This window comes from Manacus vitellinus, unplaced genomic scaffold, assembly GCF_001715985.3.
Source record: "Manacus vitellinus isolate BGI_N305 unplaced genomic scaffold, ASM171598v3 scaffold_16_pilon, whole genome shotgun sequence".
NCBI lineage: Eukaryota > Metazoa > Chordata > Aves > Passeriformes > Pipridae > Manacus > Manacus vitellinus.
In genome coordinates, this window is record NW_021939189.1 from 15,547,868 (window position 1) to 15,617,434 (window position 69,567).

Below are 69,567 nucleotides of genomic sequence, written 5' to 3' on the forward strand. Positions count from 1 at the left end.
TGTGCACTGCTGCATCTCTTGGCAGCACAGCTCCTCTGAAATGATGGTGGTCTTTGGATACACACCCACAGTGCTGGAACAGAGACAAAGAGCCATATTTAGTGGAAAACCGTCTTGGAGTTAAATTCAGATTTGGAATTCACGTGCATGGAAAGCCAGCGGTAGTAGCATTGTTTCATTTGTGACTGTAATTCACTTCACTGTTCAGGGCTGGGAATCCCTCTCTTCTGTCAGCTGTTGGCCAGAGTTTTAAAGGTTCAGATCCCACTGATGAAATCTGCTCTGGATCCAGGGGGTTTGTGGAAAAAAGAGATGGCAAAGCATCATGAGAAAGGCTGATCATGAGGGAGTGCTGTTGGGTTAGCTCGGAGGGGATCAAGAGGTCCTGTATGCAGTACTCGCACACTTTGGGATGCCTGACTGTGAGCTGAGGCTCTTCCATCATGTTTACAGCTGGATTTTGCTTGGATGGGTCAATACCAGAGAAATTCCTAGCTGAAATGTACTTATTTTTGTAACAAAAAGTGTGTTTCTGTAACAGAGCTGGCACAGCTGAATGTGGATGATATGTGAGCCTACAGCTGGGATACTCCAAGGGCCATTGGTCCTGCTTCAGCACAAATGTCTTCTCAGGCCAGCTGACACATCCTGACAGAACTTCCCCAAGGGGATGGGGTCTCACATGCCCCCTGCCAGCTTCCCACAGATGGGAGATACTGCTGCTGATGGCAGCGGAGTTTTACCAAGCAGTAGAAATCACAAGGAGCTGAGATTTTGACCTGTGCATGTTCCCAGCTTCTGGGAGCAGCCCAGCTCCAGCTCCCTCCATCTCCTCTCCCTTTGCAGGTCCCTCCTTCCAACGACCCAGTGGTCAATGCAACGTGCAGCGATGATGTTGAGTTTGACTGTGGTTCTGCTGGGGACGTGGACCTTGGGGAGTAAGTGCAGTTTCAGGGAAGGGGACCAAAAGGGAGATCCTGGATAGCTGATGCCCCTCAGGGGAGTTTCATATCAGAGTAACCTGGTCCAGTGGAAGGTGTCCATGTCCATGTCAGGGCAAATGGATCTAGATGATGTTTGTGGTCCCTCCCAACCCAAACCATTCTGGTAATCTGTGTTTTTATGATGCAGTTTGTGAGGAGATAAGAAAAAATGGAGTAAAATGCAGGTTGGGAAACTCCCCTACTGCAGTTTAGATATATAAATAGGAGTGGCACCTCCTTGATAGTACTACAGTAAAAGCAAAAAAAATTAACATAAAAGCTAACTGATCCTGAAACACTAGCATAACTCCATTGTCAAGGTCTTTCCTTGACTCACACAGACATTGTGGGAGTCAGAAATAAGGAGAGACTTCTGATCCACTGAGAGAGGAGGAGAGGACGATCTTTTGGGAGTAGACTTGTGGTGGCCACAAATTGAATTGTGGACATCAGGACCACAAGCATGAATTTCCAATTTTAGATATTATCCCTCAAAAGAAGTGCAAAACTTGTCTAAAAAACTGCTTGTATGGAAAGCCTCAGAAAGAATATGGGAAAATATCATGATACAAATATGATTCTGTAGTGGAGTTGCTCATTTCACACTTCCTTTTTCACTGCTCACCAAGTGTGTCCAATCTCTTCCAGGAGCCCAGGAGAACATCATCTGGGAGGTCCAGCGCTATGATGGCTGGTACAACAACCTTCTGCACCACAGCCGTGGCTCTGTGGGTGAGTGCCAGGCTTGGGGAGGGGACAGTGGGACGGGGTGAGGGGAGCTGGCACATTGGCATCTGGGTTGCTTTATGGCTGAGAAAAGAAACCCTTTCTGACTTCAGCCTGAACCAGGCAGGTGAGCAGGCAATGCCACTTCCCATGGCCCTGAGGTCCCTTGATGCACCTGAGAGCCCTGTTAGAGCAGCCTGGAGGGGACAGACAGCACAGTTTGTCTCAAATGTCCTGTCATTGCCACTTTTAGCTGCTGCCCAGGCACCATCTGCAGGTTGGATCAGTCCCAGGGAAAAGCTGTGCCTTTGTGAGGCTGCTCAAAATGTCCAAGGCAGGGAGGATCCAACTCTTCCCAGCAGGTGTTTCAGTGATAGTCAGGGAGCCCAGAGCTGCAGAAAGCCATCTTTAGCCAAAATGGGCATGGAGTTTAAGCAGGATTCAACAGAAGGGTAGAGGCAGAAGAGTTCATGGGCCGGCATCCTGGACCTACTAATTTTCTGCCCTGCACAGGGCAGATACCATCTATTGGTCTGTACTGGGTGAGGCATTAGAGATTTCCCTCTGGCAGTGGTGAACTGCTTCCTCATGCCTACAACCAGCCCAGGGGCTCAACTCTAGGAAATGTCCCTGAGCCAGAGACCAGGGCAGATCAAGCAGGATCTTATCTAAAATATTCAAGATTCTGAATTATCTTTACTGCAGCCCAGATTAGTTACTGATCTGGTGATACGGTAACACAATTGCACAGCTTCCTTTGAGTCCAAATGGCTTTATAACATGACATGTTATAAAACAGTCCTCTGGTTACACCAAAGCCTGACAGAGAAAACCAGCAGGTCCCTGGCAGAGCAGATTTCCCTCTTCCAGAGCAGACAGATCAGACCTTAACTTTTGGAAACCAAACTATGGGAACTAAGCCCCAAACTAAGGCAGGAATTCAGGATTTCCCCAGTTCTGGGGAACTCCAGCAAATGAAACCCACCACACTGGTGAGGAGCCGTTCAAAATTAACTCATTCTTCAGTGAGAAACAACCTCTCGCCTCTGGGCTTTTCAATTTTGGGACTGGCAGTGGGTGCAAAGTTTCTCTCTCAACTTCTCATCTGTCTTGCTGCTTCTCTGGCTGTTCCCTCTCCTATTCCTTATGGTGCCGGCAAACCCCACACTTGTGTAGGGTTGCATAATCAACATGGGGCAGCTCAACGTCACTCCAGTTGCCCACTGGAGCACCACCCCAGACCTCCAGGAGGCAACAGGCATGCACATGGACAAGAGAAGGACAGCCGGAAGAGAGGGAGATGGAGATCTCCCTGGTTTTAAGAGTACTGACCCCAGTGTTGCAAGAAGTTTTGGGTGGGGGCACCAAAGCTTGCATGTTCTTGGCCACTATGAGTATCTGTGCCGACCTCTTCCTCTCTCCTGGGATTCTGGCAGGTGTCCTCTTGCTGTGCCTCCTGTTGGGTACCACCTGGGCCCATTCCATGTTGTTTTGGTGCTGCAGGTGCCCAGCTGCGGCGTCTCCTGCCGGCCAACTTTGCCGACGGCGTGTACCAGGCACTGCAGGAGCCCCGCGTGCCCAACGCTCGCCAGCTCAGCACCGCAGTGGCACAAGGCCCCTCCGGGCTGCCCTCACACAGGAACACCACCGTGCTGGCTGTCTTCTTTGGTAAGACCTGGGGCCTGGCACCGGCTGGAAAAATGCTGGTTTGCGTAGAAAAACGTTGATTTCTCACACACCCAAGGTCACAGCCTGGAGCGCTCCTCACACACCCCTCCATAGCAGGCCTACACCAGGAGCACAAAGCCTTGGGTGCCGCCATCCCAAAGTAGTGTCCAGCCAGGAGACAGTGGCTTTTTGATGGCCTCTGGCAGTTGACCCAAGTACTGATATTCATTGTTTGAGAACTTCCTCTTTTGTTTTAGTGGTGGAGTTACCCCTTTGCAAAATATCTGATGGATGTGATAAGGCTGTGCTGGGAGTGATTGCTGGCCTGAACTGCAAGTCAGAGCAGTGGGGTCTTGGGTCTCCAAGCTCAGGGACGCCTGTCTCTGGAAAATCGCAGCATCCCAGAATGATTTGAGTTGGAAGAGACCTTAAAGGTCATCTTGTTCCACTAAACCAGGTTGCTCCAAGCCCTGTCCAACCTGGCCTTGAACACTCTTGCTGCACGTGGTGGTCCCCTCAGCCCACCTACAGCTCAGCTGCCTACCCTCATGTCCTGCTCCAGCTGCTGGTGGCAGCTGTCCTAGCTGCTGACTGTGCTTGTGTCTCTGTCAGGTTTCCATGTGCTCTTGGACATCCTGGAGACGGAGAAACCCGGCTGCCCTGCTGAGTTTCTCAACATCTACATCCCCCCCGGAGACCCAGTGTTTGACCCTGCTGGCACTGGAGATGTGGTCCTGCCCTTCCAGCGCATCCGCTGGGCTGTGGAGACGGGGCAGAGCCCCAACAGCCCCCGGGAACAGGTAAGTGTGGTTTTCTTTGCCCTTTGCCCAACATCGGGGGCTGCATCAGCCAAGGGAGTTTGCAAAACTCAAATGAGAGCACCACTATTTCCTTAAAAATATACATCTCTCAAGTGTTTGAACCAATGAAATGAACCCAAAGTCACAAAGTCCAAGATTCACACTGAGCGACACCGGTGGTTGCCTGAGGTCAAAGCTTTTCTTGGGAAAGGAAAACATAATTAGGTTGGTTAATCATGCAAGATCGTTTTAAGACACTCTTATCTTTGATAACGTATCACAAAGCTGAGCCGGCACTGTATATAAAGTTGTAAAGCTTCCCTGAATTTCAGTAATTTTGGAAAAAAATCCAGGTTTTCCCCCAATTTCTCTGAATTTTGCTGTGCTGTTTGTGTTCCTAAGATTTCTTTCATGCTGGAAAGCTTCCCAGCCAAAATCACTGGAGCAAAATACCCTCCTGAACCTTTCACGTGACAAACCATGATGAGACCAGTTTAGCAAGTCATGTTTTTAGCAGCATTTAAAACCCTAGAAAAATGAAAACTCCAGCGTATTTTCAGAATAAAACGGATGTTTTTATGCAAACATTTGGCAGAGGAGATACTCAACATGCTGCCAGGACAGCGGGACTCCCTGCTGCGAGGATAGAGGAGACACTTCTTTTGTTCCCAGTTTCCCTAGAGATGGGTTTAGTCCCCTTCCAGCACACATAGGGATTCACAGATGTCTGCTTCTGGTATAGCAAAAATAACTGCAGAAAAACCCCCAAAATGTACTTATGAAAAGCCCAGACGTTCTCTTTTCCGGTACCTTGCACTAATTCCTGAAGTTTGCACAGAGATTGTCGTGTTTGCATCCTGAGAGCTCTTGTTAAAACAGGGGATGGGGCGGCTGCTTTGCAAGAACAAAAGAGCCAGGCTGGGGCTTTTCACACCTCTTTTTTGCACCTTTCTGCCGAAACCCCGGCGCCGGTTAACGCCTGTTCCCTGTGCCTGCCCTAGACCAACGGGGTGACGGGCTGGCTGGACGGCAGCTCCATCTACGGCCCCTCGCATTCCTGGAGCGACGCCCTGAGGAGCTTCTCCGGGGGACAGTTGGCGTCGGGGCCTGTCAGACGCCTCCCGAGGCAGACAGACGGGAGGGTCCCCATGTGGAAGGCGATCGATCCATCCACGGGACAGGGTGGTCTCGAAGGCATCTACGGTAATGGTGGCATTCCCAATGTTTTTTCACCTGCTTTGTCCATTCCTGACTGTGAGCAGGGAGAGCAGGAGGTCCCTGGAGCTGAGCCCGGAGTGAAAGGGCGGGGGGTACAGCAGGGCAGGACATGTGGGTCAGGAGGGCTGTGGGAGAGCAGGCAGCTTGCCAGCCCAAGGGCGAGGAAGGTGTGTGCCCCAGTGAAGACATCCCAGCAAGGACACTCCCTGAACTCCAGATGCCACATGCCCAGGAGGCAACAGGTTCAGAAACCAGCAGGTGCTGGTCACTCTGATCCCAGGAGATCTTATCTGGGGAAAGGGGCTGCCGCTGATACAAACCTGCTCAGCTTGCTTTGAGTTCCTCACCTGCCCAACCTTTGACCCATGCTGAGATGCCAGTCCTGCTCACTCGCTCAGGCTCCTGGTCTCCCTGGGGAGGGAGGAAGGGTGAGGAGATGAGGGGACACTGGGCTGCAGCCACTGAGCTGGGAGTACTTCTTCAGCCATGGGCAAAGCTAGACCCAGTGGTGACATCCCCCATTGAAGGTCCTGGTGGCTCTTGCAGACCTGGGAAGTGCCTGGGGGAATGAGAACCCCTTCCTGCAGGCTGAGAGCATCGCCTGGTTTCGGTACCACAACCATCTGGCCACAGCACTAGCCCAGCAGCACCCCACCTGGTCTGATGAGGATCTCTTCCAGCACACTCGCAAGAGGGTCATTGCTACTTTCCAGGTGAGGGATGGGACCCCACAGCTCTGCTGGGACCCCCAACATCCTCCCTGGTGTTGGCCCTGACCCAGCCCCTCTGTTCCCTAGAGCATCGTTCTGTATGAGTGGCTGCCGACCCTGCTGGGGTCAGACATCCCAGAGTACAAAGGTGAGGGGTACGACAGGCAATAGAGGGAGGGAAGGAGGGGTGGGAGGACCGGGGAGGTGGGGGATGAGGTGGGAGAGGGAGCTTGGCCCCTTTTTCCTCCAGCCTGGCTGCTGCCTCCCAGGTTACCAGCAGCACCTGGACCCCAGCCTCTCGCCAGAGTTCGTGGCAGCTGCAGCACAATTCCTGGCCACCATGGTGCCACCGGGCATTTATAAGAGGTAGGAGCAGCCTGGCAGGGCTGTGGGAATGCAGTGCCCCTGTCAGGGAAGGGGATGCCCAAGCTGGGGTGGTAGCTGGCAATGGTGCCCCTTCCCTGTGTCCTGCTCTTGGCTTGGACAGGCAAGCCCTGTCAGCTCTGGGCAGCTGTGGCTAGGGCTGTAGGTCCAGCCCTTCTCTAATCTTCCAGAGACACCGAGTGCCGGTTCCAGAACGTGTCTGGCCCCAGTGGCTCATTCCCAGCAGTGCGGCTCTGCAACAGCTACTGGAGCAGAGAGGTACAGGGAAGGGAGTGCAGGATTCCTGAGGATGTGGGAGGCTGGCTGGGAAGGGACTCTATTTTATGGAGGATGCCACAAAGGAAATTAGGTGCAGAGCATGACAGTCAGCCCAGGGAGTGAGATCCTCCCCATCCAGCATCCCAGATGCCTCCTTCAGCTGCGTCAGGCTCAGACCTCAAGGTTGAACTGACGTAGAGGAAACGAGCCTGGAAGAAGTCCCTGATCCCCCTACATCCAGGAACTGCACCCCTGTGGGGTGTGTGGGGCTACCTCTCATCCTTGGTCATTTAAGGAATCACCTGCTCTTCCCATCTCCCCTCAGAGGCCAGGGCTGCAGCAGGCAGAGGATGTGGACAACTTCCTGCTGGGGATGAGCTCACAGATTGCAGAGAGGGAGGACAACATTGTCGTGGAAGATCTCCAAGGTCTGTACTGCAGCTGCTCATCAGTGGGGGACCCTCACTCCTGGGGCTGTGCAGGGGGCGAGGTGTGGAGGCAAGTCCCATTGTCACCACTAGCAGCACCCAACCAGTGTTTCAGCTTCAGCCTTGTTAATGGAGGTGCAGAGAAGCTACAGGATGTGTTAAGTGTGTCCATGGGACCATTTCGGCAAGGGCATGGAGATGATATCTGTGTTCAGCACAGCCCAAAGCCAGCACGAGGCCAGCCCAGCAGCTATAGCTCCTCTGGTTCAGCCTTGCCATCACCATGGCTTCAAATCCACACACAGATTACTGGTATGGGCCCCTGAAGTACTCCCGCACTGACTATGTGGCCAGCTGGATCCAGCGAGGGCGAGACCTTGGCCTGCCAACCTATAACCAAGCCCGGGAGCGATTTGGGTTGAAACCTCTCCAGAACTGGTCAAACCTTGCACCACACCTGGAGCCACAGGTAACAGGGAAGTGGCCTGGGCACCGAATGTATGTGTCAGAGAATGTTGGGACATTCCAGGCAGGAACTGAATTCTGCCCTATTTGACTTCCATGCCTGCAGAGTTGTTGCATTGGGATAACTGTGTAATTACATGGCATGAATAAATCATCCTGCCCTGGTGCTAAGCTCCTGTGCCACTGGGCACTATGCTCCTCCCACAGCTGAGATGCCCTGGGAGTGATGTTTAGTTACTCAAGTCCAAGCCGTGAGCTCCAGGCTGTGTGGGGCTCAGCACCTTCCCAGCCCACAGATGTGTGATGCCTGGGAAATGCACATTCCTTGCTTCTCCTGAAGCTTGCCAAGATTTTCTGGTGCCCTGGCAGAATTCCTGGTGCTCACGCTTATGTGGTGGGCGTTTCTCACCAGGTCCTGCAAAAGGTCGCTGCCCTGTATGCCAATGACATGGCTGGGCTGGAGCTGCTCCCTGGAGGCATGTTGGAGGCTGATGGCTCCCTCTTCAGCACCATCATCCTGGAGCAGTTTGTGCGCCTGCGTGACAGCGACAGGTTTTGGTTCGAAAACACCAAGAATGGGTAAAGGCCTCTTCCCTATCTGGCAGCTGCCCACTGCTCTGCAAACCCCAGTAACGCAGGGAAACTAGAGCTGAGGGAAAAAGCATCCTCCAGCTTTCTCAGTTCCCTCCTGTTGCTGGTCAGTAACACCCAGGGCCACTCCTTGTCCCTATGTCCTTTTCCACAGGCTCTTCACAGAGGAGGAAATCAGGGAGATCCGTAACACCAGCTTTCACAACGTCCTGGCTGCCGTCACCTACGCCAACTCCACAGACATCCAGACTCACGTGTTCACCTGGAGAAATGGTGAGTGCAGGAGGGAATGGCTCCAGCAAGGCAGTGAGGGAAGCAGAGCCATCCTGGTGACAGAGCCGGTGACTCAGTGACACCGGGAACACATTGGGGTTGTTGCCTGATGTGATCCTAAGCCCACAAAATGAGTACAAAATGCAAGGGTTGCTTGCGAGCAAGACATTGATGCAGTGATGCAGATATGAAAGAGGACTGAAGTCCAGGCATGACCCCAAGGTGAAAAGGCATAGAATCATAGAATCAAGTGGGTTGGAAAAGACCTCTGAGATCATCAAGTCCAACCCTTGATCCAGCATCACCATGGTTACTAGACCATGGCATGGTACTGTGTTTGGCAATATGCCTTTTCCTCTCGGAATCTTGCCACACCCCTCCCATTTACCATAAGCATTTCATCTGGGTCACGTTCCAGCCCTTGTAAGGTGTTTTTGTTTCCTTGGTATGCACTCTATGTAATTGCACCAGAAGAACTCCCTGGATTTGCAGTGTCTGGATGAGCAGAAGCTCTGAGCCCAAATTTTCCATGGTCCAGGGTGCTTCTTGCTCAGACCATCCCATTGGGGGAGTGATGGTGCTGAGCCCACAGAGCTCTTGAGTCCAGTTCTGCACTCGGTTTGCTGTAGCAGGCAAAGGTTCAACCCCAAACCAAAGGCTCTACCCACTATCTGGAGTTTACTCAAGCATCCCAATTTTGAAGTGCTCCCTGGGTGACTCAGCCATGAACCCCATCCACACTTTAGGGCAAAGGTTCCTGGGGGTGATGGAGGTGAGATGGGTAAAAGGTTGGTGACACTCACAGGCTGTCTACCCCTTGCAGGGGACCCGTGCCCCCAGCCCCAGCAGCTGACAGCTCAACACTTGGCCAACTGCACTCCCATGGTGGTGCTGGACTACTTTGCAGGCAGCGGCGCAGGCTTTGGGATCATCATCGTTGTCCTCTGCTGTCTGCCTTTGGGTTTGTCTCTCCGTTTCCTTATCCTTATTCTCTTCCACCTCTCCACCAGAGAAAGGGGCTGAGTGCCCATGGACCAAGCACCTCCCAGCAGGAGCTGCTGAGTCCTGGTCGCTCCCGAGGTCCTTGAGCTGACAGAGTCCTTGGGCACCAGGAGGGAGCCAAAAGTGGGAAGGAGCTTTGTGATATCTCACACCTCCTTCTCCTGTGTGTCCCCAGTGACTCTCTTTGTTGCCTGGATTGTTGCTGCTTTCCGCAAGAGAGATTTCAAGAAGCTGCAGAAGCAGCAGAGCACCAGGGTGCGCACAAAGGTGACCGGCGAGGCCACACACGGTGAGGTGGCACTGCCAACCCTGTGACAGTGTCTGGTGATGTTGCTGGAGTCAGGGCACACAATGAGGCAGGGCTGGGCCTGGGGCTTATATCCAGATGGGATGTAAGGAGGAACTGTTTCCCTAGGAGCAGGGAGCCCAGAGGGCTTGATAGCCCATCCTATCCAAGACCTGACCAGATAAATCCTTGAGCAGACTGACCTGTGGCTGGTCCTACTTTGGGCAGGAGGTTGGGCAAGGAACCCTTCCAACCCGAGTCCCCTCCAACCTGAGTCATCATATGACCCTCTAGTTCCAACCCTCCCCAGATCACACCTTGCCTGAAGGAAACCCATGTAAAGCAATTGCACCAGTAGCCCCAGGACAGGGACTGTATCTCCTTGCTCTGGGTACTGGAAAAATCCTGCCTCCCTGCTCTGTAGTTTGTACTCCTCCTGTGGCCATGTGCTTGAGCTGTGCAGCTGGGAGATCATCATTATTGCTTTAAGATGTGCCTGGTCGTGAAATCTCTCCCAAACTGCATCTGGGTGAAGGAGGTGCTGGCATGAGTAGGAGCCTGGGTGCCCCTTGCCAGCTGAGTCCTGTGCTCTCTCCCATCAGCCATGGAGTGGCACGGCCCCAAGACAGACAGCTGTCCTGTCTACATCCAGCTCCAAGCTGACAAAGTGCTCAAAGTGCTGGATGGGAGAGGGTCTGTGATGCGGAGCATCAACCTGAAAGCCTACCAAAGGGTGGAGGTGATCCTCTCCAACAACAAAGGGAACAAAGCTCTGCTCCTGAAGAGCCCCAAGGAGTACGACCTGGTGAGTACCATGATGCCTGGGGTATGACACCTTTCTCTGGACCCTCCACAGTCCTCTGCACCACTCGGTCAGGGCACTGGAAAGAGTGTAGGTCCTTAAAGGATGGTTGTGGCCTCCTGAAAACCACCAGGTCCAGCTCGTACCATGAGCTGAGCCTCTGATGATCGCAGACAGTCTGTGGGGTCCTTTGCAGGTGCTGCTCTTCTGTGAGGAGGCTGAGAGGAGCAGCTTTGTTGGGAAGCTACAAAACTACTTGAATGAGAGTGGCCTCTACCTGCATCTGTCTGAGACGAAGGAGCAGAACCTTATGAAATGGGCAGTCACTCAGGAGCAGAGAAAACAAATTCTGGAGACTTTCTTCAGGCACCTGTTTGCTCAGGTGTGTAGGGGTGTGGCAGGCTCTGATGCCTGGAAGAAGGTGTTTCTGTACTGATTAAACAATGAATGCTGGTGCTGTTGCTCTCCATAAGAGCTGGTAAGCCAGATACAAGGAAGCTGCTAACACTTCCAGGACTGAGGGACACAAAGGGAGATCTGCTGCAGTGATATAAGCATCTAAAGTTGCAAAGAGGCTTTTGGATGATGTAACTGAGGTCTCCAGAGTGGTCAGTGGTATGCAGTGTGAAAGTCACATTGTGTAGGAGAGATACGGGACTTTCCCCATGGTATTTGTCATGAGTTTTGTGCCAGGGGAGCCACCAGTCTTTGTGCAATAGATCAGGAAGGAAACAAGAGCCAGTACTCACAGGATTTCTTCTGTGGGACACAACCTGCAGGTGCTGGAAATCGACAGGTCTGATGCAGGAGAGCTCAACTTCAGATCTTCACAGAAGGCAAGGGAGTCTCTGACGTGTGAGCTGAGCAGGACTGAGTTTGCCGAGGCCCTGGGGCTCAAGGCCCACTCCATGTTTGTGGACTCCATGTTCTCCCTGGCTGACAAAGATGGCAACGGCTACATCTCCTTCCGGGAGTTCCTGGACATCTTGGTGGTCTTCATGAAAGGTGGGAGCTGGGGCTGGTTAGTGACTCCATCTGTTATCCTTAGTCCCGTCTCTAGGCTCTGACAGAGTGAAGGACAAGGTCCATCCAGCAGGTCAGTCTGTAGACACTTCTACAGAATAAAATTCCCTTCACTTAGGACAAGCTCAACTTGAGTTATGAGGCAGTGACCATGTAATTGTGTTTTCTGGAAGACTGTTAATGAGGGGAGCTACTTTCTACCACCGCAGACACATTTGTCCTGTCTCCTGAAGGGACCACACATCCTGTCCTTGAGAGATCAGAGCAACTATATTTGACACCTGAATCTCCCTAAATGACCACCGGAAAGCTGGATTCATAGATGGAGGCATTAAGTGTCAGATTCAATCAAAACATCTTCCAGAAAATCATTGCTGTGTAAAAGCACATTTTGACTTTGCAAAATAATGCCCAAGAACGTATATCTACCCAGTGTTTCACCTTGCACTTGAGAAAGTCAGTAGAAGGGTGAGGCTTCACTGCTGCAGGTCCATGTGCTCAAAGACAGTGTTTGAAAGCATCTTTGTTAGTGAAAATGTGATCTTTTTCTTACTTCACCTCTCTCTCTCCCCACTAGGGTCCCCAGAGGAGAAGTCCCAGGTGATGTTCAGGATGTATGACATCGATGAGAATGGGTTCCTCTCCAAGGAGGAGTTTCTGAGGATGGTCAGGTACTTCTCCTCTCTCAATATGTTTTCACAATATCTATAGACATACATGTCTTCAAAAGCAGGTCCCAGTTTCTGTGATTCAGTCCCTAAGAAGCTCATGGGCTCAACATTCACAACCACTCCCATAAAACTTGTCAGGGGCTCTGACATTTTATTTGAACTGATTAACTGATGTTCCCGTCTCCCCTCCTTGCTCCAGGTCCTTCATTGAGATCTCCAACAATTGCCTGTCAAGAGAACAGGCAGAGCAGGTGACTGAGTCCATGTTTCGGGCCTCAGGGTTTCAGGACAGGGATGAGCTGACGTGGGAGAATTTCCACTACATGCTGCGGGACCACAACAGCGAGCTTCGTCTCACCCACCTCTGTGTGAAAGGTCAGTGGGCACGAGCACTGGCTCACCCCAGGCCCTGCAGGGCGGGAGGAAATGGGCAGCACCCATTGGAACTCCCAAATCCTGTCCCATCAATCCCTCCAACCCAATTGCAGTAATGGGGTACCAGCTGTTGCTTCATGTGCAACAGGTTTGGGTCAGCTCAGAGCTTCTCCCTGCCCATGGGAGAGTCCTAATCCTTATCTTGAATGCTCTGAATGGCTGCTTGTCCTTTTGCTCCTCAAAGGTGTCCCTGAGGTGTTCAAGCAAAACCTGCACAACTGTGTCTCCTTCATAAAGAAAGAGCCAAAAGGGTAAGCCCCCCTCCTTGTTCTTGTTTCTGCTATTCCTTCTCTTTCTGCCCCAATGCATATCCCCAGTCCTTCCAACAAATGCTCCCACCAGGTGTTGGCACTTCCAGTGCTGGGGAAGGGGGATGATCCTGGTGGGAGGTGCACACCAGGCACTGGGGTGGGGCTGCTGCCCTCCTCCCTGGGCACAGCCAAAGGGGAGGAACTGCCCCCTGCAGAGCCCCTGTTGCATCCCCTACATGGGGGTGGGAGTCCTGCCTTGCTTTTCAGAGGGAAGGGTTATGTTGAAGCAAATCCAGCCCACGTGCAGTTAAAGTTAACAGACAGATTTGTGGGAAAGAGCTGGACACCTTTCCAGCTGAGCCTGAGATGGCAAGCAGGGGAAAGGGGATAATTTTGCCAAGCCTTTCCTGCAAATAGGGCTTTGGGCTAGACATAGCTCTATTTCCAACAGAACCATCTCAGAGGAGGAGAGAGACTCAAATCTGGACACTGTGAGTCACTATGTGGAACGAGAAGGGCAAGAGCTGAGGAAGAGACCAGGCAGAAAGTGAGTACAGCCTCTCCTCTATAGTTGTGCTTCTGGGGCTCAGGTTCAGCCTGTTTGCTGTTTCTCACATGCCCTAGTCAGACTGGGCAGCCCTCCAGTCAAATGGCACTGCTGCAAGGAGGCTCCCACTGGCCAAGGAGCTACAGGAACAGCCCCAACTTGGCAGGGACAGTGTCATAGCTGGGTCTGGGTGATGTGCCTCTACAAAAAAAAAAAATAAAAAAATGAAGTGGCCAACTCCAGAGCCTGGGATAGTGGTTTTTAGAGAGGGGTCTTGTCTGACAGTTCCTGCCTGTGCTCCTTCATCCCTTGGGATGCTGCTGGGTCACCTGGGCTCTCTGCAAGAGCTGCAGGAGAGACTCTGGTCCTTGCTGCTGTGGCAGCAGCAAGTATTTCTGCAAGGAATCAGATCAGTTGTTTTTACTGTTGGCAACAATATCTTGGTTTGCCATAATTGCTCCAATTAAGGAAATTGGTCCCATGCAGAATCATTTGGACAGTTGATTATTACTATGAAAATTATCTCTGGCAGTTCTTATCTATGGTTTTATTTATGAGTCACTGTTTACACATTTGTTATCAGGTTTTACAACCGTTAAGGCTTGCAAGGCTGAGACCTGAGATCATCCTCTGACTTGCGCTCTGCAGGTCACCCCATCACTGATGTGCAGAGGTGGCCACAGCACTTTGGGAGGCAGCCCCAAATCTGGGCAGCGGGGCCCTGAGCTGGGGAAACCTCGCAGTGACACCAGCCCTCCTGTCTTTGCCAGGGGGAACCAGTACCAGCTGCGCCTGTACACTGAGGCGCAGCGGAAGAGGTACGAGCGGAGCCGAGTTCAGCAGAAGATCCAGGAGTTCAAGCGCTTCGTTGAGAATTACCGGCGCCACATCGTCTGCGTCATCCTCTTCTCCGCCATCACCGCCGGCGTGTTCGTGGAGAGAGCCTACTGTGAGTGCCCACCCAGCCCCGCTGCCCCCCACGTGGACTTGGTGCCTCTAAGCTGCTGGTTGTGCTGGGTGTGGTGGGGCGTTGCATGGCACAGCTCTGGGCGACAGTGTCACTCCTCCCCTGGAATAACCAAAGGGTCACTGAGGTTGGAAGGAACCTCTGGAACGGTCTGGTCCAATGCCCTGCTCAGGGCAAGGCCATTTCCAAAGCTGAATCAGGCTGCTGAAGGCCTTATCTAAAGAAGGTGCAAAGAGCTCCAAGGTTGGTGATCTCACCACCTCACTGGGCCTGTGGTAGTTTTTGACCATCCTCCCTGTGAAGAGTTTTTATTTTACATCAAACCTGAGCTTTTTCCTGTGAAATTTGTGCTGTTGCCTCACATCCTTCCACTGTGCATCTCTCAGAACAACCTTGGCTCTCCCACCTCTGTACACCAAGAAGTGGTTGCAGACAGCCTCTAGGTCTTCCCTGACCCATCTCCTCCAACATGAACAAACCCATTTCCCTCAGCCTTTCCCCTACATGACATCCTCCAGCCCTCACCCATCCTAGTGGCCTCCACTGGACTCTATTTCAGTTTGTGGAGACCTCTTATATTGGATTCCCCAACTGAGGCCACAGTTCCCAAGGTGCAGTATCCCAGTGCCCACCAGAGGAGGACAATCCCCTCCCTGGATCTCCAAGGATATCCTTTCACCCAGCAGTTCTGGGGGGTCATGCCCCTTTTCCCACACAAACCTATCTCTGAGAACCTCTTTTTGGTGAAGCCACAAAGGTGGTCACCCCCTTGTTGCAAGAAAGGTCATGGCTGGGGACACTGACTCCCTCTGCTCTCTCTCCCCAGACTATGCCTTTGCATCCCCCAGCACTGGAATCGCACAGACCACCTTTGTGGGGATCATCATCTCCCGGGGAGCAGCTGCCTCCATCTCCTTCCTGTACTCCTACATCCTGCTTACCATGTGCCGCAACCTCATCACCGTCCTGCGGGAGACCTTCCTCAACCACTACATCCCCTTCGATGCCGCCGTCGATTTCCACCGCTGGATTGCCATGGCAGCCCTGATTTTCTCAGGTGGGTGGGCTGCTGGGGGATGTGCCGCCCACAAACCACAGCTAAAGCAGAAGGGCCACCCCATCACACCATGGCAGGACCAGGCAGAAGCTTGAAGACCTTGTGGAGACATAGATGGGCTGCACTAGAGACGAGGAGGAATCTCCGGGTCCCTGGGGACATCAGCAGGATCTGACACATCTCCATTCACATCAAATGATGCTTCTTTCTCCCTATTTTTGTCTCTCACAGTGCTCCACACTGCAGGTCATGTAGTGAATGTCTATATCTTCTCAGTCACACCTCTCAGCGTGCTCTCCTGCCTCTTCTCCAATGTCTTCACAAATGATGGGTAGGTGGGATTTAGAGCAGAGTCCAGACAGAGTGTCCTGGGCACGGATAGGAATGAAAATGAAAACCAAGAGTTCATTCTGGTCACTCCATAGTGCAATCTCTTGTCCCCCTCCAGGTCACAGCTCCCACAGAAGTATTACTGGTGGTTCTTCCAGACTGTTCCAGGTGAGAGCACCTAGCAGATAGACCTGCACACCTTTGTGTGGATGGGCAGCTCTCTGCCCAGCCCAGGGAGAGCCCCTATGGGACTGCTTTGTTCCCCCTAGGACCTTCCAACCTTTCCTCTCACAGGTATGACAGGAGTGTTGCTGCTTGTGGTCCTTGCTGTGATGTATGTGTTCGCCACCTACCACTTTCGACGCGTCAGCTTCCAGGGCTTCTGGATCACCCACCACCTCTATGTGCTGCTCTATGTCCTGGTAAAGGATTTGGGCTGGGAGGGAGGGGTGGTGCCGATGCACTGCAAGCCTGTGGCTTCAGTCAGTGCAGCTGATGAGATGGAATAGATGGGATGGTTGCAAGGGATCTGGTGGCCCCACTCCTGCCTTCCTGCTGCTGCTCAGCTGCCACCAGATTAGCCCTGGGGCAACAGCTTGCCCTGTTAATGGGTTCTGCTCCCTGCCCAGGTCATCATCCATGGCAGCTATGCGCTGATCCAGCAGCCCCGTTTCTACATCTACTTCATCGTCCCGGCTCTCATCTACAGTGCGGACAAGCTGCTCAGCCTGAGCAGGAAGAAGGTGGAGATCAGCGTGGTGAAAGCCGAGCTCCTGCCCTCAGGTACCACGACATCCCTGGCCACAGGGCACCAGCCCAGGCTCTTTACAAGAGCATCAGGGGTTGCAGCAATGCAGGAGCCTCCACCTCTCTACATCTCCACCTTACCAGAGCCCCCATCCCCATCTCCCCATAGGTGTCACCCACCTCCAGTTCCAGCGGCCGCAGGACTTTGACTACAAGTCCGGGCAGTGGGTGCGCATCGCCTGCGTGGCCCTGGGCACCACGGAGTACCACCCCTTCACCCTCACCTCGGCGCCACACGAGGACACGCTGAGCCTGCACATCCGTGCCGTGGGGCCCTGGACCACCCGCCTGCGGGAGCTCTACTCCCCAGAGAGCCTGGCCCTCATCGGCAAGCTGCCCAAGGTGAGCCCTGCACAGGATGTCACGCACAGGGACATCTGAGCCCCAGAGCATCTCAGCAAGGGGTTGTGCCAAGCCTGAGGTGCTTCTCCAGCCCTGAGGACAACCAAGACCTGGGCAAGCAGAGATGGGAGATGTTCTGCTAATGGCTGACTCCCTTCCAGCTCTACCTGGACGGGCCCTTCGGGGAGGGCCACCAGGAGTGGAACAAATTTGAGGTGTCAGTGCTGGTGGGAGGAGGCATTGGGGTGACACCCTTCGCATCCATCCTCAAGGACCTGGTCTTCAAGTCATCCATAAACTCCAAGCTGCTGTGTAAGAAGGTAAGAGGAAGCATCTGAAAGACAAGCCCTCCCAAGATGCCTCCTGCTGCTTCTGGCCTCTTTGGGGGTAAAATCCTCCAGGGAGCCCACAGACTTGCATAAGGGTGCTGGCCCCACTCTGAGCCTCATCTTCATGTGCCACAGATCTACTTCATCTGGGTGACACGCACGCAGCGGCAGTTTGAGTGGCTGACAGACATCATCCGGGAGGTGGAAGAGTCCGACAGGAACAACTTGGTCTCTGTGCACATCTACATCACGCAGCTGGCCGAGAAGTTCGATCTGCGCACCACCATGCTGGTGAGCCTTGCCCCCCACCAGAGAGGCTGCTGTGCCATGCCAGGCCACGCCAGGCCGTGCAGGGCCATCTGACGTGCACCGATCTCTCTTCCAGTACATCTGCGAGCGGCACTTCCAGAAGGTGCTGAACAAGAGCCTGTTCACGGGGCTGCGCTCCATCACCCACTTTGGGCGCCCTCCCTTTGTACCCTTCTTCAACTCGCTGCAGGAGGTGCACCCTGAGGTCAGTGCCTGGCTGGGGATGGGGCACAGGAGAAGGTGCACCCACTGGCCAGTGGAGGACTGGTCCCAGCTTGTCCCCAAGGTCCTGGAGAGCTTGGTGGCATCTGCACCAAGGACAGGGCAGAAGGGACATGGATCCTGCTTTCCCTCTGGAGCCAGGTTGAGCTGCAAGAGTCAGCAGTTTCCCATGCTAGCCAAACACCCCCTGCTATTGCAGGACCCTGGGTGCAACCAGGTCTTGGGGCTCCCATCCTTCCTTCACTGCCCTCACAGCCTCCATAGCCACCACAGATTTAACAGCCCTCACAGAAATGACAGTCTCCCCAAAAGCCTCCAGAGGCTGGGACAGAGAGCACGGCCATGGTCCATGCCCAAAGCTGTCAGAGGGCAAGGGGCCAAGGGGGGCTGGACTGCAGGGAGAGCTGGTGTTCCTCGGTCTGACCCCTTTGGTTTCCCCTTCCCAGGTGCAGAAGATTGGGGTGTTCAGCTGTGGCCCACCCGGGATGACAAAGAGTGTGGAACAGGCTTGTCGGCAGATGAACAAGAAGGACCAGACCTACTTTGCACATCACTATGAGAATTTCTGACCCTACCCCATGCTTTTTACCCTGGGCTGCAGTCTGGTCCATCCCAGCACCTGGGCAGCAATGCAGTGGGTGGCCATGGTCCTGGGCTCCCACTCACCATCATGCCCCAGAGAAAGCCATCCATGGCCGAGAGCAGGGACACTGAGACCTGCAGAGCTGAGACTGGTGTGCCAGTAAAGCATTACCATCCCATCATCACCCCACACCGCCCCAGTGTGAACCCCTGAGCCCAGGGCGTACTAATACCATCCACACACTGCTGCAGCCCCATGCCCAGGGTTGGGCTGGCATGTCCCAGTCAAAAAACCACAGTGTTTGAGTTAAGCCCAGTTCTGCTACATTAATCCCACAACACAGAGCTTGTGCTCTGCTGTGGGACTCAGGGAATGTCTCTGCCCAGCTTTGGGGAACAGCTTGGTGCCTGCACAACCTGAATCCAAAGCACTTTGCCCCAAGACCAATGTGGAGCACACATGGGGTGAGGAGCCAAAGAGCTTCCCACCATCTCTCTCCTTGAAACAGGCTCAGCTTTCCTAATACACTTGTGGGTGCCTGCTTGTTAACTCTGTGAGCCTTTTCTGGGTTTGCAAAGGGCCTGAGTTGTGTTTGCGTTGGCTTCTTTCAGCAGCATCCCTTCAGTCAGGGATCACTTGTGCTTTTTTAAGTAATGCCTGGCTTTGCATCGCTGCCTCTCTTGCAGGCTGTGGTTGAGCTTAAATAAAGCTGTTCAAAGTACTAAAACACTTTCTTGCCTCTTGTAGTTGGTTCTTGGTCCCCTGGAGGTTTGCCATAGAGCACAGGGAGCAAGCTTCCATTTCCCAGTAATAACAGAGTGTTGTGATGGCCACTTGTCCCCCAGGCTGACTATGGGGCTCCCTCCAGCATGGGAGTCAGGATGGCCAATGGTCCCCCAGCCATGCCAGTGGGGATCCCCCCAGCACTGGAATGTGCTGAGCACATACTTTGGCCACTTCTCCTTCTGGCTACAGAAAGTTCCCCTGGATTATGTAGCATCCCTGTAAAACTCAGCATGGAGTTGGGGGCTTCCACTTCTGCCAGGATTAATTTGGCCACCTCTGGAATAAACATAAACTTTGATTTGCAAGTTGTTGTGTCATTTGAGGTCTCACAGTCTTGCCAACACCGAGCTCAACCTGCAGCCTGGCAAGGCCCAGGTCTGCACAGTCACCAAGGCCCAAAGTCAGAAACTCTTCCAACACTGTCACCCCACACTTTAAGGGACACACCAGGTAGGTCTCAGGTAGGCAGAATTTATTGAGGAAAGTTCAGTACCGGCCCAAGGAAGAAACTGATCTCTCAGTACTAAAATTAGCATGACTGTAATCAAAGATTAGATTTTATCTGCAACCTGCTACCTCATTAGTACCTTGTTCATGGCTCACAAACTCAGCAGGAAGGTTCGATATTCCCAAAAAATTATGATTTTTTCACAGTGGTAAAACCTTTGAATGATGCTGTCCCCTTACGGCTCCCCTGCACTTCCCTCTGTGCTAAAAGCAGCTGTATCCTCCAACAGCAGCCCCTCCCTGGGAACCACATAAAGACAAGGCCCTCAGCAGTCCCAGTTTCCCAGCCTGAAGTGGTCCCACAAGGAGCTGCTGGGGGGTGACACAGCAGACGTGGTCCCAGCTGGCCTCCAGACCAGCTTCACAAAAACCCTGGACTCTGAGCTTTGGGATATTTGCAAAGAGCATGGAGAGAATGACCTGAATGTGCTGATGCTTCCTATGGAGGGGGGATGGCCAGGCTTTGTTCCACAGGCTGTACAATCCCTGAGCATCCCTGAGAGAAGGTGCAATGGGAAGGGGGAATATTCACACAGGGCTATCTCACATCCAGGGATTGTCATGCAGGAAGGGCTGCAGCCAGAGCAGCAGGGTGAGAAGGTGGAGTGCCAGCACCTCCCCCAGCACAGAGGCATCAGGCCAGGCTCTGCTGGGGGGCTGCTGGAGAAGAGCCAACTGTGAAAACCCTCATTTCTAACCCAACATTTTGATTCGAATTCTTGGTTGTCCATTTGTAACTACCTGTTAGTGCTCTAATGGTGAATCTCAGTGCCACTCACCCTCATCACCATTTGATTTTCTAGTTACAAGAAGCAGCTGTGCAAGGTGACTGCAAACACACAACAGCCCCACATCAGCCTCCTTCCTGCAGCCTCATCCTGCACGTCCCAGGCAGGCCGGTGCAGTGGGGCGAGGGCTGGGCACTGCAGCAGCTCAGGGACTCTGGTCAGTGGGGTCACACTTCAGCATGACTTTGACCCCCTCACCCCTCTTGGTGGTCTCAAACGCCTCTAGAGCCTTCTCCAGGGGGAAGCGGTGCGTAACCAAGGGCTTGATGTTGATCCGCTTGGATGCGAGCAGAGCGATGGCCACGGGCCACCTGCAAGGGAAACAGCAGGGGATGAGAGCAAGCACTGCTTTGGAGCCCAAGGAAAGAGCAGGGAGGAGCCTGATTCACTGCAGCTATTTCCTCAGCCCAGGCAGCCAAGGGGACTTTTGCCTGCAAAGGATCTTCTGGAGAGGGAATCTCAAGCATCCAGCATGGGAGATGGGACAAGTTAACTGAGCTGGGCTGTTGAGCACTGAGGAGGCAGGCCCTGCTTCCCAGACAGTTGGCTAAGTAGGAAGCAAGTGAAAATCAAGGAAACAACTTCTTTGGAAGCATCAAATGAAAACCAAACTGCCATGCTCCGCTCTCCCCTCACCTGACCTCCTCACTTGCACACTGACCACTGTGGAGCTCAAACTCATGGACTCAGTGCAGGAGAGGAAAGGAAAAGCCTCATTCAGCTTCCAGCCTCTTCAATTGGATTACATTGCTGCTCCACTTAGAATCATAGAGGTTGGAAAAGACCTCCAAAGATCATCAAGTCCAACCACAATCATGGAGTCCAACTAGGAATGGGCCAAGTTAGAGCAATAGGGATACAAAGGGGTGCAGCACCTAATCTAATTCCCAAATTACTTACTTAAAGACATTTCTCATTTTAAGACGGAGCTTGACAACTCACGTGTTGCAGTAGCGGAATATCCCGCGGATATCCACCTCCCGCACAGCAGCATTCACAATGGGCACCGTCACCATCTCAGGCCCCAGCCCCACCAGCACCAAGGTCCCACCAGAACGAGTGGCCTGGAGAGCAAAAACACAAACATGTTACACTTTGCAGAATGCAGCTGCTGGAGCCCGTGCAGGGTCTGTCAAAAATAAAGGCACACTTTGCGGCTGCAGTGAATGATGGAGAAGCCAGGGGAGAGGCAGGATGCTGTCAGGAGCCTGTAAGAGTGAAACACACAGTATTCAAGGCCAAAAATGCAATCTTTTGAAAATCTCCAGAGGATTCTGGTATCTAAATCTCATTCTGAAAAATGGCTGGCATTTAGGACTACAAAGAGTGCTTTGGGATTTCAATAGGAAAGATTTAAAACTAAGCCTGGTGCTTCACTGCAATTTCTCTTTTTGCCACTTGTCCCATTCCCCTCTTTGTTTTTCCCTGTGAAACTCCTCACTACCTTCACCCCATCCTCCTCTTAATATGTTCATGGCAGCAAAACATCGCTTCCTTAACTGCTTCCTTCACCTTCTGGAAATAATTTTCTTGATTATTCTCCTTATTTGGATGTAACTTCAACTTAACAGAAGGTGATGTCCTGCTCGTACCAGCTGCCTGATACTGCTGCACAGCCATGCTTGGGTTTTGGGGTCTTATTGAGGTCTCTTTGGGAAGTGGTTTAGCACCTGAGCATCAAATTAATTATCAATTATCCCCATGCCAACGTTAACTCTTTAATTGCCTCTCTTCTTTTGCTGTCCAATGAGCACCTTCTCTCCCCACACCAAGCCCAGTGAAATTAAACACAGTGAGAGTGAAATAACTCATTCACTGCAGCATCCCAGACAAAACCAGACCAATCCCTGCTCTGCATTGGGGACAAGTGGTACTCACATAAATGCCAGCCTGGATGCAGGCCTGCACCCCTGTGCACTCCACGGTGATGTCGGGCATGCAGCCAAGCACACCTTCCACTTTGGAGGCCACCTCCTGAGGGGTCTCGTTCTTCACTTGAATGGTAAAATCTGCCCCCACCTCCTTGGCCTTTTGCAGGCGAGAGGCAGATAAATCTGGGGAAAAGCAAAACAAGTCAAGAGCTGGAGCACTGTATGAAACAGAAGGGGAGGAGCAACCTGAGTCTGGAAACTGCTTCCTACATGTGTGCACAGGGCAGCATAACCAAGAGAGGGAAGGGTCTGTGTTCACTCCTCCTGGGCAGGCAGAGGATCATGAAATCACAGACTAGTTTGGGTTGGAAGGGACTTTAAAGCAAATCCAGTTCCCTCCTGTGCCATGGGCAGAGACACCTTCCACTAGATCAGGTTGCTCCAAGCCCGATCCAACCTGGCCTTCAACACTTCCAGGGATGGGGCAGCCACAGCTTCTCTGGACAACTTGTGCCACAGGGCCTCCCCACCCTCACAGGGAAGAATTCTTTCCCAATATCTCATCTAACCCTCCCTCTGGCAATGGGAAACCATTGCCCCTTGTCCTGTCACTCTGGATCCTGGTTCGAAGTCCCTCTCCAGCTCTCTTGGAGCCCCTTTAGCACAGGGAAGAGTCCACAATGAGGCAAAAAACCACCACTCTTGCATTTTCCTTCCCTGGCTCCTCACATTATTTACTCCCACCCTCAAGGACACTTCCCAAGGGGCATGAACCTTGCTCTGACCTTGCTCCTTGATGGCCCAGAAATCACCTGGGTATGGACAGCATAGCACCAAGAAGCCTTTTCACAGGAGACTTCGGGCTCAGAGGATCATTAATGTGGCACCAGATGAGAGCAGACCATGAGGTCTCTGAAGGCTTCCTCAGTGAACTCTCAGCTGGTGCTTTTGGCTGAGTGAACTGCAGAAAGCATCAGTTGTCAACAGTACATGTCCCTGCTGCCACAGACATCTCCCACTCCTTTACCCTCCTGGTAACAGCACTGGAGACTGCTGAGTGTCTCTCAGGCAGTTTCTGTCAGAGGTGAACGAACAGACAAGCCCATAAAATAAAAAGGGAGTGGATCTGGTAATAGGGTGGACTTCAGACACCCCATTAAGACAGAGCAACAAAGCTGGTGATGATAAACATCTGTGAGGGCGTGGCTCAATTCCAGTACTCTGTCTCTAGGGTTCTTGACAGCACTGTAAATACCTTCTGAAGATCCACAGGATGGTTTGTACCATGGAGCAAGCTGCCCTGTCAGGTAGCCACACTGTCTCTGCTCTTCCACATCCCCTGGAAAGAAGCCACCCACCCCTCTGCAGGCACCAGTGGTGACTAGGACATCTCTGGAGATAAGGAGGTGAAGAGCCAAGGAGAAGAGTGGCATTTCCCAGGTCAACAACCTTTCTGCCCTGCACTAAAGCAGTATTCTACAGGGGTCTGCAGGCTGGCACTGGAAAAGATGGCTGAATCAAGAGCTGTAACAGCCAAGATTTCCTAGACCCAAAACTGAGGGGTGAACAGTGTCTCCTCCCAGGGGTCCTGAGCTTGAAGACTCAGAAAATGATGCCTTTGCCACAGGCACACTCCTCTCCAGGACACACAGCAAGGTGCAAGACACCCCTCTCACCAGGGCACAGTCTTCAGAGAAGTCAGAGATGGGATGGGGTGAAAATATCAAGGGAAAAGGAAAGGAGGTTGAGGCCAGTACTCTGACATGAGCCCCTCTGACTCAGCCACGTGCTGGGAGGGAGCTGGACCAGAGGCTCTGCCTGCCCATCACACAGGGAACAGGATGGGACTCACTGGCAGGGCAGGTGATGGACAAGACCCTACGGGCAGTGGGAGGGCTTGGGATGCCAGGTGTGGCCACACCCACTGAGATGAGCACCCAGAAGAGCTGTGGAGGGAGTTTCAAGAAGGGATAACAAAGGGTAATGAAATGTAGATGAAAGAGGAAAAGCTAAGGCTGAAAAGTAAGGGCAGCATCACCCAGGAAGCCTCAATGTGGGCTCTCATTCCTGTGGCTGCAGGAGGATTAGTCAGGTCTGTCCCTCCCACGCTCTGGGCACTGGGCTCCAGGCCATGTGTATGGTCATGCTTGACCCCAGCTGAGCTGCACTCAGAGACCTCCTGTGCTCCAAGAGCACGGGCAGGGACTTTTGGAGGCACCTGAAGTAATAAGAAACACTTCTGCCCAGCATGGTTGTTGTATCCCAAATCTGTGTATACCAAGGAGACCACAAGGCTCAACAGGGCTCCCAGCAATGGACCCAACTCCTCGTGAAGTTTGGTCTCACACCAGCTCACAGCAGACACAGCTGGACTCAGCCATTTTTAGTATCTGCCCAGTGACTAAGGTATTTTAAACTGTCTCTCTGGCAGAAATAATCCAGAGACTTTCTCCTGGAGTGACAGGACAGCCAGTGTGTTTCAAAGTGGCCAAAAAAGTCACTCTCGGGCAACAAAAAAAGCCCCCCCGCCTCCACCGTTGCTGTAGTTGGCCTCTGGTTTGCTGACCTGCTCAGGAAGGAAGTCCTGGCTCAGAGAGGCACATGGGACATGGCAGCAAATACCGTCAGCCCTGCTCAGGGCTGCAATAATATCTCTGGCCTAAGTGAATCAGCATGAAGCACTTCCTGAAGCAGACAGATCTGCAGGTTACTGGTTTGTTCGGAGCTCCAGACACTTGTGAGTCTTGGGAGGGACCAAGTCATTTGAATTTCAAACCTTACTGAGGCCAAACCCCACACAAGCCTTGCAAAAATGGTCCATTATACAATTACAGGGTTGCATCTTGCCTCTAGTGAGAAATCTGTTTTCACTTCCTGGCCACTGGAGCTAATTAAAGTTTTGGCTGCCAGAACAAGAGTAGTCCTGTGTCTCTGCTTCCAAATAAGTTATCAAATTACCTTTAAGCTTCTCATAATGGTTTATGAGCCAAATTGACAGGTAAATATTCTTGAAGCTCTCACACTTTCTGTGTTGATCTTCTTTCTCAAAGGAGCTGAGCTCTGGACAGTTATTCATCCTCCCTGACCTTGACTTCCAGGGTTTCTGGAGGCACTGACACCCAGAACTTAGGATTCAGACAGCACAAGAGGAATAATTTCCCTTACACAGGAATTACTAAAAGCAACTTTAGTGACAGACAGAGCAAGGCAAGAGAGCCCAACACTGCCATACAAACACCTAAACTGTCTCTTCACTTGATGGGGAGTAAGGCTGAACTTCTGTGTGTTTCTAAGGAGAAAAGCAGCTTTTCAGAGCAGCAGCAAGGCAGAAGGACAGGAGAAGGTTGTACATAAATATCAATCACGTCCACTCAGCAGTGGAGCGGAGAAAGACATAGACCTTTGCGAAGAGTAGATGAGGACCCAGGAAACAAATTGATCTTCCCACCCAGCTGGAGCCTGCTAAATACATCAATCACTCCAGGTGAGCCAGACAGAAGCTGTAGGAGATGAGTTCTCCCCAGGCGAGGAAAAAGCTTTTCTAAATACTTCTAAATATTTCTGTATTTGTGAGCAGCTTGTCAAAACAAACACAAACATTTAAAGCCTTAAGTGCTGCACAGACAAAGCTCTTCACAGACAAACACATCATAAAAATTCCGGGTAATGAATTCAAAGAATCTGATTGCAAAGTACAAGAGGTCCTTTGTGGGCAGACAGGCATCTCACAGGTGTTGGCTCCTAAAGCTGACACAAAAAGCAATTCTCTGAGAAGGGCAGCAAAATCCCAAGGGGCAACGAGCCAAACCAAACCCACTCCTCAGCTCATGTCACACACAAATAATTGACTAGGGACAGCACCTCCATGGGTGTCTCTCAACATCTCAGCCAAACCCCTCTTGTGTGGGAGATGTCTACGAGTCACAATCAATATCTAGGCCAGCACACAGAGATAAGGGGTAATTCCATGTATCCAAGCCTACTGACCCTACAAACCAGGCACCAGGAACTTCCTGTGGCCACTTGGAGTCCTGTGGCACATGACACACAGAGCAGCTCACCCAGGGCCCCCAGCAGCAGCCTATGGGCAGAGGCAGCAGCAGCTCTCAGTTACAGGGAAGATATACTCAGGCAGGAGTGGGAATGGGGTGACAGGCTGAGCCAGCTGCCTCAGCCCCACCAACCCCTGCCAGCTCACCAAGCCCTTCCCCACCCAGGAACGGGGTCACCCCCAGCCCCTGCACCAGCCCAGCTGGGCAGCAAAGTTCCTCGTGTGTGATTCAGGAGCAGAGCTGTTTTTCCTGCTACAGCAAACACCGTCCACTAATGACAACACTTCTCAAAATCTGAGGTGTGGACTGATCCCGTCCATCAAGCACACACACCTTCAAGGGTGAGGCCAGCAGAACTAAAAATGCCCTGGACTTGGCAGCAAGAGGATTAAGGGAGGAGAAGGCAATAATCTGCCTTGGTTTTTGACCTGAGCTACTACTGAAGGATGTTTCTGCAAAGGCAAGAGGGTGGGACCTGAATTTTATCTCTCAACCCAAAGATGGAAACACAGTAGTCGAGAGGTCAATTATACACCTGGCCCTAAGAATGGGAGGTGAGTAGCAGCCTTCTGACAGGTCCAGGTTGGGGCTTTGACCCAAAAGCACTGCAGCAACCCTTGCTCATTGTCCAGTGGCACCTGTAACTGCTCCTCCTGGCCATCACCACTCAGAAAGATCAGAGAGTCTCAGTGAGAGCTGGAGACACCACTTCCAGGCCCTGCTCAAACCCCAGGTGGAGATTTCAACCAGTGAACATCCTGAGGTTTCTCCAGCTCTCCCTTCTTTTGGGCAAGCTACAGAGAGAGAGACTGAACCCTGGAGGAGAGGTGGAGGCAGCTGGGCTGGCTTAGCATGGGATAAAAAGGGGAGATGGAACAGCTCTGCAACAACCTGAAGAGCAGCTACAAAGGTGATGAAAACTCATTTCAGCTCTTGCAGACAAGGGTAAATCCCCACAAATGACAGTTTGTGAGTGGACCCCAGAAAAAGCTTCTTCGTTAAGAGGTGGTGCAAACTTTGAGTAGTTACCTTGAAAGGTGGGATCTCCTTCCTCAGAGGTTTTCCAGATGCAGCTAGGCAAAGATATTGCTGTAAGCAGCAGCTGGACCAGAAACCTCAGCTGCACAAGGAAGGCCCATTTCTGAAATGCAGGGACTCTGAAAAGGCCATTTCAGTCTATGTGGATAACCAGTGGAAAATGAAACCCCCAACAGGAGCAGAAAGAAGGGCAGAGAAAGACAAGTGAGAAGCACAGTGTGGCTGCACACAGAAAAAACTCAGAGCTGACATACAGATGCATTGACTCTTCCGAAATACCTGCTCAAAGTCTGAAGAAGGTTTCTAGGCCTGATCCACGGACCATTGATTGCTTCTTTATTCTGGATTGTTCTCCTTGAGGCTACTCCACCCACACAACTTGTCCATGCTGGGAATCAGGAGTTATGACCCTGGTCCTCTAACCCAGCAGAGGAGTTGCAAACTGCATCTTCTTGGATATCCCAGTTAGGGCAGAGATCTAAGTCTTGTCCCGGGGAACAACAGGATTCCCTCCAGACAGGCACATGCTACTACTCCAGTCACAAACAGATTTGTCTGTGCTGCCTTCCCCAGCAGTAAACTTGAAGGAATAATTTGGAATTAGTCAAAGTGCTGGAGCATATCCAGAGAAGGGAACAGAGCCAGGGAAGAGTCTGGAGCACTAGGAGCAGCTGAGGCAGCTGGGAGGCTCAACCTGGAGAAAAAGAGGCTCAGGAGGGACTTTCTCATTCTCTACAACTCCCTGACAGAAGGGTGAAGCCAGGTGGGGGTCAGGCTCTGCTCCCAGGGAACAAGGGACAGGACAAGAGGAAAGGGCCTCAAGTTGTGCCAGGGGAGGTTTAGGTTGTATATTAGGGAAAAATGTCTTCCCTGGAAGGGTGGCCAGGCATTGAAACAGGCTGCCCAGGGAAGTGGTGGCATCACCGTCCCTGGAAGTGTTCAGAAAACATGTGGATGTGGCACTTATGGACACGGTTGGGCTTGGCAGTGCTGGGTTAATGGTTGTGCTCGATGATCTAAGAGGTCTTTTCCAACCTTAATGATTTTGTGATTCTGTGAAAGTGTTGTATCGTGGGAAATAGGCACACAAGGGATACAAGGACTTACCTGTGACCACCACAGCAGCTGCACCCATCATCTTAGCAACAATCACATTAACGAGGCCAATTGGTCCTGGGTACAAGGGAGTGAAAGAGAACATGTATCACTGCCAGGCAGCACCAGCCACAGGCTCTGAACACTGAACCCAGAGCCCTGCGTGTTCCTGGGTTAAAGGAGGCTCTGGCAGCCCCAAGGTCCCCCTTGGCACCCCTGGAGCTGTGCCATGACCCCCACTGACAGCAGAGCCCAGGAGCTCAACCTGAGCCCTGCCCATCCCCTCCCAGCAGACAGGGAACCAAAGGACTGAATGTGTTCACCATACCAGAGCCAGACACGAAGACTTTGCTTCCCAGAGTGACTCCTGCTCTTTTACAGGCATGGATTCCCACTGACAGGGGCTCGATAAGGGCTCCTTCTTCAAAGGTGACGTTATCTGGAAGCCTGCAAGAATGGGACACAAGCAACAGTCACCAAAGAGGTTTATGAGGGTGATAAGGAAAGCCCTGACACTCGAAGACCAAACATGGGTGTAAATCACAGTGGCAAAACCCACCCTCACCCTTGGTGAGAGAAACACCAGGCTGGAATGTGTTTCAAGAAGTTCTATTGCCTGTTTTTTTCCTCTAAAGCAGCATCAAGTGCACCTAAACCAGTGAGGTTTGCCCAAGCACCAAACACAGGGACCCACAAACTTTCCCACATCAACTCTCCAGTACTTGATGAGTGAACCCAAGGACTCCTTTGCCACTCATTCCCTCTGGAATAAACGCCCCAGTTGCACATGCACCACCCCAAGGGCTGTCCTGTGGCTGGGACCCACCAGTGAGATCCCAGACCTCTCACCTGGGTTGGATCACTCAGCTCCACATTTTTAGAAAACATCTGGTTGCCAAAGGTGATGCCACCAGAAAAGGCAGCCAGGTCCAGGTCTCCCCATAACACCTGGGACCTGCTCCCCTGATGCACTAAGTGTTTTAAACCAGGGACTGGTCCCAGCACACACCCTCGCAGCAGTCTTTAGACAGAAACAGCCCCGTCACGCAGCCAGTGTGAGCGATGGAAAAAAGCAGAGGGGGGTGAAACCCTTCTGAACTGCTGACAGAATAAATCTCATCCCCACAATGCTGCCCACCAGGGAGCCACCAGCATGGGCTCCCTCATAGAGGGTGCTGAGAGCTGTACCTGCCAGGAGGGTTTTTCTGACAGCCCTGGGAAGCTCAAGGTCAGATCTCAGCCAGGACAACACAAAGCCAAAGAAGTGGAAATTATGGTTGTGGGAAGACAGCTGTAAGATATCTGCATGTCCCTTATCTCCAGGAGGCTTTAAAGGTCTGACTGCAAGAGTTCATCTGTCACAGAGTTTGGCATCACGTTTGCTCCTGCTGGATCTGGGCACTGCCCTGTCAATGGGGAGGGCAGGTTCACAGTGTGATCCCACCTCCATCAAGTTACTTGGAGCATCCAACAGAGAGTCTGCTCACCAGCAGGACAGACAATAACTGGCCAAATGTGCGAGAGCCCACTGAGCTCAGCCATCAGCTGTTCCCAGCAAACCACACTTCCCTGTGCTGGCAGAGCAGCTTCATGCCAGGGAATCTGCTCGGCATCAGCCAGCCACAGCTCTGCAGATCTGAAACCAGGAGCACCAAGTCCAGGATTTGCATTTCAAAGCTCAAAAATAAAACAAGATAGCCAAAGTTATATTTACTCAAATTGGAGGAAAAAAAAGCAAAACCCTGAAAGAAGCTGGCTACAAACCAGCCATGTCCTCCCACGCAAAAACTTGTGACGTTGTCAGAAAATGTTATTTTAATACACAGGAAATCAGTGACAGTGGGTCTGGACAGTGAGATGTTATTCCCATCCGGAGCAGCACCTCATCCTGACAGCAGCTGCTTGGGATCTGCTTTGAAAGCTTCCTGCCTTAGGACTCTCAGGAGAAGAGCAGTCAAGTGCCTCCTTCCGACTGCTGCAGTCCTGAATGCTCCCTGTGCAGACACCAAGGATCAATCCCAAGGACCTTCCTGCTCATGGAAGAACCAGCTCTGTACAGACTGCGAAAAAACATGCTGGACAGGTAGAGCAGTCTCAGGGGGGCATTATTTTTAACTGGGCTGTTTTTAACTCCTTGTTAAAGGCACTTATGTGGGTATAACATTGGAGAGGCTTTTTCAGGCTTCCAGAGTGTATGAGGCCCTGGCACAGGTTGCCCAGGGAAGCTAGGGCTGCCCCATCATCCCTGGAAGTGTTCAAGGCCAGGCTGGATGGGGCTCTGAGCAACCTGAATAAGTGGAAGGTGTGCCTGCCCATGGCAGGGGGATGGAACAAGATGAGCTTTAAGATCCCTTTCAACCCAAATCATTCTGGGATTCTATGATTTGCCAGAGTGTTTAAGCACAAATTTGCTTCTAAGCAAATGTGTCAGTCCTGCCACAACTAATAACATACTCAGGTTTGCTGAACTGGATATGAAAACAGATGTGTAATGCTGGCAGCTTAGTGGGGACACTCAGAGTCACATAAGACAAACAGCTCAGCAGGGCCACTGCTTACTGTTCCTGCTCTGCTCCGAGTGGGATGACTTTGTTTCAAATGACAGAGCAAGGTGTCAGCAGTCACCATGGTGTTTCCTGAAAAGCAGCAGCAAAGCTCAGCTCAAAGAACTAGATAAAAACCTTCAGGCACCAGCCTAAGAAGGCAAGGATATAAAAAGACAGCAGAAAACAAACTAAGAGCAGAGAGCAAATGGGAAAAGGAAAATAATTAAAGGGTAAAGCAGAAGTGACATCCCAGAAGACATGCAAGAAATGTTTATGTCTGGCACCGGAGGGGATAAACTACTCCTGCCTGACAAATCCTTTGCAAAGTGGCTGCCATCCAAGCTTAGACATGTTATTTATGGATCAGAAGGCAACAAAACCTGTTGGGATCATGTAAAGAGTGCTCAGAAGGGCCAAGAGGTGATTGCTTCCCCCAGGGAGTGTGTATTTCCCTGCAGAGCAAGCACGGACTAACTTGTAGCAGTAGCTGGCACTGTGCTTGTAGTAGCGGCACAAGTTCCCATCGTCGGGGGGGGTTGCACAGAAGAAGATGGTTGGGGACAGGTTGTAGCGGCCAGTTTTGCAGAACTCATCCATTTCCCTCGGGACGCCCGGCTCGATGGCCACACGGTCACCTGCCAGGGAAAGGCTGTGTCAGTCAGGGAGAGGGTGGCACACAGGTATGAGTAGCACCAAAAAACACAGGAACCCTGGAACAAGAGAGGCATGAGGGACCAGGGCAATCTGGTCAAGTGAAAAATGTCCCTGCCCATGGTAAAGGGGTGGAATGAGATGAGCTTTAAGGTCCCTTCTAACCCAGGCCAGTCTATGATTCCATGATTATCTAATTGCAATCACGAGGCAATTATGTTTTCTCCATACTAGAGGAAAGAGTGTGACCACAGTACAACTTGCTAGTACACAAGGGACACAAACCAGCCCATTTATTTGGAAAAGGAAGCCAATTGGAGCCAAATCTCTAAGTGAAGCTCCACCAAAGACTTTCAGCCAGACATGGTGACAAGCAGGAGGATGGACAGAAGCAAAGAGCCATCTAGGCCACAGCATCGCCTCTGAGATGGCCTGGGAGGGTGTCTGGGGGTGAGAGGAGCAGGACACACACATTCTGAATGCTCTTCCAGCCTCCCAAGCTGTATGTGGTTTGTCTGTATTTAGTAGCACTGAACGATTTCTCCTCCTCTTTCCACTGTGTACCTGGTCTGCTACATCTCAGTGGATGCTGTATGTGGTTCTGACTGTCCCTTGCTCTTGTACTGGAGGAATCAGAGAACAGGAAAGCTTTATCTGGCCTCTCCCTGCCCTCCATGAGTCCTCAGACATGTGCCACACATCCTTGAGTCGTCTCTCCAGCTCCCAGCTAAAGTTCCTGACTTAGATATGCATCACAGAGATGCTGCTCCACGTCCCGTCATCTCCTTGTCCTCCTCTGTCCTCACCTCTTTTACATCCCTTTGGAAAGAAGGAGACTGGAACTGCACACAGAATCCAGATGGGCACTGATGTCCTCTGACTGAGTCTCTGTACCTTTCCTAACAGTGATTTGCATTTTTCACCATTGCTGAGGCAATACTCCCACGCTCAGTGGCAGAACCAAAGGTCTCACCCCTCAGCAGTGAGCATTTTAGTTACAAAGCTGGATTTGTTTCTTCTGTTGTGGACATCACTTTATGTTTACCTGCATGGAATCTCACCTGGATCTCAATGGCACCTCTCAGGTCTCCCTGTAACTCTTGCTAGCTATCCTGCCTCCTCTCCATCCCGCCTAAGTTGCTCTCATCAGCAAACTTTGCAAAATTCCCTGCTCAGCCCATTTTCTAGGACATTCAGGAGCACAGCGAGCAGTGGAGGTCACATCACAAGGCCTGGAGCAGTTGCTCCAGTGACCTCTCTGCACTGCAGGAGGCCTTTTGCTACTTCAAGAACACACACACAGAAGAAACATTAACAGCAGGTTGCTGGCAAGAGCAACGCACGTGGTTTCTGAAGCTTTATCAAGCTTCCTTAAAAGGCACCTTGTACTGGCATATGCTCTGCTCTGCATTAAAATACAGCCAGGCAAGCTCGAGATATCCCAGGATAAAGCTACCTAAGGAATATCATACACCACAGTGGCCAAGCGGGGTGATTAAGAGCAGCACAGTGACACTTTGTGAAGGAGAACATCGCGCTGTGACCTCAGAACCCCAGATAAATTTGTGTGACCTAAAGAAGCCCAGCCTGCTATGGACACATTTTTTGGGAACTGATTAGCAGGAAAACCAAACAGTTTTGGTTGCAAATACCTGGTTTCAGATGAGTCACCCCTGAGCCCACTTTGACGACAGTCCCAGCAGCTTCGTGCCCCAACACCATGGGGTCCTTGACGACAAAATCCCCGATCCGGCCGTGCTGCCAGTAGTGGACGTCGGACCCGCAGATCCCGACGGAATGCATGCGCAGCAGGACCTCTGCCAGAACAGCAGGGAAAGCTCCTTGTAGAAAACTCACCTTCTCAGGCAGTGGGAGAGCAGCATGTTGGCTGGCCCTGGGCCCCACAGCAAAGGCCAAGCCAGTATTGACACATCCAAATTTACTGGTGTTAAATAAATACACCAGAACGGCACATTCACACATTCATGAACCATGAAATACCGAACTATGCATGTACTCACAAATCAGGAAGGCTGAAAATATGGTGAGACAAAAGCTAATGTCAACAAAAAATACGGTCCACAAAACAATACAATTTAAGAGGGGCGTGACTATTGCTGGAGCAGGAATAAAACAGCAAGTCCATTTAATTTTTCCTTCTCCCTAAGCTGTGGTTTCAGCCCTGGAGAGTTAGTGAATCAAATTTTTATCAGCCCATATGCCCACCCTATTAATGTTTAGTCCTGCAATAAGATCATCTGACATGTCCCAAGAGCCATTTAATGTGACATACATGAACTGATGGAACAGGAAGCAGAAAAAGCCAGATAAAGGGATGTATCTGTGACTGCTCCTGCTCCTCTTTTCAGCTGGAAAAGCAGTATTATCTGTTTCAGCCACAGTCTTTTTTGGATTATTTTATACTTCCTCTGAAATATTTTATCCATATATAAATTTATAATATCAAGGAGTAACAAGAGAGAATGAGAAAACCAAGAGATCAGTAAAGAAAGCAGACAGAAGCATCATCTGTAGACCTACCATTGGGACCTGGTTCTGGGACTGGACGGGTTTCCTATGGAGAAAGGGAAAAAAAAACATTTAGCTGCGTGTACATTGCCCTTGGAATACCTTGTGGAAGGCCAGTCCAGGTTAGCTCACATAAATCCAGAAGCAGATGAGGGGTTTGGTCCTGTCTGCTCAGTAAGACCCTGCTGTGCAATGAGGAGCTTCCTCTTAAGTGCAGCTCGTTTTCCAGGCTCAGGGGAGGATTATGGGATCCGTTCTGAGTGAGCAACTGCCAGCTTGGAAATCCACTCTCCAAACTATTTTGCAGTACATTTCCCTTCCCTGCCCAAACAAGAGCCACATACTAAACTTCTCTGCCCAGGAGCAGCCTCAAGTTTCAGTTTAATCCTTCATCCCTGAAGGCTGACAAAAAAAATCACCTTCTGTGACCGGGAAGATCCTGAACCACCACTTTCTGTAAAGCCTTAATATTGTGGTGATTATGTTATTATTATAAATAATAGGAAATATTTTTAGTACATAATCAGAGAATCACAGAATGATTTGGGTTATCAGGGATCTTAAAGATCATCAAGTTCCACCCCCTGCCATGGGCATGGACACCTTCCACTAGACCAGGTTGCTCCAATCCCCGTCCAACCTGGCCTTCAACACTTTCAGGGATGGGGCAGCCACAGCTTCTCTGGGCAACCTGGGCCAGGGCCTCCCCACCCTGTTCCAGTGATACATAATTTATACATAATATTTATGTATAATAATGTGTACATAATAATTGCATAATGATTTATACATAACAATGTATAAATCATCTTTAAACTTTACTGTAAATCCCATTTCAGGTCATGTCCTCTTGTAATTGCCGTGGCACCTCTTTATGGGATGAACAAAGTTAGAGTTAGAAGAGCTAGAGAATGGTCACTTGGCCTCAAGTCACCCTTCCACCCAAAAGGTCTGCAAGCATTTTGCCTTACTGAGCTCCCTCAGCTGCATCAAAACCCGAAAGGAATCATCTTATTGGGTTTTACAACACCAAGACACTACAATACCCATTGAGCATCCACCTCAACAATCACGTCTCTAAGAAAAGCCCCCTCAAAGTAGTGCCAACAATGAACCTTCAGAATCCATCTGCTGCTCAAATTTTGAAGAGCACTGTTCTGCATTTTAACTAATTAAATACATTCTCAATCCCAGCATATTCCTCAACTTCTACTTTGTACTTCGCCATTCTAAACATCACAGAAAGAGAAACTCTGAAAACACATTGAATTGTTCTGATACAATTCAACCAACTGAAATTTTCCATGTTCAGACCTCCTATTCTCCTCCCCTTAGTTTCCCTGTAAAGGATTTTTGTGTTTGCCTGGGAGGTTTTGTCACCCTCAACAGGATCCCTCTGAAGCTTCTTCCACATCCCAAGGTCACAATTCTATTTCTGACCAACTAGATCAAAATGTTTTCTCCCAGACTGGCAAAAGAAACTGTCTAAGATCAACAAGCACCTCTGACAAAGTTAGAAAAAGAAATCAATTAATTAAATTAAATTAATTAAATCAAATCAATTAAAAAAAATACTAACTGTAATGACAGCACCTCAACCATAAAGCCACCATCCTGTGACAGCCTTATCTCACCTCTGAGTCAAAGGGATCTTGAATGTTAGGGCTGTGTAAGATAATTATCTATCATCGGACCTAGATTAGGATGAAGTTCAGTAATCCTATGGAAGAGCTCCAAGTGGGGCCAATTAGATTCTGAAATAATAAGCCAACTGCCCAGGCAGCTGGGTGAGGGCAGGAGAAGGCTCTGGGAGCCTTTGTGCAAACGTATAAGTTTTTGCCTGATTGTTGTGTTCTGGGTTCAGACCTGTAGCTGCAATTTTAATATGTGGGAGGGTTGTTTTGTCCCACTGAGGAAAACAGCCCTGAGCATTATTTTTAAAAGAGGTCTTTCTCTTACACAGAAAATGCAATAAGCACTCGATCCGGTGACACACCAGAGGTACAGACCACAGACTGAACAAAATAGTCCACAGTAAGAGATAAAGCCAACTTCCAGCTGAAGATGGGGGTGTGTAAAAAAAAGAATACTTTTTTTTTTTTTCAGTTACAGCTGTACCCAAAAAAACCCAGACACCTTAGTGAGAAATGAATCCTCCAGCCTGATTTGTAGAAAATAGGAGTGACCAAACAGAGAACACCAAAGACACGAGTTCTGCTATTGATTGGTGTTCACTGAGAAGTTCAGAAATGGTGACTGGTAAAGGAAATGCAGTAAATGTTTTCTGTGAAAGGAGACAGGGAAGGACAGGTCATGGTACAAGTATAAAAAACAATAAATCCTCAGCAGGCACCAAACAGGAGCCTGTGGCAACCACCCAAGGGTAAGAGGAGAGTCAATAAAAACAAAGTCAATGCATTTTCACATAGTGCAGGGGTCACAGTGACTCTCCCATGGGAAACATGTCCAAGAATCAAGAAAAGTATGGGAATTGCAGGAAAATAGTCTCACCCAGCTTTAGGTATCAATAACAGATAAGTTCAGAGCTCATTGCTGAGACTCCTTCGGTGATCAGTGGGTCAATACAGTGAGCACCATCCACATTGTGGCAAAGAAACTTTAGGGAAGCCCAGGAGGATGACACCAAGGGGCTGCCAGTGAGGCAGGGGGGCACTGGTGACCAGCTCCAATGTCAAACATCCCAAGGAAAACTCACACATGTGGGTGTAATCCAGTTTAGGGACCAGCAACACAGCTGTGATGGAGTCAGTGTCCACCTCACCTGTGTCACAAATCACAGGAGTTTGAAAACGTTTCTTGAATTAGAGGGACCACCTCAATCCTCAACCCATTTTATTTCTTTTGGTAGTCAGGCTCCAGGCCCAGGCTCTACGTGCTTGTAGTGAAAGTGCAGTTGTGTCAAAGGTGCCTGGGAGCTGCACAGGAACCACCCCCACAGACACCGCTCAGACTCTGGCACATGCAGCTTGGGCTGGGTGGGAATGGTGAAAAATCCCTGATAACCATCCTCCAAATGAGGCACTGTGGGTATCCAAAGTCTGTGTGCTTCCAAGAGCCCTCCTGCCAGGACTGTGTGTCCTGCCAATGTTTGCCCATGGAAATCTTCCTTCCCCCATTTGGCACTCATCAAACTGGCAAACACAGATCCCCAAGCAGCACTGTGATGATTCAGCAACCAGGAAGAGCCAAGTGTTCACAGTGACAGAAGCAGAATGAGCCTGAAGCACTTTAAAAGTACAAAATAACCCCCCTACACACACACACTCCGAGCAAGGGGGTCCTGCAGCACCTGCTCCCTCTGAGACCTCTGTTCTGCTGCTCACCTGGGCTCTGACAGCCCAAAGCAGCTACAACCACCCTCCATCCCTGCTCCCTGGGAGCACTTGTCTCAGCTATGAGAATGGCTTGTGTCCCCTAAAAGCATTCTGCAACTGAAAGCTTCCCAAGCTTGGAAAAACAACAGAAAAAGTACAGGATTTGTCACGCAAAGTTGCCAGGACCATCTGAAAGCAGACCGTGCTTCTAACAGTATTGCGCTCTCCTGCTTGCATGAATGGGTGTATCCACGAATTTATTTCTCTGGCAAGAATGTTTCACCTTCAAGGCACACGAGGGCAGGTGCGTTTTCCTTTCCCTGCACCGCTATGGGGAGCCCGAAGCTGCCATACAGGGAGCGGGGCTGGGGACTCCCCAACCACGGGGCACCCCAGGATTTGGGCGCCTGCGCCCCCCGGGTCACCCCCACCCCCAGGAGTGTGGAAGCCGCTGCCTTTCCCCGCTCGCAGCCCGGCACCGGGGGGACCCAGAGGGGGAGAACGGGAGGGACCAGTGTGGCCGGACACCCCGAGTGCGGGGGCTCAGCCCCGAGACCCGCGGGAAGCCGCCGCCGGCCCCCCCCCGCCCCGCGGCCCCCCGAGCGCCCCCGGGGCCCCCTGTCCCGCCGGCTCCGCCGCCCCCCGCCGTACCAGCCGCAGGTCCCCGGCCGGTGCACGAACCACGGCGATTGTTCTGCCCCGCCGTCCGCCGCCATGGTCGGGCTAGCGCTGCACCGGGTCCAGTGGCCCGCCGCCGGGGGGGCCGACCCTGCCCCCGGCCCCGCCCCCTCTGCCGGCCCGGCGCCCGCCCTCCCCGGGCACTCGAGCGGGTAACAGGACGGGAACGGCGGACACGGACCGCGCACCGACCCCCGCTCCAAGGGCCAGCCCACAGCCCCAAACATCGGCTCAGGCCTCAATCAGCTCCAGCCCCTGCTCCAAGGCCCTGGCTCCAACACTGAGCTCCAGTAAGCCCCAGCTCCAGCCCCAACCCCAGCTCCTGCAGCCTCCAGCCCAGCTTCCATGGGCCCCAACCCGTTCCTCCAGCTCAGCCCAAGCTCCCAGGGCCATTCCCAGCTCCAGACCTAGCCCCAGCCCCTGCTCCAGCTCCAGGTCCAGGCCCTGCCCTCAGCTCCAGCCCCTGCCCTAGGCCCTGGCTCCAACCCTGAGTTCCAGCTCCAGCCCTGCCTGCAGACCCAGCTCCCGGCTCCAACCCCAGTTCCTCCACCTCCAGCCCCAGCTCCAGGGTCATTCCCACCTCCAGCTCCAACTCCAGCCCCAGCCCCTGCTCCAGCTCCAGACCCAGCTCCATGCCCAGCTCCAAGCCCAGCTCCAGCTCCAGCCCCTGCTCCAGCCCTGGCTCCAGGCCCTGGCCCCTGCTCCAGCCCTACATCCAGATCCAGCCCCCAGCCCGAGCTTCAGGCCATGCTGGTGGCAACACCGTGCCCTGCACTTTGACTAAAATCCAATAAAATGCTGATCTGTGGGCTTGCCTGGACATGGCATCATAGGAATGTGGTTATCTCAGCTGCAAAAATGGCTTATTGGGGAAAAAAGTGCAATTTTCAGGGGTCCTGGTTTTGGGGAATGAGAGGTTTTCCACTCAAAAGGAGTTGGTAAAGATCTCAAAAAGATTATCCCCTCCAGTGTCATAGAATCATGGAATATCCTGAGTTGGAAGGGACCCACAGGGTTCAACAAGTCCAGCTCCTGTCCCTGCACAGGACACCCCAACAATCCCACTCTGTGCCTGAGAGTGTTGTCCAAACACTTTATGAGCTCTGTCAGCCTTGGTGCCATGACCACTGCTCTGGGGAGCCTGTTCAGTGCCCAACCACCCTCTGGGGGAAGAACCTTTTCCCAATATCCAAACCTAAACCTCCCCTGACAGAGCTCCTGCCTTTCCCTCAGGTCCTGTCACTGGTCATCAGAGAGAAGAGCATTCTAAGAACATTCTGCAGCTGAAAGCTTTCCAAGTTTGAAAAAATAGAAAATATACAGGATTTTTCATGCAAAGTTGCCAGAACCAGCTAAAAATAGCCTCTGTTTCTACTATTATTTCTTCCTCTTCCTTGCATGAATGGGTGTATCTATGAATTTAATTTCCCTGTAACAATATTTCACCTCCCAGTCACATGAGGACTGATGCTTTTTTTTCCCCCCTTTTAGCGTAATTCCCTGGAAGACTTATCAGGGTCAGAGTCAGCATCAAATCAGTGCCTGTGAGCCGCTCCTGTGGTTACTCTGAGGGCAGGGGACGTGTGCGTGTGTGTGTGTGTGTGTGTGTGTGTGTGTGTGTGTGTGTGTGAGGGAAGCTGTGACAAAACACTGTTGTGTGTGTGTGTGTGTGTGTGAGGGAAGCTGTGACAAAACACCTTACTCAGTGTTTACACAACAATGCAATTCTCGCCACATCCATTGAAGCAGCAGTATTTGTCTTTCATGGAATAGCCATCTTTTCTTGGATATGGTTGTTTTCTCAAGGCATCAGCTTGTGCCTCTCCTTTTCAGAATGTGTTTGCCTCCAGACTTGACTTGCCACACTAATTATCTGTGTGGGATTCACCATGAAATCCTGCACACAGCACCACACAGCTGGACCCTGTGGGCTGTTGGGCTCCCTAAATCTGGAGGTATGGACTGGGAGCTCCACTGGGAACTCGAGGCTCCTGCTATGAGCCAAGTCCTTCGGGTTCTTGTGTCGGTTTTGCTTCCCAAGTGCATTGCAGGGTGTCAAGGTCTCCACTGGGAGCTGTCACAGGAATCATCTTCTGCAGCACTAAAATCCTGCTTTCTTCACAGACTCTCTTCCACAATATTGCTGATCTACAGCTAAAACCCTGAATAAGCAGACTTCCCTAGAATTAATCATGGCTGGGGATGCATGGGAAGCTGGTCATACCCATGCAGCCTTTTTCCTCCTTTCTCAAGGGAGATTTCTCACACACTCAGTATTTGCTCTGGACAATTTCTCTCCATTTGAACTCCCTACATTTCCTGGAGCCCAGTTTCAGGTTGCATTGCCAAAGCCATGCTGGTTCCTTGCATGCAGCCAGGATTTCCTCTGTGGGCATCACTCAGACCAGGCTGATGGCAGGTGTGTTGGGCAGCCCCCAAAAATATGTGTTTCAACCACCACATGATCTGTCTTGCTGTGAAAATGGCTTCTGTGCATGCCAGGGGATGCTCTGGAGAACCAGCCTGGGCTGCTGGTGTTCCCAGGGTATCACTTGACAGGGCAGGGGGACAGGTTTGAAGTGCTGTGGTTCTGTCTTCTCCCTTCTGGCTCTTCTCAAGGTGCAGTGATGCCAACACAGTCCTGTGTCTGCAGCCTCTGCTCCTGCCCTGCAACAAGAAGGGGAGGAAGAAGGTTCCTTGCCAGCCTTTGGGCAACAAGTGGCTTTTTGCTGGGGCAGGGGAACTGGTTCCTTCAGCTCTTCTGCTCCTCCCTGCCATGACTGTCAGCATTTTGCCTCCAGTTGCCTCCCCTTCTCTTTCCCGCTTCCCTTCTGAATCAGATCCACATCACATTTCCCATCTGTGTTTTCCCTGCTGGCATTTCCTGCCTGGCAGCTATCTCCAGTGTGCTGACTGGGCCTGCTCTTGCTTCAGGATCACAAGGACTTCACCAGCTGCTACAAGTCTTCTGAGATCTTCATTTCAAAGATGTTTGGAAGCACTTGCCATGGTCCATTTCTCTTTGTTTGCCTTCAGCTCTACCTGACAGGCCCTTTTGACTGCCAACCAAAGACAAACCACACTTAGGACGTAGTCCTAATTCATTTATCTTTCATTTATGTGTGTGGGCATCCAGTTCTTCGTTACCACAGAGGCCATCCATGTTCCTTCAGGCACAGAATAGCGGTGCTGTGGGGATTATGTCATAGCCACAGGTGACCTCGCACAGAACCCTTCCATTTTGCATTAACTCAACCAAAAAAAAGTTTGCCTGTTCAGTCAATGATCAGGGTTGTTGTGGCATCACTGGATAAGGAGATAGGTGCTTTTTTGACTTGAAAATTCACTCACAGCAGTCAAATTCAACAGGTATTTTCCTTGTTTGCAAGTTATGAAACACCTCTCAGAACTAACTCAGTGAGGAGAGGTTTGGCAGGACCTCAGGCTGATGAATCTCCATGTCTTGGTGGATGAACTCCCCCAAAATAAATAGCAGCATTGGAGGTCACCTGCCCACCGGTTTCCCGCAGAGGGTGAGGACAGTGGTTTGGACTCCGGGATCCTTGTGGTGATCCTTCAGCATTCCCATGTGCTGGGGCAGCCTCAGGTTTAGTGTTGGCTTGGGGGCCCTGTGTGGAGCAGCCAAATATCTGCTGTAAGTTCAGATGTCGGTGCAAGCCTCTGTCTGGTCCTAAATGCAACCAAAGGGCTAAATTCTCCATAGCCTGGGCCAAATCTTTTCACCTCCATGAGCTCTCCATCTCCATGCAGGACTTACATTGGAGGCAACTACTCCTATTCTTCTCCTCTTAGTTCCCCTGTAAAGAATTTTCACGTTTGCCTGGGAGGTGTTGTCGCCCTCAACAGGGTCCCTCTGAAGCTTCTTCCACATCCCAAGGTCACAATTCTGTTTCTGACCAACTAGATCAAAATGTTTTCTCCCAGACTGACAAAGGAAATTCTAAGGCTCCTGTCTAAGATCAGCAAGAACCTCTGACAAAGTTAGAAAAAGAAATCAATTAATTATCACAGTACTAATCTTAATAACAGCACCTCAACCATAAAGCCATCATCCTGTGACAGCCTTATCTCACCTCTGAGTCAAAGGGACCTTGGGTGTTAAGGCTATGTAAGATATCATCGAACCTAGATTAGAATGAAGTTCAATAATCCTATGGAAGAGCTCCAAGTGGGGCCAATTAGATTCTTAAATAATAAGCCAACTGCCCAGGCAGCTGGGTGAGGGCAGGAGAAGGCCCTGGGAGCCTTTGTGACTGCTGGTTATAAGTTTTTGCGTCATTATTGTGTTCTGCATCAAGACTTTCATCCATCCCTGCACATACGTGCCACCCCTCCCTCCTCCTCTTCTGTCAAAGCCATTATTTCATCAGTCAGGTATTTACTACACAAGGAGTTATCTGCACACTCAGATTTATAGTTTCCACAGAAGCCATACTCAGTCCTGACTTTCTTGTCTACACCTGCTGACAGCTCTACCTGCTGCTAAGTCATGACACCTCTTATCATCCCATCAATTAATATTTTGCGTGTTTGTCCCCAGAGGGAGGCACCACTCAGGAAATCACTTGAAATGTCCTTCTGAGACAAACGTTTAGGGACCACATGCTAGATTTTTAAGAGTGTGAAGGCGAGTATGTTCCCCCTTCCTGGGAGAGTGGCTGTTCCCTTCATGTCAACCGTTATGGCAACCACTCTGTCTCCAAGCCTGAGGCAGGACAGGAGTCCAGTGGCTGACAGTCCCTTGGCACCATGTGTTTACCCTCAGAAATATGGAGCTCACAACCAAATTTTTTTGCAAAGGAACTTTTTCTGAACAGCAGCAGTGGATCTGTGTTCTGTGTGTTCTGTGTGTTCTGTGGCTGACACTGGAACAAGTGTCTACCTATTTTTTTGGTGTACTTTCCTGGAATATCTTGTAGCAGAGTGAGTCACCTGGAGCCTGGCAGGCTATGCCAGAGCAGGGTGCACACTGCCAGAGTCATCCAGAGGAGTTTGGTGGAGTTTGGGGTTTTGAGGTCAGGGTGACAATCCAGGGAATTTCTGCTTTGCTTTGTGAGTAACTCCTGCTCTACGTGCCCTCAAACACCCCTTCTCCATTCTTCCAGATATCTGTTGTTAATACAACCGGTTTACGAGCAGTCAGATCTTCTTGTTAATCTATTTTGATGCCTCCCATACCTCTTCTTTCCTTGTTTCAATGTTGCCACCCCAAGAGCAGGTTAACAGAAAAAGGTTCTTCACCAGAGTGTGGTTGGGCACTGGAACAGGCTCCCCAGGGCGGTGGTCACAGCACCAAGGCTGCCAGAGCTCAAGAAGCATTTGGATGATGCTCTCAAGCACGTGGTGTGACTCTTGGGGATGGTCCTGTGCACAGCTAAGATGATCTTTGTGTCATTCCAACTCAGCATATTCTGTGATTCTCCCATATCCATGCACCAACACTGTTCTGTTAGTGGTGTTGCTGTGCCCCCACTTGCCTCCTCTGATCCCCTTCTCTTTGAAGTACAATTTTATTGACTTTACAGGCATTTTTCACTCAGGAGACTGACAAATTTCCTTTGGCAACTTTCTCTCCAGCCTTACTATCCTCTGTGGGAGCCAAACACTGTCTCAGTTCCCCAGGCTGCTCATGCTGCACGTTGGTGGAATACAACCAGAAGTGTTTGGACAACACTCTCAGGCATAGAGTGGGATTCTTGCAATTGTCTTGTGCAGGGCCAGGAGTTGGACTCGGTGATCCTTGGTCCCTTCAAACACAGGATATTCCATGATTCCATGATTCTCTGATCTACTTTTTGGTTCAAACCAGCAGAACTTGGCCTTCAGCCCAAGCTTTGCTCCTAACGATCTCAGTCACATAGGCATCAGTGCTGGTATAAAGTCTGTATTTGCTCTTCCCTAGAAGAACATTTTCAAAATTATCTGAAGCAGCTGACCAGTTTTCCCCACAAAGAGTTAATGTATCTTTTCATAGTGACCAGAAATATCCACAGTAGCAGGAGATCCTAGAAAAGGAATAAAAGAGCGGGATGCAAGTGACAGAGAGAAGGGATGTGTAAATCAGTCCAGAATCCATGGGAAGAGGAGGTAGAGGAAGGTGTTCATAAGAGCACTCTCAGGTGCTGGACATGAGTGTGCCTGTCTCTCTAGCCCCAGAATATCCACAGGGCAGTTTGGTTTTGCCCATGTTTACTCTGAGGCTTTGCTTTGAGCAGCAGTGGGATCTTTGTAGGCAAGTCAGGGCACCCCAAGGTACACCTCTGTAAGTATGAAACAAAGACTTTCAAATGCTTTCCTGACACCAATGGCATTTCTGAGGAGTGAGATCTCTTGCTGGGTATGACTCAGGCCAGGCATGGCTTGCTGGGCTGACATGGAGCTGGTTTCCCTCAGTCAGGTCCTCTGTTCTTTCTGGGGTGGTTTTGAGGACCAGCTTGTCCAAGGAAAGGCATGTATCCCTGCTCCATTACCTCAGGAAGGAGATGTCTTCTCTCTTAGCAGCTGTCCATCATCACAGGCTCTGGAGATGCTGTTCCTCACTAGTTCTGGTAGCACTCTGCCACTTGGGTTTTCTTCTGGGACTGTCCCAAAATGCTGCCTTGCATCCTGCCCTGTCTATGCAAGGCTATGCTGGGAGGAAGAGATATGAATTTAAATGGAAGTAGTTATAAAAATGCTATTTTCCACAGTCCACTGCAAAAAGCCTTTGATGTGGTGGGTCAGTGATAGTTCTACCCTGAACAGCTCAGCCCAACTCTTCCCTTTCTTTTCTTGGCTTTGGCTTTGGTCAGTCCCTCTCTGTCCTTGGGGCTGCAGGATCTGACATTCATGCCTGTAACTTTGCCCAGAAAGGACAAGTCCATAGTTCTGGCTATTCCCACTGAGCAAAACATGAGAAAACCTTTTGTTTTCCAGTGTTCACCCAAAATCACCTGCTGTGAGTGTCACCAGTGTTTCCTTCCATTTTCTGACTCGGGGACTTTCCGTGCATGGCAGCTTTACTCTGATCTGATCCACAAATACCCTGCTGGGAGATCGATTTTCTCTTAACTACAAGATATTTCCTTTAGAAACCAAATATTTACTTACTGGCTTGGGATTTGTGCGTCTGTTTGTAATGGTCTTTTTTAAGAACACAAACAGATTAAAAAGAAGTTACTATCTTTCAGTTTTCTTTTATATAATCCCTTCCCAAGAAGGTTGCTTCCCAGCCACAGGTCCTCTCTGCCAGAAACGAAAAATAGTAATTTTAAACTGTTAAATGCTAAGAAAGGAATTTTAGCTAATTATTTAAATTTTAGCTAGTTTAGTTAAATGCTAACATTGTTTTTAAAACTGACTTGTTTTTGGTTTTGTACTTGTTTCTGTTTTTGTTTTTGGAGAAAAGAAACCAAGACAACAGGCACAATGGTCCTTGGGATTTCCAGGGAAGCCTTTTTTGGTAAATAATAATGAAACAGGTCCAAGTCAAAGTGCTCAGTTCAAGCCAAGAAAGGGTGGTTTTAAGATGCATCTATTGAAATCCACTCATTGTATTTCAGGAAGATCCTCACACAGCCAGGCTGATCCACAAGAGAAATACTTCAATTTCCCCAAACTGCCACCAAAGAGGCAGGGGGCAACTTCAGTGGAAGAGCAGTATTTCCTTACTGATTCTCAGCCCACGTCTGAGTGCTACGCCCAAGGAGTAACCCAAAAATAGGGGGTTTATTTTACCTTAATCAAATTTTACCCTGTTTGGTCCTTGTCAACATTTTCATGTGCTCAGGGCACATGGGCAAGGGCTGGTTCAGAAACAGGATCATAGAATTCTGGAATTATTTAGTCTGGGAAAGGCCTCTGAGGTCATCAAGTTCAACCGTTCCCCCAGCACTGCCGTGGTGACCACTAACCCATGTTCCCAAGTACCACAACTGCACACTTTTTGAACACTACCAGGGATGGTGACTCCACTACTTCCCTGGGCAGCCTGTTCCTGTGTCTGACCAACCTTTCCATGAAGATATTTAAAAATATCCAAAGAAGCCTCCCCTGGCACAGTCTGAGGCCGTTTCCTCTTTTCCTGTCCCTTGTTCCCTGGGAGCAGAGCCCGACCTCCCCCTGGCTCCCCCCTCCTGTCAGGGAGTTGCAAAGAGTGAGAAGGTCCCCCTTGAGCCTCCTTTTCTCCAGGCTGAGCCCCCTCAGCTTCTCCTCATCAGACTTGTGCTCCAGTCCCTTCCCCATCTGCCCTCATTACAGCCAGGTCTGGGATTGGGAAGCAGAAGCTGCAGGTGCCTGGTAGGAGGGCAGGAGAAGGCACATGTTTTTTTGTGACACAGGGACGTGTTGTCAGGCTGTTTCCCACCCCACCAGGGGCTCTGTGGATGCAAGCATGCGGAAGCTGTGCCAAAGGCTGTTGACTTTGGCCAACAGTGGCATCCGTGGCTCAGACTGTTGGCATTAGCAGAACCTGTTCCCAAGGCAAGGTGCTGGAATGGATTGATTGGCATCCACCTGCACCAGCAGGCACCTTGTGAAATGCCACATGTGGTCACCCACCAGCACAAAGACCTCCCGGGGGCATTGGCAGAGATGAACCAACTCCTGGCAGGGAGGTGGCAGATTTTTGGTCTTCCTGGTGCTGGGCAGCCATGATGCTTCTTTCTGAGGGAAGCAGGGCATGATCCAGCTCAGGCTGAAACCACCGACACTGTAGACAGAGTGGAGCCAACAGCCTTTCCCAGACATTTCCAAGATTCATGGTCTTCTGCCAAAACCTTGGTCGTGAGCCCCCCCAGCCCCTGTCCCTAATGTTGGCAGGTCCCATGGGAGCCTCTCAGATGGGGCCAGCAGACCCCTGGGGAAACTCAAGCACATCCTGTGTGAGTCCGACTGGGGGTGGACAGATCTTGATGTCTTTGCCACCAGAGAGAGTAAAAGCACCTGTTGAGGACAGCAAGAGGTCATGCTGTCACCCACAGACCCCTGAGCAACCAACCCAGCCCTCAGCATGACGCCAAGGATAGAGGACAAAGGGCAGATGGAAGCACAACAATTGTGGGACCAGCCTGCCCTGGAAGCCAGTACTTGCTGCACCAGCCATTGGCTTTGACAAGCTGGCAAAAGCTGGCACTCCCATTTTGCCTGTTGGCACACCTGTCCCAGGTGAACAGCGTGGAGATTTGGAACCCAGGAGAGATTCAGGAGGTCCCACTCGCTCCTGTCACCTCGAGAAGGATGAAAGGAGTGTGTCAGCCACAATGAAGCCCAGGGATGAAAGCCACCAGGTGAATCCCACCTGAAGAAGCCCAGTGGATGAACCCCATGTGATGAGGCATGCTCTGTCTGCCATGCCTAGGGAGCAGGGGAAATGGAAGGAAAGGAAGAGCTGTGGGTCTCCACAGCAGCACAGACATCCTAGAGATTCCAATCCATCTGCATCTCAGAGGAAGAGCTGGGATTTCTCCTGGTTTGAGTGCTCCAGACCAAGGGAGCAGGATATTTCAGGTGTATTTGGAGACCCTGCCAGGTTTTTATCAGGAGCTGGTGTTTCCCTGCTTTTCCTGTCCCTGGGATTGCTGCAGCTGGTTCTTTCCTCTGGCTCCTTCCTGTGCTGGGCCAAGACCTGCAAGGCCAACAGGTCCCTCTGGGCACCCCAACACATCCCGGGCTGATGTCCCAGTGTCATCTGCTGTCTGTCCCGACACCACCAAGATGTGACAGTGCTGCTCCTGCTCATCTCCAGAATCACTTTCCAAGGGAGCTGAACAGGCAGCCTACTGCTCCGCTGGGGAGGCTCCCAGTGCCCTGCACAGAGTAGAGCTGAGTGTGTCATCACTCTGTCACCACAGAGGGCATCACGTATCTTCTTCTTTTTTAGTTAAATGAGTAATACCAGGAGCTATGCATGGGAGAGGCACCCACAAGAGGGACAGCTCGAGCCTCAGGGGGTTTCCAGGCTCGGCTGGAACAAGCCACGACTGGCCTGAGTGGTGACAGTCCCACCACAGCCTGGTTGGGCTATGAACCTCCCCCCCTACGCAGCTGAAATTCAGTGTATTTTTGGTAACAACGCTGCAGCTGACCAGAAAAAATAAAAATATTTTCCTAGAGATTCTTTGCCTAAAGTACCTCTACTTTCCCATCCCAAGCAGGTCCATGGCAAAACCCACGAGTGTTTTCTCCACTGTCCCAAGCTGCAACCTGCTGTTGAGCTCCGGCTGGAGGAAGTGTCCTGGTTTCCTGTGCTCAGGTCTCGGATGCCACCTCCTGGCTTTCCCGCTGTACTGTGCATGTTGTGATTCAGCGCAGACCGGCAGCACCCTTCCCATCGCACTATCCCAAATAACATCGCCGTGTAAAGCCTGAATGGTTCAGAGCAGCTTTTGTTCTTTGAGGATCTGACCCGATCCTATGTATTTTGTAATTGCGATGGAGGTAACTCCTATACCTAATAACCCTCAGGACTCCCACTGCAGCAGCACCTTGACTCCTAAGACACCTCTGGGATGTCATCCATCACTTTGGGGGTGGGACTGGTACCTCACCTTTCCCCAGCATCTGTTGTGTCCCCACAAACTTACAGGATCTCTGTGCCATCCGTTGTTTATCATCTGCATCTTTCCATGGGGGATTGGGATGCCATTTCCAAATCTCTACAGTCTTCTTGCTAGGTTGGGGAATGATTTAACAAGTAGATGGATGGCAGGGGGATAACAGAGGTATTTTTGGAGCTAGAAAATCGTGTGGTGATATCCAAGCAAAACTCCTGAGCGGGGGCACCGTGCAATAAGGAAACAGAAGGTGAGGAGCAGCCAGCACATTGTCTCCTCCCTGCTTGGTCTCCATCATTCCCTGCCTCTTCCTGCCTTCCTGGTGACGTTTGGGTCTTGGGTGATCCTGCTTGTACACCCAGTAGCCCTGCCTGCCTTTTCCAGAAGTGCTACCAAGTTCATCCAGCATCACACAGCTCAGACAGTCATTTTGTCTTGTCATATGCCACAGCTGGGCACAGCTGCCCCCACAGGGCTGGGGCAGGTGGTGTTCCCTGACCTGCTCCTCATCCTCACGTGGCTGCACCACATGTGTTTGCCAGGGAATCCCAGAAATGTTGCATGAGCTGCAGCTTCTTCCCGCAGTTCAAACCTTGTGCTCAGCTTTGGGGCTCTCACAACAAGAAAGACATTGAGGGTCTGGAGCATGTCCAGGGAAGGGAGTGGAGCTGGGGAAGGGGCTTGAACACCTTGGGGAAGGAGCAGCTGAGGGAGCTCAGCCTGGAGAAAAGGAGGCTCAGGGGGGACCTTCTCACTCTCTGCAACTCCCTGACAGGAGGGTGGAGCCAGGTGGGTGTCAGGCTCTGCTCCCAGGCGACAGGACAAGAGGAAATGGCTTCAAACTGTGCCCAATACCAAACCGGGTATTGGGGAAAATCTGTTCCCTGAGAGGGTGATCAGGCACTGGAACAGGCTGCCCAGGGCAGTGGTGGAGTCACCATCCCTGGAACTGTTCAAAAACCATGTAAATGTGGTGCTTGGGAACATGGGTTGTTGGTGGACCTGGTAGTGCTGGATTAACAGTTGTACTTGATGTTCTTAGCAGGCTTTTCCAACCTAAACAATTCTGTGATTCTATGATTCTTGGAAGTCAGCTGGGAGCAGTAGCTGCTAAATCTTGCTGCAGGATGAATCTGGGGGTCTCTGAGGCATCTCACAGTTATGCCTGTCGCTGTCAGCCCGACGGACCAACAACTGGGGGGTCATGAGGAGTATTCAAAATGGTCTTCAGTCACAACAAGGCTTCAGCCCGAGAGAGGATGGGTGGAAAGGAAATGTTGGCAGCGGCTCCTCTTCCCTGCACTGCCGGTGCAGACCAGCAGGTGGGAGTTGCTGGGGTTTGATACTTTACAAAAAATAGTTCATCACATTTCCCGTAGAAATGGGCTGAAGGCACTGATCGTGCACCTGCACGACTCACGGGACCCTTAACCATCAACAAAGGTGTGTGGGACCACGAGGGGAGCACAGCACTGCGGGGTGCTCTGACCTCGGGGACAGGACTCCCTGGGAGCAGCACATCCCTGGATGAACACCAGTGTCGACATGAATCCCTTCCTACCTCTCTGGTTGGAGCAGGGACCAAGTTTTGGATTTGCCCCCCCTGCACACGCCCTAGTCGGCTGTGAGTGTGATCAGCTCCAACAGGAGCAGCTTATCCAGCACAGCTGTGCTGAGAGGCCCTTTTGCGTCACAGCAGCTGGATTTTCTATTCCCAAAATGCTCCTTGCTGCAGTGCCCAGACCACGCTGTGGCAGAGCACAGCATGTTCAGGAGAAAACAGCCTGAAAGAGCCCAAATTGACTTATTTTTTGTCCCACCTTCAAAACAAGGAGAAGAGGAGGAAGTTTCCAGTAAACTGTAAAATGAAAGTGTGCCCAAAGCAGCCTTTTCCCCTAAATTTCTTCCAACCCCAATGCCAACTTCCTTATTCCCTGGTCAGTTTGTTCTACAGCCAACAGATCTGGGCAGCACAAGGACCAAAGGTGCCATGACTTGATCCCTTTTTCCTGGTGATGCCACCAGCCTGTGACCCATTCAGAGCTTCCCTGCACCCCAGAGCTTCATCCTGTCTGGGAAGATGGACGCTTTGGGGACATTCTCTGTATTCCCTATATAGGAAGGACATTGATCTGCTGGAGAGAGTCCAGAGGAGGCCACCAAGATCATCAGAGGAGCACCTCTGCTATGAGGAAAGGCTGAGACAATTGGGATTGTTCAGCCTGGAGAAGAGAAGCTTCAGGGTGACCTAACTGCAGTTTTCCAGTATCTGAAGGGAGCCGAGAAGAAAAATGGAGAGAGACTATTTACAAGGGCCTGGAGTGACAGGACGGGGGAATGGCTGCAAACTGACAGAGGGCAGGGTTAGATGGGATATTGGAAAGAAATTCCTGGCTGTGAGGGTGGTGAGGCCCTGACACAGGTTACCCAGAGAAGCTGAGGCTGCCCCATCCCTGGACGTGTTCAAGGCCAAGCTGGACAGGGCTTGGAGCAACCTGGGATAGTGGAAGCCGTCCCTGACCACAGCAGGGAGCTGGAACTGGATGATCTTCAAAGGTCGTCTTCCCACTCAAAATATTCTGTGATTCTATGATTCTACTCCCTGAGTTTTGAGGACATTCTCTGTCCCCGAATCACTGCCCAGAGCATTCCTTTGAGCAGGACCCCAGCAGGGAGCAGCCAGGGAGGGGCAGAGGCATTGCACTCCTGGCCGGGCCGAGGCAGCAACTGAGGACACACGTGTGTGCCCACACTCCTGCACCAGCCCCGCTCCGGCCGGGGAGGGGACGCCCGGGGACCCTCGAAGCAGACGTGACCTACTTTAGCTCCAAGGCGAGCTGTGTTGAGCAGGTCCCAGTGTAAAAGCTTAATAGAGCCAGGCGTAAATTATTCATGGCCTGGCCATGTTAATGCATGTGCTAAAGGCTTTTTTTTTTAAAAAGAAAAAACAACAAACCCAGAAAAAAAATCTGCTCTATAATTTAAAGCCTCGCACACTCCCATCACCAGGCCCCGCTGCTCTCTGGAGTGTTTCTGCTCAGGTGAGCAGAGCTGTGAGATGTGGACAGACCCAGCAGGGAAGAGCTGGCCTGCTGGAGCTGGGATTGGAGCAGGAGCTGGGATGGTGGGAATCCCACGGGGAAGGGGCTGGCAGTGCTGCTCTGGCCCGGGCAGCCCATGGCCCCACAGCGAGTCACTTCCCGGAGCAGCAGCGCTCAGCCGAGCCCATTCCCAGGCATGGTGGCCAGCAGGGCTATTTTTAGACCTGCCTTTTGCTTTTTCTGATTTTTTTTCCTTGCTCCTTGCTTTTGCTCAGCACTGCCCTAGAAGCCCTGGGGAGAGAGGAAAACACTGATCCCTGGGGCAGGAGGCTGTGTGGGAGGGCTTTGGAGTGCCCACGGCAGGGACTCAGGGAGCTGAGCCCCAGGGGCTCCTTGGGCACAGCAGGGAAACCCCAGGACACCCCCCAGGGACAACCACCCCCTGCCCCACAGTTGCCATTCCCACAGCTGCTTTGGTGGGTTCAGATAAGGCCACAGAAGGATTTGGGCAGCCCAGGCCAGGGTGTCCTGCACCAGAGCAGGAACTGGGCAGTCCAGGGCGACGCTCCAGTGGTGGAGGACATTTGCCTTCTATGGACATCTCCTTGCTGACTGCTGGCACGAAGGAGAGGCCTCAGCCTCCCCAGAAGCTGGGAGGGGGAACAAAAACACCCAAAAAAAGCTCAGGGCTGCCCTCTCAGAGGCCTCCAGCAGAGCTCAGCACCAACAACCCCTCCAACACATGCCAGCAAGGACTTGCCCTTCTCTGAGGGGGTGGGGGAAGATGCCATCTGATGGTCCAAAGCAGCATCCCAAATCAGCCCCCCTCCTTCCAGGCTGGGAAATGGAAGTGGGGAGGGCACAGGCCATGGGTAACACCAAGCATGAAGCATCCCACCCTAAGCCCACAAGAAAACACACGAGACCAGAGAAAGAGTCACAGCAGCCTCTGGGTATATATTTTTTTCTTTTTTTTTTTGGTTGCATTTCATATATTATCCAGTTTCACATTCTCATAGGATCAGCAATTATAGAGCAACTTATTCTCAAATCTTTTAATACAAGCGAGACAGCCATGGTCAGATAATACTTAAAGCACTTCAATACCAAGCAATAAGATGCTAAAACAAAAATTGCACAATTTCTTGTTTACTATGCCTGACTGAATCATTGGTACAGAAGACAACCCTTCTCTTTCAAGCTTTTAACTAAACATTAACTTATCTTACAGGATTACAATTTCTCTTTAATAATAATAATAATAATTAATTGCACACAAACACACAAGAAATTCTTTATGATGCATAAATATTTCCTTATTACACATGGTACAAAAATACTCGTACTTTTTATTTTTTTTTGTTCGGTATTCCCATAAAGATGGCTGATTATTTGGCAGGACTGGATGCTCTCCAATCAGAAGGATGTGGAAAACAAAAAAAGAGGTTAGATATTTTACAGCCGTTCTATATATAGAAGTCTGAAGAAGGAAGAAAAAAAAAATAATAACCCTGACTTTAAAACAGGAGCAGAATGGATGATAACAGAAACCCAGTGCATCGTACTTGGAGGAGGAGGAAAAAAAAAAAAAAAAAAGAAAAAAAGGCGTTTTTCAAATTTTTCTGGTCGTCCTGGGGAGGGGAGGGTAGAGGTGGGAGACAGGGTGAGACAAGGACAGTTAGTATTTCTCAAAGCCAAGTCTTCACCGGAGCAAGAGGAAAACCTTGATGGATCAATCCGTTGGGCCAAGACCTGTTGCTAACGGTTACACAAACGCTAGAACAAACAAACTTACACTCACACAGACACAAGTTAAGTGTTTTAATTCATGCCAGAAAACATGCAAAACCCATTTTGCCTTTCGATTCCTTCAGCCGAGCCGCCCCCCAGGGCAGGGCGAGCCCGGGGAAGCCCAGGACCGAGCCCCCCCGGCTGGGTTTCGGCGCAGCCGGCCGGCGAAGCTCGGTCAGGGAGGATGTCCTGGGGATGGACAGGGGGAAGGATGGAGGGAGAGGGGGATGGAGGCGGCGCACAGCCCCACGGCTGGGGCCGCGGCGGCTTCACAGTCCGGGGAAGGGGGTACCCCACAGTCCGGGGGGAGCGCGGCGGGGCCGGGCGCCTTGTCCGCTGGCCGCAAACCAAACCGAGAGGAGTCGGAGCGATCGTCCCTGGCACATCCCTCCGCGGAGAGGCAGGGGGGAGGAACACGAGTCGAGGAGAGACACTGCGGGAGAGGAGCGGCCGTGAACGAGGGGGGCTGGCTGGATCCGCCCCCTGAGCAGCACCACGGCCCCCTCTCTACCCCGGAGATCGCTGGGTCCCCCCGCTCCCATAACCCATCCCTGAAACACAACCGCGTCCTTGGGGGATGTGTAGGACTGAGCTCGAGCTCTCATCCCTCCTCCCGCACAAGAGCCCAAGGAAGAGCAGGACAAGGATCTGGCTCCAAGAGTAATTAATTACTTACTAATGAACTAACAAAACTGACGAGACTTCCATCCTTGCTGGGTAGCTTCAGAGGGAGGATACCAGCGCATCTGGAAAAGAAAGCCATGGCAGAGGTCCATGATCCAGGATTATTTCAACCAGAGCACAAACCTTCAGCTCCTTCAAGCCGTGTGCAAAGTCTACGGATCAAAAGATGTCTCCAGTACAGGAAAGGAGGCTCCAGGTTGAGCCCCAAATACTATTTGAGTAGCATCTCATCCTGGGGCTGCACCACGCCGGCACAGCCCAGCATGCCAGCCTCACACTGGCCAGCTCTGGTGGCACTGGGACCTGGCCAGGTCCTCCCTGAAGGAGCACGGCAAGATCCCACATGTCCAAGAAGGAAGCCAGCAGCCCATCTCAGGGCTTGTCTCAGCACTTTGAGCACTCTCTGTCTATTGGCATAACCAGAAGGCAGCCCCAAAATTCACACCCACACCTGGCCCCTGCTCACTTACAGCACACACCACCCTTCATGCTTGGGAAGCTCCTCACCACTGAGCTATCCATGAAGTTCACCACTACAGAAGCAGGCACAAGGAGGGACTCTTCACCCCCAGCACACTCTCATTGCCCCCCCCCCCCCAAGTTTACTTCTTTCCCCCCTGTTCAGCCTCAAGCAGGGAAGAGGGGCTCACTTCAAACACATAGCACCCCAAGGTGGTGGCTGCTCCATCCTCAGCCAGACAAAGGAGGCATCTAAAACTACACATTAAAACCAGACAGCCTCTGCATGACATGGGTAAGAAGTGGCTCATCCACCACTGCAAGACTCAGAGTCACAACTCAGCCACCAGAACAAGCTGCAGGCAAACCACATCATGGGAAGAACCTGGTAGAGCTGCAAACTAGCAAGGCTTGGAGGCTTCCCTGGCAGGTCCTTGCTGCTACTTCTTATTGCTCAGACCTGCTCCTCGCCAAGGAAGGAGCTGCATGGGGCCTCAACAAGCAGACAAGGGACAGTAAGTGAACAGACACTTTCCAGCCCATCAAGAGACGCAGAAAACCTGGCAACATCCAGCAGCATGAGACATCCAGATGCTTCTGCTAGGTCAGCAAGGCTGGTTGTCAGGCTGGACTGTGTTAGCAGCTCCATGCCTGGGAGCAGCAGGAGACGAGCCCATGCCACCTGACTGAGCACAGAACCAGCAGCAGGAGCAGCGAGTGGAGCTCCATTCTGCTGCTGGCTGCAAAGGGAGCTGGAGCACAGCAGTGATCCCATGCTCCTCCCTCCCCAGCTGCTGGCAGGGGAGCACAGCTTGGTACATTCAGGGCTCTGGGAACCAGCAGAATGATAGACTTGGCTCTAAGATGGGGAGAAAAGCAGCAGAACTCCCCCTTTAAGGTCCCTTCCAACCCAAACCATTCTATGGCTCCATAACCTGCTGGATTCTTGCCAGACATTTTCACAAGGCAAGTGGGTGCCACTAAGTCAGCTCTCAGCTGGCCCCATACCTCACTACATGACACAGCAGCCAAGTGCATACCAGTCAGTCCAGCCTTGAGGACATGAATATTACCAAGACCTTCCTCCCCAGAGAGGGCTCCCATCCAGTGCCAGGACCAAAGTGCTGTCTTGGTGCCACACCCAGCCTGTTTTCACTTCTCCATTAGCCTGTGAGAGGGGCCCTTGCTGCCCAGTCAGGGCCACCATGCTGCACTAGACACTGCTGTCCCCTTGCACTGACACCACCAGGAAGGCTCATAGTGGGCAGCAGCATCACAGACAACTTTACAGGGCCACCACAACAGCTGCCAAAGCAAGGACAGTTGCTCCCCCCAAGCCCTGTCACCAGGAGGTGCTTGCTCAGCAGAGCCACATCTCTTCGGCAGCCAGCAGCCGTCATCCCTGGCCAGTGTCTCCCACTCCAGCACCCCTCCCCTCAACAGCTGGAAGCAGTTTCCTCCTGCCCAGCAGCAACAGGAAACTCCCCCTTAGTTCACAAGGCTTCGAGTGCTTAACCCCGAGAGCCGCCTCCGTCCCACGCTGGGCTCCACTGAGCAGCAGGGCCGTGTGTGAGCCGGCACAGCCCACTCCACTCCCTCAGCCTGGTGGCCCTACAGCCTCTCCTCAGGGGTCTGAACTACCTTCTGCCCCACGTGCAGAGCCTCAGCACCTCTAGTTTCAACAAAAATCCTGCTTTTCTCTTAAAACACACACTGTTCATAGCTCTGGCACTAATAAACCTTCACTGCTGATGGACACCTCTCCTCACATTCCTCCTGTAGGTCCTCCAGTGCTCACACACCAAACCCACCCAGCCCAACCCACTGTGGCCCCACAGACCACCAGCCTAGCCCTGTATCCAGAGAGGCTCAGCCTGGAGCCCAGCAGGAGCTCCTGCAGATGCGACAATCCTGGGTATAGTCCAAGGCTCTGACATGATGTCAGGGCGAGGGAATGACCTGCCATGTCTTTCAGCCCACAGAAAGATTAAGGGCTTGATGGGATGAGGCAGGAGCTCACTAGGAGGGATGTTTCTGAGGGCAGCAGAAAGCACTGGAAGCAGCAGATCGGAGGCAGTAGCCAGCCAAGAGGACACGCTCTTTAGGCACCTGCCAAGGCAGTTTTCTCTTCACACCCCTCAACATACTACATCCGTCAAGGAGGAAGCTGAGAAAGAATGGAGATGTCCAGCCCTGGGCAAGGAAAGCAGAACAAGGGAGGTTTTTACTGGAAGAGACACAGTTGTTTCTGGAGAAGCATTAGCTCACAGTTGGAAAGGAGGCTGGTCACACCACTGAAACATCTCCTGCTCGCCCGCCTGTAGGGACGAGGCAGAAACCGACAGCTGACTGCAGCAGCCTCATGCTGCCACCTTCAACATCTGTCCAGAAAAGAGCTGGAGAGGAGAAATGTGTGTCTCTACCTGCCACCTTCCAGAGGCCAGCTGATACACCCCTCACTTGCTGCAGCACACCAGCAGCAGCTGCCTAAAAGTCACAAAGAAATGATAAATACAGCAGAGAAACACCACATCAGCACTTCACTCTCCTTGTAAAGACCTCCTTTGTCTCTCCCAATTACCCTCAGAATTTAAGTATCCATTGCCCACCATTCTCATGGAGAGCAATTCCTTCAGAAGGAAAGAGGGAAAGGACTGAATATACAGGTCCATCTATCCTCAGGCCACCTTTGACTTGGAGGACCTGCCTTTCCTCCTTAGTTACCTTTAGGTCTGCAAGCAGCCCCAGCAGCTCTCGGAGCTCCGAGCTATCCCTACAGCTGGAATAGTCCCAGGGACCAGAAAGGCTTCTGGTACAGGCAAGAACACAGTACTCCATTGTGCTGCTGGGAGCTGGTAGGATCCAACCAACACATCCAAGAGCTGCGTTTTGTTGCCAGCTGCTCATATGCAGAGCAGCATCTTCACTCGTGCTGCTGAGATCCTCAGCCTCGCAGTCACTGCTCCCCCGGCTGAAGGTCACCAGGAGAGAGCCTTGGGCAACCCACACTGATGGCTGGTAAGAGCTCTGCTCCAGCTGGAAACACAGCCAATGGGAACATGACCCAGGCAGGCCAGGACAGTGGTGCAGCTGCACCCACAAGGCACCTCCTCACCCATTAGTGCACACTGGAAACGCACCTTCTGCCTCAGCAGCGGGCACTGCACCCAGGTCACCTGCTTCCAGGGTCCTCCAGGGAGATGGGAACAAGCATCCAAATGCTGGCATGATGTGTGAGGCCCAAGCAGCTCAGCCCACCATCAGGAAGGCAGGATGCAGTCAGATTGAGCACACATGTCTCCCCAGGCAGCTCTAGCAAGAGAGAGCTGGAGGATCAGCACATCATCCCACACCAGACTGAGGAACACACAGGAGAAGACAGGCACTGATCCATCCTCTTGCTTAGGAATGTTTGGACAGGCATCCATCCATCAATCCAATGCCTTGTACCACTACAGCTCATGGAGACACACTCGCCTCACAGATTGCAGCAAACAAGCATTTCCCTTTTTCCTGGAGTGGAAGCAAGTTGTGCTGCTTTCCTTTGGGTTGAGCCATGCAGGGAAAGTCACTGATGGCCACAAGTCTCTTCTGATGGCATCTCAGTCCAGTTCACCCACCATTTAGTGAGGATGGCTGCTCAGCAGGTACCTGGTGGAGCTCGGAACATCTCCTGTCTGCTTTTCTGTGGCTAGGAGAGAACTGCCTAGGGTTTGGGGCTGCTTGGTCAGCTATGCCACCACTGAGTCACTTGAATTTAGGAAGACATTACGACCATGAAGGTCTTGAAGAGGCTTCACACCCCTGGGAAGCATCGAGCTTGCCCAGAAAAAAATAGTCCTGCCAAGCCCCTACACAACCACCCAAATAAAGAGGTAAGAAGTTATTAAGGACAGAAAATCCATCACTGTCTCCATCCATCCCAGGGAGGATCTGTCAGAGCTTAGCTGCAGAGAAAGGGGTTTTGGGGTACCAACCTCTTGCACCACCACCACCCACAATCCAGGACTGCTCCTTCCAACCACCACTCACTTGGACAGGTTCCAGCATCAGAGACACACCTCTGCTATCTCTTCAAAGTCTCCAGACAAGGCAGCAGCAACACAGATGCCCCGAGGGCACCCAGGGCAGCCCACTTCCTAAAAGGATTGGCATCTCCAAGCTTTCAAGCCATGACCTGGCTCCCTGCCTTCCAAGGGCCTACCTGGCTCTGGATATCCAACAGGTCAGCAAGCACCATGTGGCTGCCACCAGCAGATTCACTCATTCTCTTATGAGCCAATCCTGTGCCCAGCCCATGTTTCCCAGGGCAAGCCCTGCCCAGAGCAGAGTCCTGAAGCCACAGCCAGAAGCACCTCATTGTAGAAGAACTCCAGGAACATGGTGGCTTCTTTCCCCAAAATCACTTCCACAGTGAGGAAAAAAGTCTGCTCAGAACCACTGAAAGGAGAACTGAGGCAGGACTCGACTCCTTCAGTCAAACATCAACCATCTCCCTGCCAACCAATCCACCTTCCCTCTTCCCAAGCTCCCAGTCTCCTATGCCACTCCCCTCTCTCCCAGGCTGCCAATTCCCTCCGTTACAGCTCACACAACCTGTGTCCTGCCTGTGATTTCAGGTTGCAAGAGAGAAGCCAAGCTCCAGGTAGGAACTGGCTTCGTTTCCAGTAACTGGAGAGGAAAGATGTGAGATTAGACCCATGATTAAGGGCAGGGTCTGTCCCGGTATGCGATTCTGGAACAAAGTGACCGGCAAGTGCTGTTGTCTAAGGTGCCCACTAAAATTTAGTCGTGTGCTACCACTATCACGTCACTCACCTCCCCCACCGTGTGCCAGGAGTGAGGTCAAGGTGTATTTCTGGTTGCCCTCAAAGGGTCAAGGTTGGGGAGAAACCAGGTTTCTTTCACGCCAAGTGGCAGGGTGGTCTCTGCCCTGGCTCAACCGGGCTGCTCCCCTCTGACCGGCGGGGCCTGGCTGAGCCTGGCTCAGCTGGGAGGAGCTGATGTAAGATGGTGCCATGCTGTGTGCGCCATGTCATGTGCTGCCAAGTTGGAGATGTGGGTTAGAAAGAAGGCCTGGTATCTCATTCCCCAGGCTCTGGTGGGTGGGTAGCGTGAGGCCCATGCACTGGGTTGCCAAGGAGATACGGGCTACAGAGATGGGCAGAAGCTTGCAAATCCCATGGTGCACCTTGGAGGAGAGATGGTTACCTTACCAGTCTTTCCAGATGTGGCTGCCATCATGCTTAACACTTCTAGGAATGGAGCTGTGGTACAGCCACTCCACTAGCTGCAATAAGGCATCACTAGGGTGTCCCATGTCCAGGGACAGCTCTGAGCTTCAGGGCTAGCCTGCGCTGGCATCATGGCTGGAGTTCACTAGGGACATCAAAGGAGGGATTTGAGAGAAGGTGGGAGGGAGGGAAGGCAGATGGGACAATCTTAAAAGTCAGCAGAGTCCCCAGCAGGGCAGGGTCAGGCTGCAGTCACAGCTACAGCTGCCTGGTGCCCGCCAGGATCGTCACCGTGGCGCAGCAGTGCCGGGAGCGGCAGCCATCAGTCTCATCTGGGAGTGGTTTACCAAGGGTTCCCAAGGCCAAGCCAGCCTCACACCACCTCCTGCCCCTCATCTCTCCTGCCAACCCTCTGGGTAGCCCTTCAGGAGGCCAAGGGCAGCCACCTCCTCTCCCCCTCGCTGAACTTGGCACTGCAAAAGGACGAGCCCTTCAGGTTTAAATCTCTTGCAACAAGATCTCTGTTTAGCTACAGCCTCCAACTGCTTTCCTGCCTCAGGGCTGATTGCTGTGGAGCTGCTACAGCTCCACCATCCCCATGAACCTCCTCCAGCCAACACCAGGCTCGGAAGAAAGAACTGTGGCTGTCCTGGGGAACAACCCATGAACCCATCACATGTGCAAGCCAACCCCTACAGTGAGGGCAGAGGGCTCAGGACACTGGGACTAAGGGCACAGGTTTTAGCCCAGTCTGTGAGCAAAAGTCACCTCCCTAACTTACTACACCCTGCCTCAGCTCTGCAAGGGAGAGGGCTCCAGCCTGGAGACTGGGCAGCCCACAGCTGCCAGCCCAAGTAATGTTTAACCACGTAAAACTTTATTGGTAACATATACCGTGCCAGAATGTGCCCCTGCGAGGTCACCGCTGGCTCAGCACAGTGAGGAGCAGTTGTGGCTGGCAGCCTCTTGGGAAGAGAGCTGGGTCCAGCCACGGCCTGGAGGGGCTGCACAGGCTTCCTAAGGGAGCCATCACCACCCATAGACCCTCTTGGGCAGGGAGAGCTCTACCTACACAGGGGGCTCCTTGGAGTCTCAGGGTCTTATAGTCAGGCCAGAAAATCTCTTTTGAAACTAGTAACTTGCCAACTGGAGGGAAGAAACTTAGACCCCAGAGGGTAAAGATCTGGCTGAAGGCCATAAAGTTTTGGTGTCCAACCCTCACACTCAGGGTCCCCATACAGTCACCAATGACCATCTTTGAAGGAACAGCAGTAAGTGTTTCACCTCCCTCAACCAGGCTGGAGGGGTGGTTTGTTTTTTCTTGGTCCTCCCTTCCAGGGACAATTCAACCTTGGCTCCACCACCTTACACACAAGGGGCAAGAAGACACCTGCTCTCCTGGGTCAGTGAGGAGCACAACACACCCCTCTAGTTATGGGCACCACCACTTTTGGAAAACACCAGCAAGCACAAGGCTCCCAGGGAAGGACTAGCCTGGCTATGGAAGTCCTTGGAAAAACATCCCAGTCCCTGGTCCAGCCCTAAACCCCACATAATTCCCACCTACCCCACGGGAACTTCAGCACAACACCAGCTCACCTGTAGAAGGGCAGAAGCAGGAGGGTTCTGCAGGTGTGAGGGGGCAGGACAGAGGCCAGGAGTTTGCATCCCCTTCCATGTGGCATTTGGGAAGCAAGCTTGGGTTGAAGCTGGGCAGTTACCATCACAAAGCTTGCTGGAAGCACAAGGACGCCAAAGGGCCAACAGAGCTAACTGCCAGCCAGGAGGACAAGATGAGTGGACACAGCTCCTCTTCCTCTCCATTTAAGCAGGGAAGAGCAGAGGCAAATGCCCTGCTTGGCAGGCAGAGCTCAGAGGTTAAGCCCCAATGGTCAGTCCCACTGCCCCAATCCCGCACAGCACCGCTACGGGAGCAGAGACAGAAGCAGGAAGAGCACAACTGGCTGGGAACACTGAGCAGGGCAGGGACAGGGCTCCAGCTTCTCCTGACAAGGGCTTCAAGTCAAGCACCTAAACCTGGAATTAGGACACTGCTTCTGTTTTGGCTTTCCCTTTGCATTCCATGGTTTCAGGGACTTTGTGCTGGTCTCTGTACCTTAAAAATTCCCAGTTTCAGACCAGTAAAGGCATCTCTACGTCCCCAGCTGTCAGCAAGCAAGCCCTAAGACACCAGGTAGCTGGTTGCACCACCACCAGCACTTCCAGAGGCTCATGCACAGAATGACCTTTCTCTCTAGCCTGCACCCAAAGTGGCTAACAGGCTGTCCCATCATAATTCCTCACTGTGGCAAGGCTCTGGTCACTCATCTCCTGCAGGACACCCTCCTCCAGCTTTGAAAGTGTTTGAATCACTTGGGTCACAGTTGAGTCCCTCAGTTTTAGCACCAAGATGAGCCTGTTGCCTTTGCTGTGACTTCAGGGAGGATCTTTCATAGCTATTTTACTTGCTGACAGGTAGCATTTCCTCCCAGCAGTCCCTCAACATGGTTCTCTAGCCATGGGGACCAACAGAGTCAGCCAGACATCGAGCCCTGGCTTCCTCCCACCTGCCTGCCCCTCACAGGAAAGCAGGCTGGACCTGCAGGGTCAGAAATCATGGCTCAGCTCTGCCTGCTCTCGGTCACACAGACCCCTTCCCTGCAGCTGGTTCGGGGCTGGGCCCCCCATGCCCACAGCCAGGGGCAGGCTCTGTCCAGGAGCCAAAGGTGCAGAGGCCAGGGTCAAACTGGCAAGCAGAGACCACGGGAATGAGCACCAGGGCAGGGAGAGAGGAGGGCCTGGATCCTGGCACAGGAGGTGGGGAGCGACTCACCTGAGCGTGAAGAGCAGCAGCCGCAGCAGCGGCCGCCGGGGACGTGAAGGCGGCGTGGGGGATGGCAGGGGTGAGCTCCGTGGTGTACAGGGGGTAGGGAGCCCACGCCTCAGGGGACGCTGGGATCAGAGCCGCTCCAGTCAGGTCATCTGTGCAGGAGGAGACAAGGGGACAGACCTCAGTACCTCACCCCAAAGGCCTGCTCTGGGGACAGGCTCTGGATTTCCCACCCCAGGCTAAAGCTTTGTGTTGCCATCCCAGTGAGGTACAAAATCCCTGTGCCCAACTGCTCCTCTGACCTCCTGGCCTTGTCAAAAGAGGTCATGAACATGCTCCACAGAGGCTCTGGACAGGCTGGTTCACACATGCAGCACAGGGCTGGTGCCACAAGACAGAAGATGGGGGCTCTCAGAGAGGACATCACTTGTCACCCAATGATCCTCAGCAGGGCTGCTCACCCTACCAGGCCACACCAAGGGTGATGGCACAGCACTCATTCTTTATGCTTCACACCCAGGGATGTTTCACAACTAGGGATGATTTAAGGGATTTACAGTATCACTTGAACTACCAAAACCAACTCTGCTCTCCCAACAGTTCTAGTGTTGTCCTCAGCAGACGCCTGTTATTCTCCTGCAACTCCAACCTCTCTGCACCAGGCAGGTTTCAGTCAAAGCAGATGTGGATCGGGGTTCCTTTCACCCTGACAGCATTCCCAGGGGGGACCAGCAACGACCTCCAAGCGCTTCCCAGCATACTTACAGGGGTCCCGTGCAATGAAGTGTGCACCCAAGGCAGGGTGGATATTGGTGGGGTTCGGTGTGGCCATCAGCTTGCTCTTGGCCATCTTTGTGTTGGCTTTAGCGAACTCTAACCGCAAGGTCTGGGGGTTTTCAGGGTCGAAGCGGATGCCCTGTCACAGGAGAAAGCACAGGAGTCTCTCAGATGTGAAGCTTCCAATCCAAGTACAGACTTTCCCCTTGAACCAGGGAACTAAGGCTACCATGCTGCAGTCACATGCCCAGATTTTTGTCATCTCACTGCAACACTCAAGCTCCCACATGCTTTTATTTTTATGTTTAGCTGGCCCAGGACCACTACTTCCAACATGAGGGACACAGTTCTGCTCCTCAGGTGCAGCTCATCAACCACTATGGCTGCCAACACCAGCCAGGAAAGATCTGTCTGCTGGGGCTGAGATAACCCTGTCTGTACTCGAGTTGGTATAACCCCCATCTATGGTACCACTACATCTGCCAGCCTGAGCAGAGGCGCTTGCAGGTGTACCAAAGCCCAAGGCAAGGTCTATGCCAGAGCACAACCATGTCTTGCTGACTAGATCCCACCAACTCCTGTAGGCCCACATAGGACAGGGATTATTTTGGGTCTCATGTTGACCATCATCCTCAAGACTTTCTTGAGCAACAGTTCCCCACACCCTCAGAGGCCCCAGAGCTGTCTTCCAGCCATCAGAAACAACATGGACACAGCTTGCATCCATTTGCTCAGCTGATGTCAGCCTTAAGCAGCTCTCCTGCTTCCCCTGGTGTGATGCTGCAGGACTGTTTTGCTTCCTTACTCAAAGGCACAGCTGGGAGATCCTCCTGTCCTATCCTACAGCCAAGCCAAACCCACAGCTCCAGGTCTAGCTACAGCAGGGTATGTGGCCCCCAGCCCCCACAGTCCCCCAGCACTTTGGGGACTCACATTCAAGGCGTTCTTCGCTGCTTCAGCACCAGCCCGGCTGTCAAAGGTCACAAAACCAACTGGCTAAAAGAAATAACAACAATTTCAGTTTTGAAGCCTCTTGCAACTTCTCAGACTACCTTCCCCCTGCCTCTGCCCCTGACAGCAAGCAAAGGAGACCATCCAAAGCTGCAGACGGGCTTCAGGCAGAGCTTGAAGGGTCTTGGGTCATCATCCCAAGATTCCCACTTTGTGCCTTCTCCCAGCACACCAAAACATTTTGGCATCCCCACGTGTGGGGACACCACTCACCCCAATAGCCCCCAGATAGGGGGCCTGCTGCCTTGGTCAGGATGGGAGTAGGGAAGGCTGATGGCAGCACAAGGTGTGAGGCTGAAGCCTCAAGTCTCACCCAGGGCAGCAAGAGAAGACATGGAAACATTCAGCTTATGCTTGGGACCACCAGGACAGTGGGGTCAGCAGAACTCAGCTGTGTACAGGGTGCTGATCCCAGACAGTGTTTGAAAATAAAACGGGATCCCCCCTCCCCTTCCGGCACGTCTGGTTTTCTAGCAGAAGCCAAAAATAACCAGGCTGGAAGAAGGAGGTACCTGCTTTGAAGTCAGCTTGATCAGTGACCCTTCATAACCCTGCAGGAGGGAAGAAAGCAAGTCAGTGTCAGGCTCCCAAAGGAGCCAAGCTACAACTGAGACACGACATGACAGCCCCAGGAGTTCCTGTAGCACCAAGCCCTCAATAAGGCAGCAGGAGCAGGGACAGTAACACTTCTTTCCCACCAAAGGAGAAGACTGAGGGCAGAGTAGGTATCTTAGCTATACCATCCTGGCCCCTGGGGAAGAAATCCCATCTTCTAGCACTCCTTCCAGCTATGAAGATGAGCACCCTGCCCTGGCTAGTGCCTATAGAGCACAGACCACCCACCCTGTGCTAGAGGAGTGCAGACAAGGGAACCCCAACTTTCCCCAGGGATAGCCCAGGTGGTGATAAGAGAGGGATAGAGAGTTTAGGGGACCAGGATACATCCCCAAGGGAGGGCTGGTCCAAGCAGATTTCATCAGGCTTAGAGACAGCACGATTCCAATGGCAGGCTCCCGGGGAGGTTCTCCATCTGAGCACAAGCAAGGGACACCATGTTGGCTTCAGGTTCCCCAAGCTTGCATAGACACCACCTTCCCACATCATGCTCCCTTCCCCCTGACAGACCTTTGCTGCCAGGTCATCCACAAAACAGCATCTTTGGCACCAAAAATCAGATTTGAAGACCTTACCTTGAATGGTCGGAAGAGTAGGTAGAGCTCTCTGGGCTTGATATCCACAGGAAGGCCACTGACAAACAGCGTCCGTACCTAGGGGAGAGGCCAACGAGCTCTACTGAAAGGAGGTGCTTGGTGCCAACGTGGGAGCACAGAGCAGAAGCCATGTGCAGCAAGAGTAGGACACCTTGAACCAAAGGTCCACTAACCCTTCCCTGCATTAGAGGAACATTGTCCAGGATAAAAGACACCCAGCCCTTTCATTCCTGCCACAAAGGATGGAGATCTTTACAAAAATTCAGTGCCCAGCAGAAAGGCCTGGGTTGATCAGGGCACAATCACCCGCCCACATCCTTGATGGTTAAACTGGAAAAGACCATATATTCCATAGGAACTAACAGTTTGACACATCTCAAAGGTCCAGAAGAAACCAGCAGCAGACCCAGTTGTCTCTCCAGCTCTTTCTACAGATCACACACTAGATCTCCTCTCCTAAGCCTATCCTGACACTTTACTCCAGTCATCAATTCAAAGATAGCCCTCAATTTTGAGAAACACTTCACTACTCCACTCACATCCTTTGACACCTACAAGAGCCCTACAACAACACTGGAGGAAGATTTTTGGGTCCTGGCCCAGATCCTTCCCCAGCACACATCAGACCCTTCAGAAGTCTCTCCCAAAGCCATTCTCACAGTGTTTGTTCTGCTGTGCCTTGCCAACAGCAGCCCTGCTGCACCAAGGCCCTGAGGGCTGCTGCTCTTCCCAGGCTGTAGAAGTCATGGACCAAGTCCAAACACACTCATGTGTAAGCAAAAAACACAGTGCCAGAGGAGGATTTCAATAGATAATCCATTAAAATTAGAGAGAATAGTTCACTTGAATAGCCGGGAAGAAGAGTGCTGAAGGCTCGTGGCCTGGTAGAACTCTGCTCAACAGTCAGACCATTGTGGTCACTTTCTCCCTGCACACTGGTTGGCAGACTGTTTCCATAGGAAGCAGCATGATGAAGCTGCAGAGACTTCTTGTAAATCAGTAAAGAGCTGGAAAGGGAAGTTATGCATAATGGGGGTCATGAAGACACTCGTCATCATTAACAAGGAGCAGGAGCCTCAAGCCAGAGCCCATCTCCTGGCCTGCTTCCAGTATGGAGTGACCCCATTATATTTGCAGGGCAGAAGGACTCTACTCCCACATTTTTGGTTTTGCTCAGCCATTTCCCCTTCCCCAGGGAAAGGGGTTGTACCCAAAACCTCTTTTACCATCAAACTGAGCAGCACACACTTGCCTTGCTCCTGGGCTAGAGACAGTGAGCACATGAAAACATGGGAGCCTCTGCACTCCGTAATTCCTCTGGGGCAGCCAGATCAAGATTCCTCCATGCAGAGAAGTTTCTTCTATTTGCAGAAGAAAACTCACCTCCTTGACCTCCTGTGCCCAGGACAGTCCTGTCAAGGCAGAGAAACACCCTTCACATCAACTCAGGGGGCAGCTGAAGCCCCCCAGGATGGACAGTGATCGTGAAAGGCTGGGGTGTTCTCTGTGCATGCTGAGACTGAGGGCTGCCACCACCCCCCACCAGTGTGGGGAGCCCTTCTCCAGCCCAGCACATCTCAAGACTGGAGAATGCAGCCACTGAGCATCCTTCCCATCCCCTCCCCTGATCCCTCTCAATATGGATGGCCTTACCACACACCTTTGCTTTGTCCTACCTAGGAAAGCAGGATGTTATGTGGAGCACTCCAGGAACACACCAGGCTCGGTCCAACAGACTCCCCACCCCAGCCACCCTTCATTTGATGCCTCAGTGCCTCACTCCAGGGGCACCCCATGCACAGACAGAGGGGGCAATGTCACTGTTTCTCAGTTTTCTGAAGACTCCAGCGCTTGCGCTCTGGCATGAGCCACAAGGAGCGCCTGCAGTGCATTCCCAGAAGACCCACGGCCATCTCTTGCAGGGGAGGACTGCAGAGTGTGGTGGCACACATGTGCCTCAGCCATGTGAAAGCTCCATCCCTTTTCAATATTTCAGGATCTGAGTGTGCTCAGCCCCCAGAATGGATGTTTCTTCCGAGCAGATAGAAATCTGCATCCCTGTTGGGTCTCTAAATGGCCCCGTGACACGTCGCTCAGTAAGTCCTTGCGACAGGCATGACAGGATGGAAGTTGTGCAGTGGCTCAGGGAAGGGGAAGTCGGCACTTGGAGCCCTTACAGTGGCCTAAACAGAGCAAGGCAGGTGCCCAGGAAAGCTCTTTGTCAGGGGCAACAAGCTCCCAGTACCAGAGGTAACAAGCTCCCAGCGCCAGACGCGTAAGTTGCTGCCAAGGATGGGAACAAGAAACATTCTCTCACAGGCCAAAGGATTCCCTTTGCCTCCAAGTCCTGTCTGCCACCATCCACAGCATTGGAAAGGGGGTCCCACAGCCAAGCCACAGCGCCCACCAAGGGTTGGCATCACCCCAAAGCCTGGGAAATCCCAAATGCCACCAGCCAACCACCTCAAAGAGGGTGTACGCAAGATAAAATAAGAAAGAAGTCCCTGCTCAGAAGAGCTTGTTAGAAGCAACAAGACCAAGAGGTTTGTTTTCCAAGATCTCTGCAATTTAACACATCCATAAGTGATCAAGAGAAGAGTAAGGGGAAAGAGAGACCAAGTTATTCAGGGAAGGGAGGGTGAAGCTGATGAGAGACCTGAGCAATAATGCAATGGATAGAGTGAGGTAAGCCAGAGGAAGTTCACTTCTAACACCAGGCATAAAGCAAAGGAGATCTGGGTTATCCCACAGAAGAAAAGCAGGAGGCAGCTCAGCAGTCTGAGCCTCTTGTGCACCAAGAGCAGCCCTAGCCCAGCCTCCTCCCCTGCTCGCAAAGAGAGCAAACTGTAGATGAGGGCAACAGGATCTGAACAAGCATCTTCCAGTGAATTAACCAAACTGAAACTCTCCGGTCAGCCCTTTGCAGCCCAAGTCCTGCAGGCTTTGAGAGGCCGGTAGGACCACCCTGAACTGACAAATCTAGGCATTCAGACCTCACACTCGATATGTCATGACAGGGTAAGCTTCTGCTAAAATATAATTGCCCTGCTTCAGCTCCCTGCCACTAAACACCAGATTCATGTAGATCTTGAATCTCCCCACTGCACAGTTGGAAAAGCCACTGGACAGAAAAAAAAAAAAACAAAAAACAAAAAACCACCAAAAATATCCATCCAGGGTTGGGTCAGGAGCTGCCTGAGCCAAACTGCACATCCAGACGTTCAGCAGGAACAGATCCCCAGGAATACCACATTCTAAGCTTGCTCTTGGGCTCTACTGCCACCCACTCAGATACCAGGTGAGAACAACCCCATCCCACCCAGGGCTGATGCGAACTGGACACACAGGCACAGAGGGAAGCAGGGCAGGGAGCAGCTCTTGCCTAGGACAGCCCAGCAAGATCACACTGCTGCAGGCCCTGCAGAAAACACTCTCCCTGCCCCATCCCTGCCCCTCTTGGGATGTCCCCAGTCCAAACACCTGGCAGAGATGAAGGAGAGCCACGGAAAAACAGGATTCATGCCAGGAGGGACAAGACCATCTAGGCCATCTCTTAGAGAGGGAGGATCCCAGCACAGCTTCCCACGCAGGAGGAGGGAGAGACAAGGACAAACCCATTCAGCCCTCAGTTCT

General features: G+C 51.8%; 3 protein-coding genes across 3 annotated transcripts in view; 1 reads left to right on the plus strand and 2 right to left on the minus strand.

Annotated features, from left to right (window-relative positions):
* Positions 1-874: 874 nt before the first annotated feature.
* LOC103757948 (dual oxidase 2) lies at positions 875-18,453 on the plus strand. The gene is made up of 33 exons (XM_018069547.2): positions 875-938; positions 1,632-1,715; positions 3,213-3,377; positions 3,990-4,177; positions 5,179-5,380; positions 5,942-6,108; positions 6,193-6,253; positions 6,375-6,471; positions 6,660-6,747; positions 7,073-7,175; positions 7,481-7,644; positions 8,053-8,219; positions 8,386-8,504; positions 9,328-9,465; positions 9,682-9,795; positions 10,395-10,597; positions 10,791-10,976; positions 11,374-11,599; positions 12,195-12,288; positions 12,488-12,663; positions 12,908-12,974; positions 13,426-13,521; positions 14,292-14,470; positions 15,315-15,545; positions 15,777-15,876; positions 15,994-16,043; positions 16,170-16,297; positions 16,505-16,658; positions 16,792-17,024; positions 17,186-17,344; positions 17,489-17,644; positions 17,739-17,867; positions 18,331-18,453. Exons 1-33 carry the CDS (start codon positions 875-877, stop codon positions 18,451-18,453), a joined length of 4,611 nt encoding a protein of 1,536 aa, XP_017925036.2.
* A 1,250-nt stretch (positions 18,454-19,703) lies between these two features.
* Positions 19,704-38,414, minus strand: SORD (sorbitol dehydrogenase). Its single transcript, XM_029958837.1, has 9 exons — positions 38,317-38,414; positions 34,343-34,376; positions 33,454-33,618; positions 31,626-31,785; positions 28,933-29,051; positions 28,617-28,682; positions 22,427-22,602; positions 21,491-21,612; positions 19,704-20,859 (listed from the first exon to the last, which is right to left on the minus strand). Exons 3-9 carry the CDS (start codon positions 33,602-33,604, stop codon positions 20,694-20,696), a joined length of 960 nt encoding a protein of 319 aa, XP_029814697.1. The 5' UTR covers positions 33,605-33,618; positions 34,343-34,376; positions 38,317-38,414; the 3' UTR covers positions 19,704-20,693.
* A 14,454-nt stretch (positions 38,415-52,868) lies between these two features.
* RBPMS2 (RNA binding protein, mRNA processing factor 2) overlaps positions 52,869-69,567 on the minus strand; it is a 51,890-nt gene continuing 35,191 nt past the window's right edge. The window contains exons 3-9 of the mRNA XM_029958805.1: positions 65,914-65,991; positions 65,236-65,274; positions 64,646-64,708; positions 63,701-63,851; positions 62,939-63,087; positions 54,405-54,474; positions 52,869-54,161 (exon numbers count right to left, since the gene is read on the minus strand). Of these exons, the coding sequence (XP_029814665.1) occupies positions 54,412-54,474; positions 62,939-63,087; positions 63,701-63,851; positions 64,646-64,708; positions 65,236-65,274; positions 65,914-65,991 (543 nt within the window). The 3' untranslated portion in view covers positions 52,869-54,161; positions 54,405-54,411. The remainder of the gene's footprint in view (positions 54,162-54,404; positions 54,475-62,938; positions 63,088-63,700; positions 63,852-64,645; positions 64,709-65,235; positions 65,275-65,913; positions 65,992-69,567) is intronic.

Excerpts from the sequence above, each read along its gene's own strand:
- LOC103757948 (XM_018069547.2), top strand. The coding sequence starts at position 875 with ATGCAACGTGCAGCGATGATGTTGAGTTTGACTGTGGTTCTGCTGGGG. Across the intron at positions 3,378-3,989 it reads CGTGCTGGCTGTCTTCTTTG|GTTTCCATGTGCTCTTGGAC; the intron begins GTAAGACCTGGG and ends TGTCTCTGTCAG. Across the intron at positions 17,645-17,738 it reads ATCTGCGCACCACCATGCTG|TACATCTGCGAGCGGCACTT; the intron begins GTGAGCCTTGCC and ends TCTCTCTTCCAG.
- SORD (XM_029958837.1), bottom strand. The coding sequence starts at position 33,604 with ATGCATTCCGTCGGGATCTGCGGGTCCGACGTCCACTACTGGCAGCAC. Across the intron at positions 31,786-33,453 it reads GGTGACTCATCTGAAACCAG|GTGACCGTGTGGCCATCGAG; the intron begins GTATTTGCAACC and ends TTTCCCTGGCAG. Across the intron at positions 29,052-31,625 it reads AGTGCCAGCTACTGCTACAA|GCTTCCAGATAACGTCACCT; the intron begins GTTAGTCCGTGC and ends CCATTCTTGCAG.